Raw genomic sequence first — 72,089 nt, forward strand, 5'->3', positions numbered from 1 at the left:
CAGCAAAACCTCGGCATCAATGTTTAAACCACGCCAAAAGAACATGAGTAAAATAGAAGAGTCTTTAATCCGACAGAAACACTGGATTTCTGACGGTGACGGACGCAGGCCGCCTCTCACCTTCCTCCTCCGTCTTCTTCAATTCTTCTCCTTATTTTATCTCCGGTCCCAATTCGGTTTCATTGCGAAAACCTTCACGCTATAATGACTTCCTCTAAATTCTCCGATCCATCCCCTACCCCGTACAACCCCCTCCCCACCTATCCCCAACCCCCTGAACAACCCCAATATATCATCGTTCTACCTCATTACTACCGTAGCCCTCGGCAATTGCTCCGCGTCGCTTGCCGTCGGTACATTTACTCCGCCGCCGTGCTTATCCTCCTCGCCGCCGCAGTCTTCTTTCTCTGGCCCTCTGATCCCGATGTCTCCATTGCCCGGCTCCGTCTCCGCCACCTCAAAATCCACACGTTCCCCAAAATCGCCCTCGACGTTACCCTAGACGTCACTGTTAGGATTCGTAATAAAGACTTCTATTCAGTCAATTTTCGTTCCGTAGCGGTTGCTATAGGGTACAGGGGTAAGCAGCTGGGATACGTCACCTCCGATTATGGAAAAATTAGGGCCAGGGCGTCTTCTTACATCAATGCCACGTTGGAGCTCAACGATATTAGCATTTTCTCTGATATTATTCCATTGATTGAGGACTTGGCGAGAGGTTCTATTACTTTTGATACTGTGACTCAGATTGGCGGTGAGCTAGGTTTATTCCTCTTTGATATTCCCATAAAGGTATGCTACTCCAACTCTCTGTTGCTATTGCATTTACTTAGTTTCTTAACATTTTTCTATCAGTTTATTAGCTGTTGTATTAACATGCTTGCTAAATGATAGTATGATTGAAAACGAAAAATACAACTATTTCACCAGAAAGAATCTAGAAACAACTTTAGAGAGGAGAAATTATCATATTTGCTCTTAAAAGGATTGAGAGTTTATTATGTGTAGATATGCCTGAACTGTACTAAATAGTTTTCGTTGAGGAACTATATTAAAGCAAAGTTTTGCTTGTAATTGCTCTTTTAATATCAGCGGTCTAGGATCTTTGAGATATTTCATGATAATAGTAAATCTTCCCCTTTAAAGGGAGCCTTAGCGTAACTGGTAAAGTTGTTACAATAGACCCTTGTGGTCCAGCCCTTCTCCGGACCCGCGCATAGCGGGAGCTTAGTGCACCGGGCTGCCTTTTTTTTAGTAAATCTGCCCTTCTCAGTCTGCTCAATGTTTATTATGTCTTCTACAAGATCCCTTCTTCCTGTTGAATACTCAAAATTTGCATCTTTCTGCTGATATTATTTTGACTAATATATCAATGGCCATGTGGAGCTGACAATTTCTTCTAGCTTATATTCTTTAACACGAAAGTTTAGTTGTATGAAGAGTACTACTCCCTATTTCTCAAAATGCTGCTCATTTTTTTTTGGTTACTCCATAATGCTGTCTAGTTTTGTTAAACGAGAAGTTTCTGCATGTTTTAAATAGCAAAAAAAGGTTTCAAGAGCCTCACTTTTATTGTTCTTGATATGATGTTATCTTTTTTTCTACTTTCTTACAACAGAAATCTCATGATACCCCCTTCGCATTTCTCAACAGATACCAAAAAATTCGTGTCTTTATCTCTTATCCTAATAATCATGCATATTAGAACTCGACAACCAAACCACATTTGAAAAAGTAATTGATTGTTGACATTATAGGATTGGACTGCTGAATCATTTCCTGGTTTGATATATTTCATTTGTTTAAATTTCTCATTTGCAATGTTTACTTGTGTTATTGTTTTGAGATACTCTAGTGAGCCCACATTTACCCGTTTTCCACTTGATTTTTACTAAGAAAATAGCTTGATACTAGCAGAAAAAAGTCTAGGTACAAGAGAATGGTCTTAAGATATCGTTCTTCTATGGATTTGATTCAACAGCTTTAATGGTGAATCTGTTTCAAATTTATAATTATTCTATGGATCTTCTCCTCTACTTGATCGTGTTGGTAATTCTTTGTCTTTCTTGGTGTCCCTGTTGCCTCAACGAGTAATTGAAATCTGTAATCTTGAATAATGTACTCTATTTTGATCACCGCACATGTTAATAGACGAAGTGGGAACTCGTCTTTGACGGGATTCCTTCTTTTTTTGTCTGAGGGGGAATGGAATCTCCTTCATCATTTCTTAGAAGTTAACAGCCACAACAAATCTAGTGTAAGGTCTGGGGAGGATAATATGTACGCAGACCTTATCCCTACCTTGTGAAGGTAGAGAGGCTATGTCCGGTAAATTTCTTAGAATTTCTGATCTAATTTTAGCATCGGTACCAAATGGAATTCAAAAGTGATAACCTTCTCCAAATTCGTTAACACTTACGGTCATATAAGTTAAATAGAGAATTAGCATCATCTTGGTTAATCAGAAGCCCCTAAACTTGCTGACTCTAAATGTTCTCTTAAATCTCTTTTTTGGTGGGCAATTGGAAAAGAAAGGAAATGTCATTATGTTCGTTTAGTTCTCGACCTGCAAGTCCGAATAAGATTTATTGTGCAGCTTCCTCTATGTTCTTGCAGGGGAAAGTGTCGTGTGAAATTGTTGTGGACACACGCAACGAAACGATTTCTCATCAGAACTGTTACCCTGAGGTATGATATTTTGTTCTGAGGCTTAATTTTTTACTTAGTGTATGTCGACCAAAAATAGGAGAATTGCTGTAAATGGTTAGCTATTTCCTAGAAGGTTCTGCTCAAGTACTCTTTGTCCAACTTATAAAATCAATCTCCTTTATCACTTACAAGCTCCTAGTGTTACATGAAGCCATAATGTAAAATAATTGTTTCTCATTTACCATATACGTTATTGCCGGATATGCTCAGAAGTAAACTAGTGTTGTCTTTTCCTGACAGTGACTCGGTTCGTGATGGAATTGTGAATAATTATGGAAATGAAATGAGGGCATTAACCGACTCTGCTCGAGCCTCGCATGTAAATGTTCTTTGGTCATTCAATTCATGTGTTTCAAGGGTTTTGGATATCTGAAATATTTAGAAAGTTGCATACTGGATTCCCCATTAATGTAATTACGAAGGGCTCTCGTGTTTTGTGGGGGAAAACATTGTTACGTCTGACGTGTTTTTTCTGCAATAAGTAGTATTTACCATTATTCTAGGAAAATCATGGTAATATAACGACATAATATTAGCACGTGCAGATTCTCTCTCTCTCTCTCTTGTGAGTGTGTTTGTGTGTGTGTGTGATTCTGTGCGTCTCTTTCAGAAGTTCGCCAGTTCAAAACAATGTCCCTACCTTGAATCCCTTTTCCCAATTCCTTGAGCTTCCTCGTTCGTTGAGATATTCATGCAAAACATAAGGTTAGACAACGCTATATTAAACTTCAACCCAGGAAAAGATTTTTAACTGGGCAATACAACTACCTCCGCGAACAGACGCGTTGTGAATAAATTTATTATATCATATAATAGCAATTCAATCACCAAGAAAAAAAGAGGGATTATCGACATGTTGTTTCAAATGAACCCCCCCCCCCCACCCCAAAAAAAAAAAGTAAAAACAGACTAAAATGATCTTAGAGATGGTATGAACAAGATCATCCGCGTATTATTGAAAAAGTTAAAGAAATACACTAAAAAGGCTAATGCAAACTTGTACAACAGAATTGTCATAGAGGCTTGACAACAGAAGCAGCTAAGTGATTAGGCTTAGTTCGTAGTGGAGCAACCCATTTATATTCAGAATGATGGTGCCTACACCTGAACGAGCCTGGATGTTTTGTAGGGGAACAAACACACTGAAACTTCTTCATTCCAGCTCCTATGCTTCCAGTTGATACTTCTGATGCTACTCGTTCCCTCGCAACAGGACGATATCCTCCCCGACGTTCTCTTTTGCATTGGTTACCAACCCAATAAGGAACCCCCGAGTAACACATCTTCTATTTCAAGAAAAACCTATCTGACAATAGTTCACCAGCACTATAGCGTAAAATATATATATACAACTAGAGACTAGAGAGTATCGCATCGAAGGAAAGGAGGAGAAGAAAGTAGAGATGTACGTACTATTATTATTTTAATTAAAAGGAGCTTTAGATTGATTCATATTTATCACGGATAAGGACTGGGGTTTAAAGAATGGGGTTTGCTTTTTTCTCTTTAGCTTTTGCAAGTGGGAAATGTAGTATTGTTTTTTTCTGTAGAAAAGGCTGTGGGAATCAAAGTGGCTTTTTTTTCTGTTAAGAAGACTTATCTGCATGAGTACACTTGGCTTGGTTTGGGTTGTCTGTGACTGAAAGTTTTGGTGACGCGGCTGCCGGAGATTCCAACCACTTGTTTTATATTCTTTGTGCTCTGTTTATAGTAAATTCCAACATGAAATGCTGAGGCAAAAATTTGCTAAGAACTACTGTTTGTTGGCCCAGATTGTACCTGAAATCTGAGTTTGGAAGTTTCTGTCAATTATACGTGAGGGTTTGTAGAAAAAGGTTCCAGAAGCATTATCGATAAGTGAGTGACAGGGGCGGATTAAGAATTTAAATTCTATGAGTTCAACTTGTAAGTGTTTGACCAAAAAAATATAAACTTTCGATTAAACTATTAAATTTTACGTAATGACGGTTTAAACTTAATTAATAATAATATCTCTAGATATAGAACTCGATAGCATGAATAACATAGGATAAAGTCAGTGGGAGGATGAAAGTAACGCACATTTAATATTCCAAAACGTGTGAGCTATAATGGAGGAACAAAAAATAATAAATAGCATTTATGTAAATAGAGAGAATGCTTCACCCAATAATGAATGAGACAGATGATTGTTCCTTCTGACAATGATGAATGACAGACAAATCCTAGAATGTTTGAACTATTCTCGGATCTGATAAAAAAGTATGAAATTATGTGAGTAAGAATATTATGAAAAGGTAAAGTTTGTATCTTTGCTAGAGTGAGAGAGAATCTTCTTCTAAAAAGTGTACTTGTCAAGTGAATATTACATACCTTACACCATTATCTCTTTTTCTATTTATATGAGACATGTCCCTAACAAACCCTAATAGTACAGGTGCAGGTATTCAATAGAATATTCTCTTCAATATCCTATTATAAAATCTAGCCTCATAACTAGTCTATCACTTTATTTTTTTAAAAGAAACATATTTTGAGGAATGTTTTTATATGAACAAGGTTTTAAAAAAACTATTTGATTTGTCTACCTATGTTGTAGTATAGAACTAAATATTTATTTATTAAAAAAAAATACGCTAGGTATTTATTTATTTACTAGGGATATAATTTTTTTCATTTTCTTGGATTATTTCAAACTCGCATTAATATAATAACATATTTTAATCAAGCATAAATTTTGAAGGATAATTTTGTCTTTAACTAAGCTGATGAATGCACTAAAACTCATTGCATTGTTAATACCATAGTTCTTATGCATTAGTTATGCATAGGGTAATACCAAATAGGGTGTATAACTAATGCTTGCCTAACTAATGCATAGGTTCAAGAAGTGTACCAAACAAGGTATTATGAATACACAAAGCTAATGCATGCATTATTTTATCTAATGCATCCCACCAAACGACCCCTTAGTCCCTCCGCTTATTAAGGCTGACCCTTTAATCCCTCAGCTTATTAAGGCCAGCCTCGGACGACCTTGATGAACGGACTCTGTTTGTCGTGGACGGGAAATTTGAGCGAGCAAGTCGAGTAGTGGCGTTCCAGACGAGGTGACAATGTGACCTTTCATGAGCCGTAACCTTTGGGGTCACATCGATTCAGAATGACGTTATGACATCATGTGTCATTATGGCGCGTTTTTTCGATGCCTTGCATCGTTTCCCGTGCCTCTGCCATTTCGATACCTGCTGGATAATGACGGTCTGATTTCTCGATCCTGATGCTTGAATTCTTATAAATAGGGATATGAAACCATTCGTTTATGTTTTGCATACTCTTATTATCGAATCTTTGTGCCTTCTTCTCTATTCTACACAATAGAGTTCTTGTCTTCTCTTTGCCTCATTATTGTGTATCTACTTCCCTAATTACGGTGATACCAGCTGCATCCAACCCTTTTGCACTTAAAACATCCTCTCTAAATATAAAAGGTTAACGTATCCTCTGATTCTAGAATGGAAACTGACCCTATCCCTTTGACGGTGCGTATGCCTCCTCATGATGATAGTGTTTGTTGTTGCCATTGAAGACGAGAATATTCCAACGGTGGAGGAGATAATCCCTCGTAGTGAAAAATTTAGGTCCGACTTCTCGAAGGCACCTGAGGACGAGCTGAGATCTCGGAGTCGGCGATGAAAGAGGCCGATCCCGCTGAGTTTAGGGCAAAGTTTAAAATTCCTGCCCATATCGATCTGTTCCCAGCAGAAAGCGATGTGGTACAAATACACTGCCTCGGGTATTGTGCATTCTATGTGTACCTTTTCTACGTTGGCTATTCCTTTCCTTTTCTCCCAATGGCGGAGGAATTCTACCGCTATTACGGCATTTGCCCGGCCCATCTTTCTCCATACATCTACAAGCTTATCCGCATGCTTACCAAATATGCGGAGTTGGCCGGAGTCGGGGTATCACTTCACCACCTGATGCATCTCTTCACCTCTAGTTTCCATAGGGGGACGATGTTGCACATTCTCCACCGAGGAAGTAAATGTTTGGTGGTGAAGATGGACGATAAGGCAAATCGTTAGTTTTGGCTCAACTACTTTTTCGTCAAAACCAAGGACGTGGTGGCCAACTTGAGCGGGTTCCCTGAGGCTTGGAATTATGCCCATAAGTATCTTTTTTTTGTCAAGCGTTTGTGTTGTCAGTTTTAGTCATGGTTTGACATTCTGTTCCTTCTTCATGTAGCCGAGACTCCGCCCCCTCCTCTGGTCGGGGACATTCATGACTGGGTTAGCCAGGTTCGGCCTCACACAGTGGGGATTTGTGAATGACCGGCGTTTCTCAAGAAATTCGGGCATGTGTCTTCCGCGACCGGAGAGTTCATCTATTTTTGCCTATACTATTTCGACCTCGTGGCCGCTTGCTCGTTATAGTATCGTGTAGGAAGTGAATCTTTTAATATTCCTTTCTAAGCCCGAGGACCTTCGAGAAGACCGAGGGATCCTCCCCCTACATTACGTAAGTGGAAGGCTGCTTCTTCGGAGTCAGTTACCGTTGTGACTGCGGCCAGGCTTGCCTGGTTGTCTACTTCTATTCCCTCTTCTGCCGCAGCTAGGTCTGCTCGGTCGTCAACTGCATCTGCAGCAACACTCCCGAATTCCCCCTTACATCATCTAATAGACGAATAAGAGGAGTCGTCACCGAGCGACGAGGGTTTGATCTTCGCAAAATGAGATCGGTGGACGTCGGTGATCGGACCGCCGGGGTCGTAGATTCAGTAAGGGGTGATCATGAAACGACGGCCGTAGTGTTTGAAGATGACGAGTTGCCATTTGAGATCCCGCCATCAACTGAGGCCGTAGAGGGTGTATCCTTTCACGATGTCGAGACTGAAGCTGGAGGGCCATCTGTGGGGGTTTCGGATCCTTTACGGCAAGATGAGCCATCGTCCTCACGACTAGCTACTGTTCCTGTTCCATCGGCCGATGTGAGAGGTAAGGGTGTCGCCGAGGATGGTTATGAAACGGGCTCCGACATCGATGCAGACGAGGTGGGGATGATGACGGAGGGGTGATAGGTTATATGTGTATCCCTATTATGTTTTGATGATCTAACAAACTTACTGTTAAGAACCAGATAAGGAACCTGTTACACATCCTACAGAACTTAAGATCAACAAGTTTCCAATTGGGGACACAATTCAACTCTTCAGAGTCAAAGGAACAACTGAGGGAACAGGTCTCTACCAGTTCCTGAGGTGACTATACAAGTCAACTCCCTCAGCTGTAAAGTGCTGCCTGCACACGCTACAGTGTAGAAACAATGCAGCAGTTAATTTTATGGGGATTGCCCTTTATCTAACATGCTTGCATCATCCAAGTGATGTCACAAATGAGATATTAACATCAAGCAAAGGTAAAACAAATCACTTGCACATTCAACAACTTATAAAGCATTCTCTCAAGTGTGTGTCCATCTTGCAAGTGATTCTCAAGGGCATCAAGAACAAAGAACAACATAGCAACGAACCAGTTCCCCATATTGGGTTATTATATGTCCTTAGTTGTGTTGTGTCTTTGTTGAAGTTCTTACTTGTAATTCCTACTTAGCTTACTTAGAAGCATTGTGCAGGAAACTCTTTGTAAATCATAAACCCATGTGTTTGTGTCTCGGCTAGAGTTAGTCGAGTTGTGAAGTCTTTGTATAGAATTGTTACAAAGTGGCTTGTAATAGTGTTGTTACAAGTTAGTGAGTGATTAAGTCTTTGTAATAGAATTATTACAAAGTGGCTTGTAATAGTGTAGTTACAAGTTAGTGAGGGATTAAGAGGTTAATTCCTAGGTTACAATAGGTTGTAATCTAAAGATTGCTCAATAGAGAAGTTGAAATCCTACAAGGGTAGGTCGTGGTTTTTAATCCCGTTGAGCTAAGAATTTTCCATGTAAAATTCCTCTGTGTTCTTTATTTACTGAAGATTTACTGTGGGAATAAATAGAAAACCCGGTTCCCTATATTGTTTGGTTTTACAGTCTGTTGCTTACAGTGGGAACTAATAGAGAACCTGATTTTCTATACAGTTTGGTGGACACTTAGTTTCTATCAATTGGTATCTGACCGGGTTCTTTCTATCAGGTTAACACCTAGAAAGGCTCCTCATGGTTGCTCCTCCAAACTTCAAAGAAGGCCAGTCTACTTACAGGCCACCAAGGTTCAACGGCCAATATTATGGATGGTGGAAGACAAGGATACATGTCTTCATCATGGCTGATGATTCAGAGCTCTGGGATGTCATTGCGATTGACCTTTCGTTCCTACAAAGACCATTGAAGATCCCGCAGTGACAGTTCCTAAAACTAGAAAGGAATATAATGATGTTGACCGTGGCTATTGAAAAGAACTTTCGAGCTAAGAAAATTCTCGTCTGTGGGATTGGACCAGATGAGTACAACAGGATTTCAGCGTGCCAATCAGCTAAGGAGATCTGGGAAGCTCTCCAAATAGCTCATTAAGGGACAACATAGGTAAAGCAGTCCAAGATTGACATACTGACCATAGAGTATGAGCTTTTCAGAATGAAGGATGACGACTCCATTCAGGATATGCACACTCGCTTCACATCTATCATCAATGAGCTTCACTTACTAGGAGAGATTATCCCCCAAGAACAAACTCGTCATGAAGATACTTAGTGTATTACCTGGTTTCTGGGAAAGTAAGGTAAATGTTATCACAGAAGCAAAAGATCTGCAGAAGATGACCATGGATGAATTTGTAGGCAATCTGAAGACTTATGAAATGAAGAAGAATAAGGACAATGAGAGAAGAGAGCCGAAAATGGAGAAGAACCTGGTCCCCAAGACGGACAACAATGATTCGGGTGGTGAGAATGTTGATATGGCCAACTTGACAAAAGGTTTCAGAAAATGGTTCGCAGAAATGGAGGCATTCCAAAAGGGAGCAGCTCCAGCAAGCCAAATGGTTATGTCCTATGTCATAAGTGTGGCAAGCCAGGACACTTCCTCAAGGATTGTCCTCTTCTTAAGCAATATCAATACAAACACAACACTGAAAAAGCAGCAAAGAGGAACTAGGTTCCTCACAAAAGATTCAAAAGAAAAGACACCGCTGATAACGTTGTGAAACAGGCTCTTGCTGTATGGGGAGACTCTTCCGGTGAATCCGGAGAAGATAATGCGCAAGGTGACAGCTCCATGATGGCAGTAGAAAGTGAAGCAGCTGATTATGATTCCATTTTTGCCCTAATGGCTAAATTTTGATGATCTAACAAACTTACTGTTAAGAACCAGATAAGGAACCTATTACACATCCTCAAGAACTTAAGATCAACAAGTTTCTAGTTGGGGACACAATTCAACTCTTCAGAGTCAAAGGAATAGTAGAAGGAACAGTTGAGGGAACATGCCCTACCAGTTCCCGAGGTGACTGTACAAGTCAACTCGCCCAGTTGTAAAGTTGTTGCCTGCACATGCTACAGTGCAGAAACAGTGCAACAATTAACTTTATGGGGAATGCCCTTCATCTAACATGCTTGCATCATCCAAGTGATGTCATAAATGAGATATTAACATCAAGCAAATGTAAAACAAATCACTTGCACATTCAAACACTTATCAAGCATTCTCTCAAGTGTATGTCCATCGTGCAAGTGATTCTCAAGGGCATCAAGAACAAAGAAAAACATAGGAACGGACCAGTTCCCCATATTGAGTTATTATATGTCCTTAGTTGTGTTGTATCTTTGTTGAGTAACTATGGAACGGTAAAGGAAGAATGTGATAAAAATTAAAAGGGGATGAGATTGCACTTATTCAAATCCTATCGATATGCTATAATTCCAGAACATTATGCAAACATGATGTCAAGGAGAGGAAGTTCGGGTTCTGGCCCGGGATGTTATTGATAAATAACGAGCCAGTGCGAGAGGTAAGTTAAGATAAAAGAAATAACCCAAGAAAGATTACGTAGAATATTGTTATGAGAATGGGCCAACAAGTAGTTAGTAGTTGATTCACAAAGAGCCTAGTTATGGATAGACAAGAGGATATAGACAAATCAACAGATCGTGGAAGATAAGCATAGTGAACCCCAACATGGGAATTCAGTCTCGCAGATATGATATCGTGATCCTTGAGAAATATTCAGATAGGTGTTGGGGTAGTTAAAGGTACCGTATGAGTATTACGAAAATAAAAGAGAGTGCCAAGAAAGACAGTCAAAGTATCATTTCAGAAGCAACCCTACAAGCACAAGGGCGTGGAGGTAAGTAACTAAGGATAATTATAGGTGAGTACGAACATCAAAAATTCTATCGGAAATACGATGTAATAAGCTCGCAGCTTTACAAGAGTCAGAGGGTCCTCCCTAAGTATTACAATGAAAGACTAGCTGAGGAAATAAGGAAGAAGGCTTCAACCTAAGCACAATGACAAAAGTGGGCATATAAAATGGTCTTGTAACAATAGTCTCACAACAACATTGTATGATTCAAGATCATATGAGTTGCACAAAAATTCAGGCATACGTAGGAACTGAGTTAAGCTAAGTATGCACGCAACAAGGGGCAGAAAGACCAGGAAAAGTAATAGATTGCGTTTAAAGAAAGCTGAGAAGGAACGAAAGGAATTATTCGATCAATGATCCAGAGTTAGTTACGTTATGAACGGACCTAGAATTTCGGAGTATTATCCATGCAGCATATATATTGACAATCATATAGCCGTAGAAGACTCCGGTATAAATTAAAAGAAAGAATTGAGACAAAGGATTGAATTGATACAAGATTGTATCATGGATATTCAATAGAGCCCATGAAAGGCTAAAGTAATAATTAATACCATGAGCCGCAGATCGGAAGATAGCTTAAGCCTACATCAAGGTTGATCAGAGGGAAGAAAAAACTAAAGAGTTATATCAACTAAGTAAATCAGGAGTTTGATTATTGGACCCAGACAATTATAGAAATCATGATTAAGAACATTGCAGGATCACTCTTAATATCAGAGGTACAAGACATATAGTACAACACCCATATTCTATAACGGCTTTATGATAAGGCCAGTTAGAAAAGTACCAGCTTCATAAGAAGTCAGTATGAAGCTCCCACCGGATTGTATATGCACCAGAGGTGCAAGTATTACAATAGAGCTTCAAGTTGTGGGTGTGAATTATACCTATATGGAAGGGAGGTCATGAAAGAGATAGAAGATGTGATGCAAGATTTTAAGGTAAGTAAGGAAAAGGTGAACATCGTACGAGATACTCAAGTGTAGAAGGTTGTGAATAATCTATACTTCAGATAGAGGGCTAGAAGCGCTGGGATCTAGTATCCAGGACTGATAGCAGCGTCGTAAGTGGCATATCTTCTAGCATATGGTTTCTAGGTATCGAGAAGTCTAATTAAGAGAGTAAAGAAGAGTTATAGACGACGTGATGTCTCGCTTGATGTTCCAGAATAATATGAGGAAATCTATAGTGCAAGCAAGTTGAAGGAAGGTTGCAAGTAGTATAAATAGATATGTGCTATAGTAAAGCAACAAGGTTTTAGGAAGATAGGAGTAAGGATAAGAAAGGGCGAGTGAGAAGGTGACGAGAATGGATAAGTCCTCAGGATTAAGCCCATGAAAACAAGAGAGCTGATGGTTTCTCTAAGTTATAGAAAGCTCAGTATATCATGAATGAACTCAAAGGAGTTACTCATCATAAGTAGCATTTAGAAAAGATGGAATGATGCCTTAATAGTAGAATAAGGGTGTAATTATGATAGATAAAGGATGACGTTTGGGCCTTCGATTGAGCAAGAAAAAAAGGGATTCATGAATTGTACGGGATTGAAATACCCCCATAAGATGAATCACGTTGGGATGCTACGCGATATGGTTATTGAAGTATAATATCTCCCTATGTAGATTAGGCAAATCATTTCAGATGTTCTCCGATGAGACGTGAGCCCTAGTGGTAGTATTACGTAAGAGGTCAAGTTATCGGTATTAAGGTGAATCAATAATGGATGGATAAAAGTTACAAAGTATGAGATGATATTAGACCATCATTCTTAAGATGAACAATATATTGAAGTAAGAGTTATGGTATAGTATGACCTACCTAGATGCAGTAAAGTCATATGGATGGATAAATGGATCTATGAAATAAGGTGTAGCAATATTTGTAAGTTCAACAAAGTACCGAGCAAAGAACTTCAATATACTCATAGATGCCTAGAGGGACATCTTATCAAGCTATGTATATGTTTACAAAGTGAGTCCTTAAGATTGGCTAAAAGCTGGAGGAAAAGGAGGGAAGAGTCGCATAGGCGCACTTCCAAGGTCAGAGTCGTATAGGCTGCATGACAGAAGGTAGCAACAGTTACGAGATTGGGAGAATTCCGACCACAGGTCGTGGTGTGAGAAAGAGGCCTAAAGGTAAAGATGCCCTAGACTTTGAATTTATTCACAGAATAGTTGCCTAGATGACAAGGAAGTACTAAAGTATTCGCAAGAGCTATAGGTTATGATAATGATAAGTGCATCCGTCAACATTCGAGGACGAATGTTCCAAAGGGGGAATGATGTTACACCCCATGTTTTCGTACATGAAAGTACTCCATAAGTAAATTGATAAAAGCTCGGAAATAAGATGTTACATTTCACATTTTCGTACATTAAAGTTTTGTCATAAGCTAATTGACGTGAGTTCGGGAATGAGATTATTTTGAGATTATAAGTATTATGCCATTTCAAACAAGCGATAAGTAAATTCGTGAAGGTGAAAGGGTAAGCGAATCGAAGAAAGTGAGTTTCGTCGAAGTTTGTCAATTTAGGATAAAACACGGTCCGAGCTATAATACCCGGTATTTATTGACTAGTGCCATACAAGGTATAAGATGTATAAATTATGATAAAAGTGAGTAGTATTTTAAGTAATTTGAGATAATTCTTAATTATGTGGAAAATTGGTTAATTATTGGATTAGTGGGGAATTACCAAGTTAATCAAGAAATTGGTAATTAATTAACATAATTTGGATAAAACTAAACCCCCCTCCCCCCAATGTGGCAGCAAGTCATCCCAAGCTAATGACTCATAAGTTGTTATGGTAAGGTGGCCTAATTAGGGGCCTTTAGGCAAGGATTAGTCATCCTAGTGGGGCCCGCACCTAAAGGTTAAAAATAACCTCTCTTATTCACCAAAATTAATGGATCACCTCTACTAATTTAAGAGAAAAAGCTTCAGTAAAGATGTTGATTTGAAATAGCAACGTAATAGCTTCAAATGTTCATACGAAGGCTATTTAATACTATAGCAACATGGGATTTGCGATTATAAAGGAGTATAGTGCAATCTTTCTCAAGAATATCATACGGATTGTTCCCTATTTCGATCTCGTCGTTACGTGTTTCGTCGCGATTGGCGTGTGTTAGAAGGATTGTCAAGAGAATCAGTTCAGGTATGTTACGGCTAAACCATTCCTTCATTTTGTCATGATCTCGTAATTACATGTGTTTGATAACGAGGCATAAAGAGAAGTCCATACTCTCGAATTTATATACATTATCCTAGTCTCACAAGTTACAATATTCTCCCTTATCAGGACTTCATATTCAATTGAGTATTGTCTTCTTCCATCCAAGAGAGCGGAGGGTCAATATATATACAATATTACAGTATTGGGCAACATCTGATCAGATGGTAAGTTATATACCGAGCCTACTGTTGCCGAGCACCTATTACGAGCCCAGAATGGCCGAAATACAGAGCCTAGTATGGGCGAGCGTGATCACGCCCAGCTCTAGTCCTAAAAAGGATAAGCGGTCGCTGCAAATATAATCCGGTCTAAAAGTCCGGAGTCGAATGCCACAGAGAACTAAGGCTTAGCTGTATCTGTTTAATATCACCAAAAAGACAAGATTGAAAATAAATAAACAGCTGAAAACTAACTATGCTTGATGTGTAAACAGTTGGAATAAGGTCTAAGGCAATGGTTTCCCCCGTTGGTAATTTCCTTGGTTGTATATGTCTTATAACTATGATTTAGTTGTCTCTATCAATCATGAACGCTCCAGCTATCATAAATCTTTCTCAAGCAATTATGATAATTTACTAGACGCACTCTCTCAAGCTACGCTAGCTAGATTCACAATATGGTTCACTTAGATTGCACCCCAGGTATCGTTATTTCTAATCCAACCTCTAAACCCTCGGTTATGACTCTCGTCTATACTCCGGGAGTGATGTTGTTCATACAATCACCTAAATATGCACTCTCTCTCAAGTAGATACATAATAAATAGGAACGGATAACTGAGGATCCTTTCAATTAACCACAATCAAAACATAGTTGAACAACTAGAGATTAAACTAATTCAAATCTATATTACTTATAACAACCAATTCATCCCCAATGGGTTTTACCAAAACCTTAGATTAGAAAAGTTAGCTACTCATAACAATGGAGGAATAAACTACTAGAAGATTCATAATCGAAAATTGCAAGAAAAATAAAAGAGAATAAGAATAATGATGTTTTGGGTAATCTCTCACACTTGTTTCTCTTGCCAAAGTACTCTCTAAAACAAATCTGCCCTAATGTGGCCGAATTCCTACTTTTTATAAGGGTTTTACACCAAGTTTTCCCGACTTGTCACTTTAGTCCCTGGCTTTTCCGCGTTCTGCCGCGGTCCCACCGCGGTTACGCCAGGACCGCGGCCAAATAGGTCCTCTGAATCTGCAACTCTGCTCTGTCGCGGTCCTACCGCGGTTACGATCTGACCGCGGCAGGTCAAGTTTAGCTCTGCTTTTGTCTCTTCACTTGGTGCATTTCGTGGGCATTGTTTGATTAGCCTCCTTTTCTCCGTAATTGATCCCAAACTTGCTCCATCGACTTCATTCGTTGGATATAGCCTGCAAAGCATGAAAAGCACTAATCAGAGCATTTGATTATCACTTTTTACCACAAAGCTATATAAAAATGTGGTTCTTTAGGGTCCAATTATAGTCTAATTCACCTATTATCAGAGCGCCTATGAGCGAGCCTACTACGGCAGAACAGTTACACGTTCCGAGCCTTATAGGACCGAACATTTATTTTACTTACTATATTGAGAGAGTTGAGTCAGTATCAACAGGTAAGTATATCTCCATATTATTTTTGACTCCCAGTTACTTTCAGTTATTATATTATCAGTTAAGTTTCATTTTTCAGTTATTTTATCGCCTTACATACTCGTTACATTATTTCGTACTGACGTTCCTTTTTCTGGGGACGCTGCATTTCATGTGTGCAGGTTCAGACAAACAGATTGGTAGACCTCCTCAGTAGGTGTTGCCCGAGTTCAGCTTTATCGGTAAGCTCCACGTCCTTCAGAGTTGTCGGGTCTAGAGTTTTATGTACATCTTGTGTATATATGTATATAGGTTATGGGTAGTCGGGGCCCTATTCTGATCACAATACATCCATCAGTAGAGGCTTGTAGACATATCCTGTCAGTTAGTGCAGTATGTTGGGCATGTAGGCCTTGTATGTATATTTTGTTGGTTTGTCAACTGTAGTAGTTATGACGGCCTATGTTTAGTCAGTGCTAGTTTCCGTTCAGTATCATATTTTGCTTCACAAATTGTCTTGCAATGTGGCCCCATGGCCAAAGTATGACATTGTATGTTCAGAGTCCCTTAGTTGCAAGTTGGTACGCAAGGATAGGTGAGGCACCGGGTGCCGGTCTCGCCCCCCAGTTCGGGGCGTGACAGGAAATGAATCTTTGGGGCATGCTTTATTTAAATCTATAAAGTCCACGCACATTCGCCACTTCCCATTTTTCTTTTTCACCATGACCACATTGGCGACCCATTGGGGTATTTCGACTCCCTGACAGAGCCATTCCTATAAGTTTTTGACCTCTTCGCGTACTGCATCATTTATCGCGGAGTTGAACTTGTGCCTAACTTGCCTCACCGGGGGGTGGAGTGGGTCGACATTTAACTTGTGCATAGCAATTTCCTTCGGGATTACTGGCATATCTGCATGGCTAAAAGCAAATAAGTCCGCATTAGTAGTTAAGACAAAGTTTACTTGGTTCTTGTAGCTTGCAGCCGATTTAAGATTTCTTGTAGTGGTCGTTGCATCTAATTGAATGGGGTCGAGGTCTTCTATGGTCGATTTCGCGGCTTCTACCGTATCAGGGTCTCTGATGACGTCCTTGCTCTCATCACATATTGACCTCGGCCCTGTTAATTGCTATTCCTCTTTTGCTTTTCTCTTCATTTGTTGAGTGACCGTACAATCTTGGGTGATGCGGTAGCATTCCCGAGATGTGTTTTGTTCCCCTCGTATGCCATGGGGTTGGGAATTTGATGACTTGGTACAAGCTGGAGGGGATGGCTCTCATGGCGTGTATCTACGGTCGCCCTATTATGGCGTTGTATGTTGCGTCCTGGTCCATGATATAGAATGTTGTTTCCAGTGTGACGTCACCATCCAGGACGGGGAGTGTGATTTCTCTAGATGTTCGCTCAACTTCATTGTTAAAACCCGTTAGTGTGGTGCAACACAGCACTATCTTATCCTCGAGCTTTATTGGTGCAAGTACTCGAGGGTGGGTAATACACGCCGCTCCGTCGTCTACCATAATGTGTCTCACATCTGTATCTAGGATTCGTAAAGTGATAACAAGGGCATCATAGTGAGGGAAAACTAAACCGTGGGTATCTGACTTGTCGAAGATGACACTTTCTTCGAGTTGATCATACCGTTCGTGATTGATCGACCGTTTGAGCTTACGGGTTGTGGTGAACTTCACGCTGTTGATAGAACCGTCGTGCCTCCACCGATGATCACTTGGATGGTGCGGATTGGTAAGGGCGGTTTCGGTGGTCCCCTATGGTGTTCGCGTCCTCTAGAAAAGTTGGTCCTTCCTCGGTCGCTCAGTAATTCTTTGAGGTGTCCTTGCCGAAGTATGTTTACGACCTCTTGTCTTAGGGCGATGCAATCCTCGGTTTTGTGTCCTCGTTCTTGGTGGAACTCGGAAAGGGCATCTACTTTCTGGTGCTCGGATCCGACCTCATATTTTGTGGCCACTTTACCTTCGGTGCGATCTTCTCTAATGCATAGACTATTTCTGAAGGTGAGACACAAAAATTGTGAGGAGATAAATACCTCTCTTGTTTCGGTGAGTCCCTGTCCTTGGTCTGGGTGGGCCTTCTTCGTGGCGGGAGGGGGGGCAATGGAGCTTCTAACATATGGCAGATGTCGTTCCCGGTTGGGTCGTGGAGCTACGAGGTCCCTCTTGATATCTTTTCTTCAATTTTTCCTGGATTCGGATTGTACCGAGGCCAGTCGATGAGTTTGCCCATTGAGGTCATCCTTGTCTGCTCGACCTCGGCACAATAGGTGTTGTGTTTTTCATCCCAAGTAGTTGGAGGATACTTCATAAGCCGACTTAATAACTTTCTTGTCGCCCTAGAAGCATTTCTGCTCAGCCCGTTCTGGAAAGCTGCGACGGCCATTCCTTCTGATACATTTGGTAAGGTCATTCTTACTCGGTTGAATCGGGCGAGGAAGTCCCTCAATCCTTCTCCCGGCAACTGTTTGATAGTGAATATATCATTCACTCTCGTTTCTGCCTTTTTGGCTCAGGCATGGGCCGATACGAACTGGTCGGCCATCTCTTCGAATATTTCAATGGAACGCGCGAGCAGCTATGAATACCATGTTAATGCCCCTCCAGTGAGGGTCTCGCCAAATTTTTCAACAAAATGGAGAATACTTGTTCCTTGGCGAGGCTGTTGCCTTTCACGGCGGTGACATAATGAGTTACATGGACTTCGGGATCGGTCGTACCATCATATTTTTTTGGATTGGGCGGCATTTTGAAGGGCTTTGGTATGGCATGCGGGGAGGCTTCGTCATTGTATGGTTGCTCGACAAACTGACCAACATCTATCTTTGGCAAGAGCTTTGGGGCACTTGGTATCTTGTCGACCCTTTCTTGGTGTTCTCTCATTTGGTCCCGAAGTGTTTTGTTCTCGTTCTCCATTTCCTCCATCTTTTTCAAAATGGATGCGAGGGTGTCGTCACCTGTACTACGATGTATTGAGCAATACCTATAATTGGAGAAAGGAGCGGGTCAAGTTGCTCGCCCGCTGGCAGTATAACACAAGTCCTTGCGTTTTCTATAAATGTATCCTGAGTGGCCTTGCGGAGGATGCTGGTTAGCGTATCAGTTAGCCAAGCCTCAAGGAGCTTTTTTACTGCTAGTGGCGTCTCTTCCACCATGGACGTGGAAGCTCCTTTACCGCAAGATGTTGTGATGCTACCGTGAGGATGAGGTGATCCGCCTGGCCTAGGGGAGGCATTAAGCGTTGTATCTTCGCCTTCTGCCTCAGAAATCTCATTGAGGTTGGTTGTGAGGTCGCTCATTATCCTCGTTCTTTCTTCTTCGTTACCTGCCATATCAGATCCGTGCGTACAAGGAAAGGGAGTTTTGTTCTTGTTTTTTTTTAGCAATCCGTGTTAGTTTTAGATCTAGAGGAAACTAAAAATTTAACTAGGAAATCCTCACAGATGGCGATATATTGTTTGATCAAAAAATATAAACTTTCAGTTAAACTATTAAATTTTATGTATTGAGGGGTTAAACTTAGCTAATGATAATATCTCTAGATATAGTTCTCGATAGCATGGATAACATAGGATAAAGTCAGTGGGAGATTGAAAGTAACGCACATTTAATATTCCAAAATGTGTGAGCAATAATGGAGGAATAACTAGCAATAACAACAATAAATGGCATTTATGTAAATAGAGAGAATGTTTCACCCAATAATTAATGACAGGCAAATCCTAGAATGCTTGAACTATTCTCGAATCTGATGGAAAAGTATGGAATAATGTGAGTAAGAATATTGATGAAAAGGTAATGTTTGTATCTTTGTTAGAGAGAGAGAGAGAGAATCTTCTTCTAAGAAGTGTTCTTGTCAAGTGAATATTACATACCTTACACCATTATCTCTTCTTTTATTTATATGAAATATGTCCCTAACAAATCCTAATAGTACGGATGCAGGGAATATTCAATAGAATATTCTCTTCAATATCCTATTACAAAAACTAGCCATTATTGTTCTGTCCTTGGTGCTCGACCTCGGTCGTTGTTGACAGCCCGACTGCAAATCTCACTCCTTTTTGGTCGACCTCGACCGACTCTTTCCTCAATGTCGTTTTACACTAAATTTCCTTAGGGCGGATTTTGGCCTATACAGTAAGGTTTTTATTAAACTCATTATATTTATAAACTTATGGGTTCATATTTACTATTTATTGTAATTTAATGAATTTTTGCATATAACTTTGTGTTACGCGTTGAAAGTATTGGGTTCAGATGAACCTAATAACAAAGGCTGGATCCGCCCTTGTCGACAACTTTCTTGAAGGTGGACAATATCTTACTAGAACATGAAAATAAGTGAAAATTTGAAATTTGAAATTGAAAGGTTTGTAGATTCTTTTTTATTGGGTTACATAATTGTTAGTGCAATGTTTTCTTATTGTTGTTTTATTTTATTTTAGCTTAGGATTGAGTTTGAGCTCTCTTTTTCTTATTTGTTTTATTCTTTTCACTTTGTCACACTCATTATTCTTTTATCTTTTGATGTTATTCAAGAATTTATGACTACTACTTATTTATAATTCTTACCTCCATAAATACCGTCTAATTTTCGTTAATCAAATAACATAAATGAAGAAAAAGAAAATACGTATTATGATACTAAAAGGAAAAATCTACACACACAAAAAAAATGACAATTTGGGGGTTTGGGTGAATATAATTGCATTCGCAAAATTAGTAAACCACTGGTTAATAGTTAGATAAGCGTTAGAGAATGTCTACATGAATTTATGAAATTTTCGAGATGATTTCTTTGTAAATATTTCACGAGTTTACGAATTTTTTGATATAGAGCAACATAAAAGCTATTTATCTCTCATTCAATTTCATCGCCTCACATATGAAATTCTGCAAATCAACTGATCTGGACTCGCGTCAATTCAAACATAGAAGTTATTCAAGCTCATACAGTTATGCACCACAAATTGGGAAAATAACATTGTATAGCCGCTCTTAAAATAATAGCTGGAAAATGTATATTTTTTGTATATATAAATATTATGTATGTTATATATAAAAATTATACAAATTTTATACATTTTTCGGCTATCAACTATAAATAGTTTCTGGTGCGTACTAAAAGTGAAAAAAGAAATTCAAAAATAGCCAGATTTACAAGTGGTCATTCAAAAATAGCCACAATTTCAAAAGTAATCGAAATTTAGCCATTTTTCATGTAAAGATAAATCTGAAAGAAAACACTGTTCAAAACGCGGAAAAAAAACTCTAGTATAATATCTTGAAATTCCAGTATAATATACAGGAACTCCAGTATAATATACTGGAACTCCAATATATTATACTGGAGTTCCAGTATAATATATCGGTCTAGTATGTTGTATTGGAACTTGCGTGTTGGAGTTCCGGCATAATATGCTGGAGTTTATACACAGGTGCACCGATCACCAGTATATTATGCTGGAACTTTCTGTGTTGCAGCAAAATAATGACTATTTTTCAATGACTTTGCAAACGCTGGCTATTTTTGAATGACCAATCCGGGAACTGACTAGCCCGTGCTATTTTTACCGCAATTCACAAGTACGTTACCGTGGCCCGTATGCTGATATGGGCTTCGATACACAGAGGACAAAGAAAGACAGTTGGAGAAAGCCCAATAGATTTATTTGGGGTCACCTCTCACCTGTCCAAGAGAAAATTACATGTTTTGCCATTCTTACATCTACTTTGACACCTTCACATGTTCCGTCATTGTTACGTCTAATATGGAAAAAAATAAAAAATAGCTAAATTTATAATTGATAATTGAAAAATAGCTATACTTTCAAAAGTAATAAAAATTTAGTTTTTTCTTTATGTAAAGATAAAATTTAAAGTTCGAATATTTTACATATGAGCTTCCATCATATTGTGCTGGAGTTTCAACATAATATGTCGAAAGTTTATAATCAGGAGCTCCATAATACAGCATATTATGGTGGAACTTTTCGTTTTCTGGAGTTCCAATATAATATGCTGGAAGTTTATACGTACGAGTTCCATAATCCCGCATATTACGCTGGAGTTTTCCGTATTTCAGCAAAACAATGACTATTTTTCAATGATTTTCCAAATGCTAACTATTTTTGTCATTATCAGTTGAAAAACTGGCTAAGCCGTGCTATTTTCACTTGTGCCCTCTCAAAGGACCACGTCCGCTGGCCTATTTAATTTTGATAAATGTCTCCTCTTTTTGTCTCACTCTTTCTCCAGGCCCCGGCCGAAAGAGAAAGAGACCAGTCCTCGACTCCCTTGTAGATGATTTCCCGCTATTCATCCTTTCATTTTCTTTTTTCTTTTTTAGGCGTAACAGAAACTGAGAAAAGATAAGATCAAGTACAAAGAGAATATGAAGAAACAAAGATAGAAAGCAAGATCCAGTGTCTTTTTCTCTCAATAATTAAGGCTCATTAAGCACAACATTAATAATGTAAATTCATATAGTAGTAAACCGCAACTATTTTGGAATTAACGCAATAATTATTATTGTTATTTTGGCATAACAAGATCAAATAAAATGGACCAAATAACATTTGAGAAATCATAGAATCAATGTAAATTTTTCAGGATTGAGACGTGATTATTATTATTATTATTATTGTTATAGAATATAAACATAAATATCAACTCTAATAGAATCCAAGGTTCATAATCTGAGTTGTCTAAATTAAAGGCCATGTGATCCCATCAAATGTTCTAGTCAAACATCTCAATTTAATTGCATAATATCTGTATGATTAATGACAATAGTTTATAGACCTATTAAACCTCCACAACTGAAGAATAAAAACAACTACTCCCTCCGGTCCAGAATAAGTGATTTTTTGGATGTTTTCACACAGATTAAGAAATTCACCTTTTAACATTAATTAGCAATGGAATTGACCATATTAACCTTTACTATCTCACATAAACACTCCTAACACATATTCCAACACTATTTACTCCAAGGACAATGTAGGAAAAAAATAATTAATTCATTCTTAAAATCTGGAAAAATCACTTATTTTGGATTACAAGAAAAAAGCCAAAAAATCACTTATTTTGGACCGGAGGGAGTAATCATCACTTAATCACAACCCAATTAAAAAATATTAGCCACAGCCCATAGTACAACGTATTAAAATGACTAGTTTACCCTTGAACATGTCACGTGCTATTTCTGAGCTGGACCATTTTATACAAGACCATACAGTTGGAGTGTAGAGATACATCGTTTTCCTCTATATAAATAGCCCACTTTGTTCCCCCACCAAGCATTTAAGATTTTAACCTCTCTTTAATTCCATTAAAACCTCACTCACAAGTCAAAAAAAATAAAAAATAAACTTCAAATTCACATTCAAAAAACATACAATCCATTTTGTCTGCTCTTATGGATATCGGAGCTTGGTGCGATTCCGACGCCGGTAACATCTGCTGGCGGCGGAGCTACTCCGGCAGAGACTATGATCCATTCGTCACCTATAAGTTTCCGGCGACCAGATCGAGTAAAGGACCTATTTGGAGATTGCTATGGAAGAAGATCAGAAAAGACAGAAAGCGAGTTTTCGATTGCTCTAATTCAATGCGGTTTACTTATGATCCGCATTCTTATTCACAGAATTTTGATGAGCAGGGTTCTATTTTTGCTGATGATGATGAACTTTCTAGATCATTCTCTGCTCGTTTTGCTGTTCCTTCTAGGATTTTCCCCAAAAATGAATTCGTGGTTTAATTTGATGGAGAAAAAAAAAGGAGTCAAGTGTGGCATTATTGCCATTCGATTGTAATGGTAATGTATTTTTTCTTAATTCGGTGTTAGTGAAAAATATTTAGAAATGTGTTCGACTCTGTTTTACTTGTTTAAATTGTGTTTTTAACTGTTCCCTTCATTAACAAGCAAAGGAAGATGCTTTACAGATAAAATCTTCTTTTGAGGTATTTTTTTGTCTCGATGCTCTGCTTTTACAGGAATATTTGCATTGGATCCTTTTAATCTTGACTTTCTCTCTCAATTGATATTGAAGGTAACAACCCATAACGTCAATGAGAATCTTCAGTCTCTTTTTCGGGTAAATTTCTTGTATGGTTATTTTATATTATTCAGTATAGTAATAAAGTAATAAAATTGTGTTTCCATGTTAAAATAACCAAATTTTATTTTCTATAACAGTAAAATCATAAAATCTTGCACATTATAATAGTAAATTTTTTGTCTTTATAGTGGATAACCTTAAGAACTTTACTGTTATTCGGAATAAATTCAAATATTTTTTTGTGATAAAAATAATTGTTGACATTAATATCATAGTGAACTAAGTTAAGGGTCAAGTAGGGGTGTTCGACGATCGGTACGGTACGGTATTTAGATATTTCGGTTCGGTATTTTCGGTATTCGGTTTCCTAATATGCAATACCAATACCGTACCTAATTAAATTCGGTATGGTTAGGTTTTTCTCCTTTTGGTTTCGATTTATTCGGTTTGGTAACTTCGGTTTATTCGGTTTGAATACTAACTAATGCATAGAGTCATATGCTGTAATATTCTAAATTAAAGTACTCAAAAGAACAAAACAAAAAATATTTGTTGACAAAAGTATTGTCCAAAACTAGCAAATATCAACTTAGAGAGAGGAAAATATACATAAAAGAATAAATCTAATCATTAGAAATGTCTTGTTACTTGCTTAGAGTTAATTGATGAACTTAGAGAATAAAGGAAATCAAAATTTTAAATTTTTATATTTATGTTATAATTAATAATATGTGTATTGTGTAATATAATATATATTTCGGTACGATATCAGTATTTCGCTATTTCATTTTAAAATACCAAATACCATGTCTAATACCAATATTTTTTAAAACTTAAATCAAATACCACACCGAATACCAAAATATCAAATTTTCGATTTCAGTATGATAATTCGATATTTACCAAATTATGCACAACCCTAAAATCAAGGGTCTATCAGAAACAGTATTTCTACCTTGATATAATGAATAAAGTTAAGGAGCAAATGTGACATTCTCTCTTTTTTCCTATCATTTTCTTATTATGAAGTCTAAACGCAACGATACTAATCCACTTCCACTGGTTAAAGGAAATTATTTCCTAAATTAAGTATTCAACAAGATTAGGTGATAATGATGTTATTCGTTCACGAGTCGTGGCCGTTAAATTTGTATTATTGTAAGGTACTTTTTTTAATATATCTCATAGGGTATAGCCATATTTAAATAAAGGCTAATAGGAGAATGAATTCGGCAGCCGAAATGTTAATTTGGAATTTAATAGTAGGTGTGAATATAGGTAGGAGCAGAACTAGGAAGAAGCTAGACAAGGGACAGGGGTGGGTCCGGTCAAGCCGCAGATTCATCCCAAAGAAGTGTTTGTGGCCAAGCGAATACAATGAAATACATGGAATACAGAAAAAAGGTAACAGACTCTTTAAGTTCCTCGATCCCAAACTCCGTCCCCAATCCACCGATATCCAGGCCGCCGTCATGTGGGGCATCGCCGCCAGTACCGGGCGCCCTCTGTGTCGTCCAGGTAGTGAATCTCTCATTTCTGCTTTGAAAACTTCGAGATCTGCACTTGTATTTCTCAGATCTTTATTTCTCCTTTATCATTTTTTTTCTAGATCTTTATTTCTACTTACCACAAACTTTTGGAGCAAAAAAAGTTAAAATTTGAGAGAGACAATGAAGATGAGTCAGTGGAGAATCATTGATAGAGAGAATGGGGAATAGAATGGCGCGGTGATGGAGAGAAATTCGAGAGAGAGATCGTGAAGAGAGAAGTTTACTTCCGATACGGTAATTTTGTGAGAAAAAAAAAAGGAGATAGAAAAATAATATACAACGTATTTAATGGCTTAAAGGTAGGAAGTGGTCATAAATAGATATTTTGCTATAAAAATTAAAATGTAGCTATAGGAGATAATTTTTTAAAAAGATATTTATTTATAATAAATAAGGTATCAACCTTTGATATATGAGTTAAAATTTCCTTTTCAAAATTGTAGGGAAAGTCTGCTTGACTTAACAACAACAATAATAATAATATGATGTAACTAATATAACTGATCACATTTTAGCATATCAATCAATAATTTTGCTTCCAGTAACTCCTAGGGTTGTTCTTTCGTCATGCAATTATACGAAATTTGCTACATAATATCTGCATAACTCACGATAAGGCATCTCCTGCCATCCAAGTCGCTCAATTTATAACTACACAAATGCATTTTGTAGTCGAGGCATTTAAATCTTTGATATTTTTATTCTACTTTTCACCAGAAACTTTACACACATTAATTAAAAGTTCAACATTTTCCCCTTTTATCATACAGTTGTCAGCTTGGGTTTCCACCATGAAAAGGCAACACATTCTTCAACTTGAATCGTCCAAATGGTTTCTAATGGTCCCCCATTTTCATTTAATCAATCCTGGAAATTTTACCAACAATCTTGTCCTTTTATACATATCTGACACTTTCAACTAACCCTGACATGTATACCCCTACCTGGAAATTTCTAACTCTCATCTTTCAATTTATTGTACAGTACTACCTAACAAGAAATAAAACTTCAAGCTCAAGATATAAAAGTAGATACACTATCCGGGGCAAATTCAGAATTTAGACGTTGTAAGTTCTGAGTTGAGAAGATGTATATCCAACTACGTACATACTTGTCTCTTTCACATACTAAAAAGGTTCGACCTCAAAACAGTGAGTTCTACGGGTTCCAACGAACTCATAGTTGAATCCGCCATTGCACGTTGCCTCAAATATGTCGTATACAGTTACTATCGCGAATGCAAGATGCTCATTTGATTGAATATTAAATGAGTAATAACACAACAAAGACCTCGGCCACCTATATGCAACAACAAAAACAGACACAGTATATTCCCAACAGGTGGGGTCTGGGCTTGGCCACCTATATAAATTATTCAAATATGAATACACAAAGTAAAAACGAGAAAAGGCTTGTGTTAAGCCAGGGGCGGCCTCTCCATAAAGCAAGTAAAGCAGCCGCTTTAGGCCCCATATTTTTGGAGGCCCCATTTTTTGTTACACCTATTAAACTATGTATAACTTTTTAAAAAAGTTCTAGGGAAATTACATAAGTTGCCACCCAATCTATGGCCCAAATCCCGCTTACACACTTTCTGTGGACCGTAATAACCTTACACGCGCAACCTTTCTAAAGTGTGCTGTCACGACCCTAGTTCACCAACCGTGAACATGTCATGACGGCACCTGGTCCCCATGACCAGGTAAGCCTAACATTGCGGAAATATAGTAATTGCGGAAATATAGAGAAAATCAAATCAAATATCTAAAGGAAACTGTACTGAATGCCGTTTGGCAAGTACAACTCAATATCACAAGTCTAAAACAATTCCCAAAACCCGGAAACTCACGGGCAACACAGGCTACAGAAGTGTATAGTAAAGGTTCCAAACTCCAGAATTTCTAACAACCGAAAGAAGGAAAACTAAGTACTAAAGATAGAATAAGAGGGAGACTCGTCGGTCTGCGGACACAGCAGATCTACCTCGAAGTCTCCGTAGTCCTCCTGCCTCACTGATAGTGCACCTGAGTAGAGGTACCTGGATGATCTGCACATGAAAAACATGCGCAGGAAGGGCATGAGTACACCACAGCGGTACTCAGTAAGTGCCAAACCTAATCTCGGTTGGGTAGTAACGAGGAAGGTCGGGGCCATACTGAGACAAAATATAGTAATAACAATAATTAACAGTATGATAATCTGACAGAAATAATAAATACAGCAGTGAAATAAGACAGGTTAAACAAGGCAATAGCAAAAGCACAAGAACGGAACAACCACAGAATAAGTACAGCTCAATACCAATAGTAACAATGAGGATCTCCCAGGATTCCGTCCTGTAGTCCTTTTCTCAACTGTCCAGTGGATCTCCCGGGATACCGTCCCGTAGTCCATCATATGTGTATATCCGAAAGATCTCCCGGGATACCATCCCGTAGTCCAACTATCAATGTGCAGGGGGATCTATCGGGAATCTAACCCACAGTCCCAAAGTAAAAGTGCAGGGGGATCTGCCGGGAATCGAACCCGTAGTCCCAAAGTAAACAAACAAGGGGGGGGAGCTACCGGAATCCCACATCCGTAGTCCCAATGTAAATGCGCAATCACAACCAGAAGATACACAGAAATGAAGTACAAAGACAAGCAACGGGTAGTACTAGCCTAACATGCTTCATGTAGTACAGTCAAGGCAACTTAAGCAAGTAGGCAAGTTAAAACAACTAAACATGCTCTCCTAATCTAGCACAGGGTATAGTTGCAAGTAGAATAAAGCAAATATAAAAGAAACTCAATCGCAATATCTTAAGTAAAACCGGATTTTCAACAATTGGCTCAAGTACGCGCTCGTCACCTCGCGTGCAAGGCACTCAAAATACCAAATAACAATATCCTAATGGGAAATGTCCCCCACACAAGGTTAGACAAGCCACTTACCTCGAACCGGCTCAATATCAACTAGAAACCACGCTCTTGCCACGAGTATCCGACACCAAATAGCCCAAATCCATTCAATTCAATTACACATTGTAAATAATATTGCAAACAACTGATTCCGCTAATAAATTTACAGCTAGGGCGCAAAAATAGGTAAAATGACCAAAACGCCCTCCAGCCAACGTCTCAGAATCGAATAATTTTCACATTTTCAGAACCCTCGTACTCTCACAAGTCTAACCATATAAAAATCTCCCAAATCGGAGGTCAAATGCCCACTCAAAACTCAATAGTTTAGGTAATGAAGTTTTACCCCAAATTAACCAACTTTTGATCCTAAATTCGAATTCCAATGATGTATTTAGCTATATAATGATGAAATATAATGAAAAGGGATCAAGGAAACGTTACCCAATGATTTTCTCTTCAAAACCCACTCAAAATCGCCTTCTCCCGAGCTCTCAATCGATTTTCAAACTTATGAAATTTAACCCTCGAAATTGATATTTCTGAACAGCCATTTCCGCTTCTGCGGACAAGGGACCGCTTCTGCGGTCCCGCTTCTGCGGACCACGAGCCGCTTCTGCGGTTTTCATTAAAAATCCAGGGTTCCGCTTCTGCGGTCTTAAACCGCACCTGCGGTTGCCGCTTCTGCGAAATACTTACCGCTTCTGCGGTTTCTCACAAAAGACTCAGGGCCGCATCTGCGATAGAAGCCTCGCAGGTGCGTAACCGCATCTGCGATAGATCCTCCGCACCTGCGGAAAAAGCTGAGGGAGCCCAAATTCGCTCCTGCGATGCTAAGACCGCTTCTGCGGCTCCGCTTCTGCGGTTCCCAAGCCGCAGAAGCGAAAATACCAGAAGGGAAAAACTTCAGCTGCTGCAGCACTTCTCAAATTTTGCCGTTAACCACCCGAAATCATCCTGAGGTCCCCGGGACCTCAACCAAAAGCACCAATACCACCTAATACCTTATTCGAACTTGTACCAATCCATAAAACACCTAAAACAACACCGGAAGTCCGATTAAATCAAAGATTCAAGCCTAAGAACTTCAAATTCCAACAAAACACACTTTCGATCAAAAACCTAACCAAACCTCGCCCGAATGACCTGAAATTTTGCACACACATCCCAAATGACATGACGGAGCTACTGCAACTTCCGGAATTCCAATCCAACCCTCGGATCAAAAACTCACTATCGGACCGGAAACTTCAAAAATTCAAACTTCGGCATTTCAAGCCTAAATGAGCTATGAGCCTCCAAAATACATTCCGAACACGCTCCCAACCCCGAAATCACCTAACGGAGCTAACGGAACCATCAAATTTCCATTCCGAGGTCGTCTTCACACTGTTTCGATTACGGACCATTTTTCAACTCTTAAGCTCTCATTTAGGGACTAAGTGTCCCAAAACACTCTGAATCCCAACAACGAACGTCTCGGCAAACCAAAATAGTAGAAATGAACTTAGGGGAAGCAGTTAATGGGGGATCGGGGCGTAAATTCCAAAAATGACAGGCCGGGTCGTTACATCCTCCTACACTTAAACATTTGTTCGTCCTCGAATGAGCATAGAGAACATACCTGAGGTAGAGAAAAGATGAGGGTACTGGCTGCGCATATCCTGTTCGGTCTCCAAAGTCGCCTCCTCGGCCGGCTGACCTCGCCACTTAACCTTCACTGAAGCGATGTTCTTTGACCTCAACTTCCTAATCTGAATGTCCAAAATAGCCACTGGCTCCTCAACATAGGATAGATCCTTGTCCAGCTGGACTGAACTGAAATCCGACACATGCGACGGATCACCGTGATATCTTCGGAGCATCGAAACATGAAATACCGGATGAACTCCGACCAAACTGGGAGGTAAGGCAAGCTCATAGGCAACCTCCCCAACTCGCCTCAAGATCTCAAAAGGGCCAATAAACCTCGGACTCAACTTTCCTTTCTTCCCAAACCGCATGACGCCTTTCATAGGCGAGACCCGAAGCAGAACCCGCTCACCAACCATGTATGAAACATTACGAACCTTCCTGTCCGCGTAACTCTTCTGCTTGGACTGGGCTGTACGGAGTCTATCCTGAATCACCTTAACCTTCTCCAATGCATCCTGAACCATCTCTGTGCCCAATAGCCTGGCCTCGCCCGGCTCAAACCAGCCCACCGGAGATTTGCACCTCCTACCATTTAAAGCCTCATACGGCGCCATCTGAATGCTGGACTGATAGCTGTTATTGTAAGCAAACTCTGCCAGTGGCAAGAAATGATCCCAAGATCCTCCGAACTCAATCACACATGCACGGAGCATATCCTCAAGAATCTGGATAGTGCGATCGGACTGTCCGTCCGTCTGGGGGTGAAATGCTGTGCTCAACTCCACCCGAGTGCCTAGCTCCTGCTGCACGGCTCTCCAGAACCGCGATGTAAACTGAGTACCCCTGNTTTTGTGTGCTCTAGTGCAAAGCAGATACGAGATGCACTCCAGACTGCTCATGAAGGAACAAACTAGGTGAAGAGATCATAGATTGAGCTACTTATGAGGAACTATGAGCTTTTCTCCACGAAGGAGTCTGATCCCATCCAAGATATGATGACTAGGTTCACTATAATAACCAATAAACTGAAATCACATGGAAAAATGTTTACCTTAGAAGAGTTGGTTAGCAAAGTTCCACCAATACCACCTAATACCTTATTCGAACTTGTACCAATCCTTAAAACATCTAAAACAACACCGGAAGTCCGATTAAATCAAAGATTCAAGCCTAAGAACTTCAAATTCCAACAAAACACACTTTCGATCAAAAACCTAACCAAACCTCGCCCGAATGACCTGAAATTTTGCACACACATCCCAAATGACATGACGGAGCTACTGCAACTTCCGGAATTCCAATCCGACCCTCGGATCAAAAACTCACTATCGGACCGGAAACTTCAAAAATTCAAACTTCGGCATTTCAAGCCTAAATGAGCTACGAGCCTCCAAAATACATTCCGAACACGCTCCCAACCCCAAAATAACCTAACGGAGCTAACGGAACCATCGGATTTCCATTCCGAGGTCGTCTTCACACTGTTCCGATTACGGACCATTTTTCAACTCTTAAGCTCTCATTTAGGGACTAAGTGTCCCAAAACACTCCAAATCCCAACACCGAACGTCCCGGCAAACCAAAATAGCAGAAATGAACTTAGGGAAAGCAGTTAATGGGGGATCGGGGCGTAAATTCCAAAAACGACCGGCCGGGTCGTTACATGTGCCTAGTACACACCTCCTTTGACCAGGTCTAAGCGTGTGTAATACAAACTGAACCAAGCGCGTGGACAGTATTTCAAGACAACTTCTATCTTTAATAAACGGTCAAAAACACATTCCAAGGACCCTTTTTAAAAGATTAAAAGGGCCTTAACCCATTTCTATTTATACTAGGACCCGATTTTCATCTTCTTCTTCCTCTTTGAAAGCTCTAAATTGAGGAAAATTTTATCTTCTTGAAGCCAAAATGTATTCCTCTTCTTGAAGCTCGAAGCCAATATTACAATCTTCTTCTATTTCTTCCTTCTCTTCTTGACATAAGGGTTAAATTTCTAGGGTTTGGGAAAATGCATAATCTGAGAAAATTTTGCTATTGTGGTGAAGAAGCTGTGGTAATACAGTCATGGAGTGTTGATAATCCGGGTCGTCGATTTTACGGATGTCCATTTTATGAGGTAAATATCAATTGTACTTTTATAATCGATTTTATAGTCTGTAATAATTTTTTTCTCTTCAATTTTTCAGAGGGACAGTCGATCAGCATGTAATTTCTTTATGTGGTTTGACCCCCCAACTCCAGAGCACTTGAAAGTGGTGATTTTGGGGCTACTGAAGAAGAAGAGGGCATTTGATGCAATGTTGAAGGAAAATAGAAACCAAAGAAATTGGAGGAGATTGTGTGTGCTGATTTTAATTACAATTGTGTTGAAGTTGATTGTGTTAGGTAGTTCTAAAGATTGTTATATAATGTAAGAAAATGAATGAAGTTTTTTGGTAGATTTTGTATCCCTTTGTTAGAAATGAATGAAATCTTTTGGCAATTGTTAATGTTGTTTTGTTTGAGTTTGTTGTTGTGTGAGTTGAATGCTTTTTTTTGGAAATTGTTAATGTTGTTTCGTTTGACTTTGTTGCTGTGTGAGCTGATAGTGCAGTTAAAACACACCTCAAATTGTTACTGATAAAACACTGAAACACAGTCAAATAGTGGCTGATATTCAGCTCAAATGCTGAAATTTTCCAGAAATAACAACATACCAAAATGACAGCACAAATGCTTAACGACATACCAAAATAACAGCATTCATACAACACTAAAGACACATCTGCCCAGAAATTATCAAACAACACTTTCATATATTTCATCATAGAGTAAAGGTGTTCATTACAGTCGCCTAATAGCAGCAGCCTGCCTTAACAAAAATATACGCTGCCCAATTTTACAGCATACCAAAATAACAGCATGCTGTCTTAACAAATAACAGCACTAACAGCAAACCTAAATAGCAGTTCCAAATTAACCTAACAGCAGTTCCAAAGGAAAATTACAGCAGTTCCAAAATAAACTAACAGTGACAATAACAGAATTCAGTGGTTGTTCTTGGATGGTTGGGCTGATGAACTTGCTTGACTTAAATTGGATTGAGATGCTCCAGTTCTGGAACGAGTTGCAGCAGTTCTTTCAAGTTGTCTTCTAGTAATGGTTGGTCTACCATTCCATTTTACACCATTCCAGAATATCTGCCGAGGACCTCTTTTCACCACCATGAGAGACCACTCTTGGCTTACCTCCACCAGACTGCCAAGAGAAAATGGCTGCCAAGAGGAGAAAATGGCTGCCAATAGGAAACTCCCTCAACTTTCCTATTCTCTCCATCATCTTCACTCTATTTCCTCCAACATTGTGATAATTGTCTTGTGCCGAGCAGCAAGTATCCAAGCATTAAATGTCTCGCACATATTGTTGTCAATTATATCACATTTCCTATCACAGTTGAAGTATGCTCTACACCAGGTTTACTTGTTATACCTCAAGAGGCTCTCACATATCCCATTCCCAAGCATATTCAAACTGTCCAGGTGAAAATTCAGTTCTGCCACACATGATGCTCTAGCACACCTCCAGAAGTTGTTTCTCCTCTCTAATCCTCTCCAATCTTTGGACCAGTTTGCTAATATATGTCTGGCACACCACCTATGTTCACTTTCAGGCAACACTTCTGATACAGCTTTAAGCAATCCCTTAAACATAAAAAGAATTGAATTAGTTGCCAACAGAAACAGAAATTAGAAAAAATAAATATTGACAGAAAACAGAAACAGAAGAATGTATTCACCTTTTGCATATCAGACATAATAGTAAGATCCCTTCCATCTTGAAGCTCTAAGTCATGAGTCACACACTTCAGAAACCATGTCCAAGTGAAACTGTTCTCAACCTCTACAATGGCCCAAGCTATAGGAAACATTTGATTATTTCCATCCTTTGAAACTGCTACAAGAAGTTGATCCTTACAGATGCCTTTCAGAAAACAACCATCAAGGCCAATTATCCTTCTGCAACCTTCAGACCATCCTTTTTTCATAGCATAGAAGCAAACATAAAATGAATTGAAGACAAGCTTGCCTTCACCTTGATCTTCTACCTTCACAACACAAGTTCTACCTGGATTTGTCTGTAACAGAATATCTCTATAATCATAGAGTCTCTTGAACTCAGCATGCACATCACCTATTATCTCCTTCAGAATTTTTGCTCTAGCTCTATGTAGAGTAGACCTACCAACATACATGTCCAGTTCATCCTTAATGAGTTTCTTTAGCTCCCAAACTTTCATATTTGGTTGACACACAATCTTATCCCTGTAATGCTTTGCTAGGTATCTGGAGTTGCAAAGCTTGTTTTTATTTGTTTTGTAACACTTGTGGACAGGACAATACCTTTTTACCTTAAAATTGTTGGATCTGCCATCTTTGCTTGCAGCCAAGATCCATGGACATTTTGGATGCATGCATCTTACCCTCACCCTACCAGGTTCATTAATATACTTTTCAATTTGAACTCCTTTCTGAATTGCATACTTACTAACAGCAAACCTAAATTGTTCAACACTCTTAAAAATCAGCCCCAACTCCCAGGTTATGTTCTTGACAGTTGGATCAAATATCAGGGCTTTCTTCCTCCTCTTGGCAGCCATTTTCTCCTTATGTTCTTCATCAAATTCATCTTCAGCATCTGAAGGAAAACTTTCAGCATCTGAAGACCCAAAGTAAGGCTCGTCTGTCCCTACTAAGCCTGTGTACCTATCTTGCTTGCTACCAGTTCTTAATTCATCAAAACCAATATCAACTCCTGCATCACCTAGGTTAATATCACCATTATCTTTTGGCCTTTCACTCCTTTTCCTCCTATACTTCCTCAGTTCATCCCTACACTCTACAAATTCTTCATGAACATCAGATCCATAATCCAAATCATCAGGAACATGTAAATCTACTCCATCACTCTCATCACTATCACTATTGTCAAAGTCTGAATCATTCTCATTGTCATCCTTACCTTCACTATTATCAAAGTCTGATTCACTATCTACTCCACTCTCTTGTTCTCTTGAAAGTGCAGGGGCAGGAGCAGGTTCAGGAGAAGGAGAAGGGGAAGGGGAAGGGGAAGGGGTAGGTTCATGAGCAGGGGCAGATTCAGATTCAGATTCACTATCTTCCTCTTCTTCTAAGACTGTTGCTATAAACNCATATTGGGCAGGTTCTCCCTCTGATAGAGGGTCCACTTCAGGTTATTGTATTTTAATTGGAGGCAACCTAATATCCTGGAAAAGTAAAAAGCAAGATATGGTGGCTAGGTCAAGCGCAGAGGCAGAATATCGGGCTATGGCATTGGCCACTTGCAAGCTTATATGGCTAAAGGGGAACTTCTACGGGAGTTAAAGATTGGAGGGGACAAGCCGATGAAATTGATTTTTGATATTATATATCGCTTCAAATCCAATATTTCATGAAAGAACGAAGCATATTGAAGTAGATTGTCACTTCATTCGACAAAAGATTGAGTTTGGGTGCATTGTTACGCTGATTTTAAAAGACATTATCTGCAAACAAATAAGGGACAAATAAATGGACTTTCCACATGCAACAATTGAAAATAAAGAAGGGAATAAAGAACTACAGATGAAATACAAAAGTGGAGACAAAGACAAGAGCATATCACATTGTTCAAAGCAATGCTATTACAATAATCAGTTAAACCCTAACTTTACACACGATTTGCAAACACAAGACAAATCTTTTTTATAAAAAAACTATCTGTAAAGGCAACAAGATGACAACTTCACAGTGATATCGACAATGACAAAAGATTCCCCTTTTAAAAAGTCTTTTAACCCTAAGCAAAATAGAAGAAATTTCAAAAAAAAACCTAGGTTCAACCCACCCACTACTAAAATAAACGGGTAATGCAAGGAGAAGAAAATTACTAACCTATTAACCGCATAAATCCACCGGAAACCCACGATGAAAGCGTAGCTTGAGATGGTCGCCGGAATCGCCTTTACAGTAGCTCCTTCTAGATGTATCGGATTTTGAGTACTGACTTGGGTAAGTTTGGTTTTAACGCCTTTTACCTTGTGGGTCGGGTAGGGTCAATTAGGTTCGGGTAGGGTCGGGTTATTTATTATAAGGTAATGGGTTAAAATTAAGTAAAGTCAAACGCGTGACATACACGGATGTCTTTTTAACAGGATCTGGTCAAAGGAGGTGGGTACCAGATACACTTTAGAAAGGTTTCTTGTGTAAGGTTATTATCGTCCACAGAAAGTGTGTAAGGGGGATTTGGGCCAAAGGTTGGGTGGTAAACTATTTATAAAGTGTAAAAGTTTGATTTCTTTACCACGGAAATTGCACTTGAAATGAATATCGAGCCTGAATCTCGTAAGAAACGTGTGATATATAGGAAATAACAAATTGATGCGATTGTTGATAATGAAATCTCAAAATCTTTCAAAGAGTACTTTAGAGTTGATTACTTTTATACATAATAGGCAAAGCTATTTTTTCACTTCAAAATAGATTTGAACAATTCGCAGCATATATTTGGCTTTAGGCCACAAAATAGATTTCAAATAAATAATAAAAGCTAAAAAATAGATTTCAAATAAATAAATAAAAAAAAAGAAATTAAGGCCCCTCATAAAGTTTGGCTTTAGGCCACAAAATCCGTCGGGCCGCCCCTGTGTTGAGCATATTTTAGTATGTTACATGATTATTCAATGATGCAGGGGAAGTCCTGAAACACAGATTTTGTTTGTACAAGGGAAAAGTTAAAAAGAGGAAGGAATAGTTTTGGTAAATGCTCAAGTTTGTAAAAGAAAACAGATCAAACTACAAACAACATGAGGTCTCATGCCATATTATACAAGCAAAAAGTTAGTGAATAAATGGTAAAAAGCAAATTCTCTTGAACTCCTCCTTCACCACCTTAAAAAGAATTAACAAAACTAGCTCTGTGGAAAGCATATGAGAGACAATTATATGAGAGACAGACCACATATGACAATGACCAAATAGAAACTGCAGTCTATGAAGAGTGCACGAATTGTCTGATAGAGAACCAAACCGTATTCCAATATCGTTAGAGCTCCATCCCAATTATGTCCGAAATCCTTCACACCTTGTCTGTCTTCGACCCTTTCTTCATCAGGAACTACTTCCTTGCGAATTATTCGTGCAATCACTATTGTCAAATCAGTTAGCAACAGTATATAAAGGGGCCTTGATGCAATGACGCTATTTGACCTTGCTATACTATGTGGGAGATGGGCATAAGACAAAACAACTAAAAACGAAATCATGACAGAACAAATGACTCGTTTATTCTCAGAGATCAAAATGCAAGAATTGATATCTCTAAGAGAAAATAAATGAAGGAAACCGTTGCGTTTTCTTGGAAGTACCTCGGCATCTTCTGATGCTTTAGCTACTGATGGCTTGATTAACAATGATTCTACTTCATTCTTAGTATGTGAAGCTGTAGCCCCTTTAGCTTCGACTTCTCCATCAGAATTTTGCACTTGAGATTCCACTCCTGCTCCTAAATCAGAACTATTTGGTTGAGAAAGTTGTTCCATCTCATAATCCTGCACACCTTCTAAGCTAGCTGCAAAACCAACAAATTCCACTAGATAAGACTATCATTTATTCAACATACATCCTACTCTTCTTGTAACTATAAGATCTTCTCCTAGCAATAATTTGGCGACACTAAGATATTTAATTGAAGTTGATAATAAACAGTTCACTATTTTCCAGCAATCCTTTATATTTTCAAGAATAAAACAAGGAACTTAATTAATGAGGACAAGTTGTACCCTGATATAAAGCAGTGCAAAATTGTATTTGAACCGCGTGTGACATGAAGAAACAAATACAGGAGAATAATGAATTAGAATCCTGCTATATTACACACAGGATGCTCGGCCAAGCTTAGGTAGGATGCGCTGATAAAACCCTTTCTACCTCTCAGTACCTCTCCATCTGCAATTCTTAGTAGTTGTAACTAAGTTGCTTCAGAATAGACAAACCAAAAATTATATAAGAACCAAAATAGTATCTCCAACCTTTATAGATAAAGGCACTCCATAAAAGCCAATCAAGACTCAATATCCATCCATTCATGAGTATTAAAAAATGAATCCCACGCTTAATGGAAAGAACTTAAGTAGGAGAGGAAGCGAGGTAGTGGTTTAAGAAGCGAAACGGAGCTCATTAAAGAGAAGATGATATGATTAAACCAACACAATACCACAAATTACTAATCAAATGAATAAAGCAGTATCACCAACCGTTTGCTAAAGATGCTCAAACTGAAGTAGCTAAGCATAATAACACACACCAATAAACAGACATATATTGAACTTAATCACCACTATTTTTCAATTTGGAAATTGAAATAAAAGCCCGAGCTTCCAATTAAAATGTAATGAAAAACTCTACACCGTTACCGCTTCTGAATTAGAAAGGTAACGTTTGGTAAGCTTCACGAAAATGAGCAATGAGATAACTCCTAAGCATGGGAAGCCACCATTTATTTTGCCTAAGTTGGACAATCAGCAAGCTTCTTAATCAGAAAAAGGTATAGAAACTCCTTGATCTTGAATTTTCGATAGTTTCCCCATTACAGAGAGAATGAGATTAATTTTTTTTTTTAAAAATGAAAAATAAAACAGAAGCGCAGTGACTTGGATATGATTAACCAATTTTATCTTTTTAAGCAAGCATAAATTCTTGATTGAGACTGGAGAATGTACATGAAGGGTTCTAACTCCTACAATTACACGTCATTACGAAAAGTTAAATTCTAATTACCAATGTCATGAGATACAATTGCACCAAATTACCTCTATTCAAACATAAAAATACCAAAAAAAAAAAGATGATCTTTTTATAATTCAGCAAAAGATAAGCAAATTTTCATGAAAACAAATTATGATCAGAGTGAAAAGAGAGTTAATTACCAGGTGATAAATGATCTAGGGCATCCGAACCTTTCTCCATTATATTTTTCCTTCTTTCTTGTTTTTCCACAATCTACCCACCTTTTTCTTCATCTCGATAACCCAATAGCCTCTGCTCCTTCAATCCTTAATACAAAATACACAAAAGTTTGTTGACGTGTATTGTTGTTTCTCTCTGCTTCGTGTCGTGTTCTCTGGTTATACCTCCTTTTAGACCAGTGTAGGCTAGTTTCAAATTGGGCCGTTTTCAAATGTTTTGTAAGTTGGGGGCCCAAGAAAGTGATCCGGCCTTTTAAGTTTGGGATCTTTACACAAATAGCCGGCCATATATTCTTTACTTTTTTTGGACATATATATAGATTATACATTAATTATACATATATAATACATAATTATACCTACACCGGCTATTTGGTGGTTGGGTAGTGGCTATTTGGGTTAATTTTTCTTTAAGTTTTTTACTGGGAAAATTATATTGTATAGCCGTTCCTAAAATTAATAGCGTGATAATGTATATACTGTATATAATTAATGTAGTAAATATACAGTAAGACCTCTCGATAACAATACTTCTTTATAACACTTCACTATAACAATCAAGTTTTCTTTGAAATCAATATTTCATGTTATGTCATAATATATGTTCTCTATAAATACTTCAATACAACAACTAAAAGATATTAGAACAAATGAAGTTATTATATAAAAGTTTAACTCATGTATGTATATTGACTAGAGGATAAATGTGTAGCTTCTTCTTTTTTACTTTCTTTGACTGTCCTTTTTGCAACTCTTCTTCTTCTTTTATTTTTTTATTCTTTCACTTCGACCCTGTAACTCCTTGCTTTACTTGTATTAAATAATTCTTAAGTAATTTGTATTTACGAATTTAGAGCTTCTCCATTGAGGTTTAAAAAAAATCAATTGTAAAAGTTAGCTCATGAAATAAGAATTACTTAAAATCAGAGCACAATGTTAAGCAATTCACATTTCTATCTCTCACTTAATAGTCTTTTTCCGAATGTTCTTTGACCAAATTAGTTTTTCGTGCATCATCCAAATATTATCATACTAGTAATATATAGCGGCTTAATTTGCTCATTTCTAAAATAGGGTAGTAACTCAAACAATTTAAATAATTTAAAGTTTATATTCCCCTATATTCATGATCCGCAACTAATTAACGCTGATTTGTTAATGTAAGTGACAAAAGAAGAAGTCAAATTAATTTAATGTGAGAACATGCCGTGTAGCAAAGATTATTCGTCCCTGTTAGTTAATTACTGCATACATAAATGCCAAGGAAGTTTCTTTTAATTTGCAAAACAGAAACTCTAAGGGCACGTTTGGTATGAGGGATAAGGAATAATTAATTCCAGAACTAAATTTAAGAAGAGTTTATCCCATGAAATAGGATTGTAGTATTTTTTGTCCTCATAGAAAGGTAAAATAACTAATTTTGGGATAACTTCTTTCCAACCAAACGACCCCTACGGTCTTTGAGGTAACGGGTACAAATCAAGTGAAAGCTAATTTTACTTGTACCTATCTATTTTTTCTTGTTTAAAGTTACTTGTAATCATGTTATATTATATTTGAGTATTTGCATTTCATTAGCTAAAATTTTGGAATAAAAGAAAATACACACACTCAGCAATTTCAAAGATACTTTATAATTTCAAAGAATCTTGACTAGTATTTGTCGAATAGTAGGACTTAATGAAATTAAATAAAATAGAAAATTGAGATTTAATGCACTGTAAAACTTATCTTCCCCACCATCTCCAAAAGAACATAAACAAAGACAAAACCTTAATAGAGTACGTTTCTTCGTAATTAATAACCATCCATTAATTACTTCATTAATCAGAACAATTAAATATCCTTAAACCGTTTCATCTTTGGCATTTATTTATTCATTCCTTTTCCTTTTTTTAGACAAACCATTGATTTCAGCACTCAGTGTTCCTAAACCTATTAATTTATCTTGTAAAAATAAAAGCACAAGCTAACCCATCCTCATATTTACAAATCTAGCTTCTATTAATTAAGTTACACACAAAGCAGAGAAAGTGCAAAAATAGAGACATTAACATAATGCCTAAGCAACTCCAAAAATCTCTTTCATATTACCTCTCAAAAATCAAACATAAACCCACCCCACAACCTTCTAATTCTTCCGCCAATAAGACTCTCTCATCTTCCACTAGCTGGTTGCTCCGCGGCTGTAGACACCCCAAAACGCCGTCATTCTCAGCCGTTGATCAAAAAGAAAAGCAAGCACAAGCCAAAGATGACGCTGCTACACTTGCAGATATAGATCGTTTCCTCTTTGAGAACTTCAAATCCTTTTATTCCAAAGATGACGATAGTGAAGTTGAAGCCAATACTAGCAGTAAACCTAATAACAACAACAAAGCCAAGAAAGAAGATAATATTGCTGCAAACAAAGAAGAAAATGAAGGAGCTTCGAAATCTTTGTTCGAGTCCCCAAGGTATATACATTTGCATCTAAAAGCTTTTACTATTTCCTCCAATCCATAATAAGTGACTTTTTAACTTTTGACATAATTCTTAAGAAAATACTAACTCCTAGAGAAAAAAAATGTAATCATTGAATTACTCTACAAAGTCATGTATTATGGACCGGAGAGAGTATTAGATAAAGCATATCTTCTAGTAATTATATTTTCAACAAATTTTCTGGCTCTTTCTTTTAGGCCAGAAACATGAAAATTCTTTTCAATAATAAGTGACAGTGAAATTTGAATGACCTGCTTTTGTACCTTCTTCAACTGTCTATCAGAAAAAACGCATTTTTAATTACTTAATCATATTTTCAACAGATATGTCGTACCTCCATCAAATATTAGCGGATCTCGTCGATTTTTTGTGGCACGTGGTTCGTCAAGTTCCCTAATTGAAGAAGCTCGGACAAGCATGACAGTTTCAGACGACACTGGATCAACCTCAGCTACGACAAATACTACTTCAAATGATTCATTGGCAATTAGTACCTCAGATGGTTCAAAGGAAACACTGAATGCAGACGATTTTATTACAGTCGTAACGTATTCTCCGAGTCCATACGATGATTTCAGGCAATCGATGCAAGAGATGATGGAGGCAAGGTTGAATGATCAAGGCAAAATCAACTGGGAATTTATGGAAGAGCTATTGTTTTGTTATTTTAATTTGAACGATAAGAAATCGTATAAGTATATACTTAGTGCGTTTGTGGATTTGATAGTTGTTTTGCGTGAAAACGCCGGCAGAGTACCGGTGATATCACGGAATGGTAGATCATTGGGTGGGGAATTAAACCAGGGGAAAACGTAACGTAAGATAGTAGTTCCATGTTTAATTTATAGTAATTAGTAATCAATGTATTGACGAGGGAAGCGCAAGAAATTGTTCCTTTTGTTGCTTCACATGCAAATATCAATATATTTATTTTCATCGTGTCACTTTATTTAAGATTGAAGTTAAATCCTTTGTTCATGCATGGGTTTAGGTTAAATTTTATACACTGTCACTACAAAAAGAAATTCTATTGTATCACCTAATAAATGGAATTAGTAACTTAAAGAATAAGTCAAGTAACTTGCCACACCATATTAAAATACATGAATCCTCCCAAACGGGGTGGATCGAATCGGAATTTCCTTAGGTAGCCGTCGACCTACAGTTATCCTTAAACTTCCGTGCTTGGTGGAGAAGAAGCGAACAACGTTCTGTCAATCGAGGAAGGTTTTTGGTGAGAAGACCTAGAGTCTAGAGATATCATGAGAATTATTTCATGTACTAACGGTGTAAACACGCGGATCACTTAGAAGGTAATTACAAGTAACTCTACTTAGAGTTTAAAATAAATAATATGTAAGTATACTATATTATAACAAGTTAAATTACACTAACACTACAAAAATATATTACATATTGTGTATATATAAATCCAAAATATAATGATACTTTTGACTTTTGTCGTAAGGTAAATCCTTTGCTAATTCGCGAGCTTTCCAGGTCTCGCGAACATCTAGAATTCCCTTTGTCTATGCTATGCTCTACTTTTATTTTAATTGATTCTATTTTTGTATGTTGGGGCGCTAGAACCTGGAAGTAACTCTTTTCTTATTTTTATGGAGTATAACTTATCGAAAACAAGCCAACCGCTCTCGGATATTCATTTGCTTGAACTGCAATAAATCTCAAATCGTATAATATCTAAACATTAAGATAATCCCATAAAATTTCAAATGAATGTCAAGACAAACGAATCAGCAAAAACCACACGGGATACTAAACCATGCAATACACAATTAAGACCATAAAATGGAAACCATTAACATGACGATTCACAGCGATCAAAAGGAACATGAGACTTCAAGCGGACATTCACCCTTTGATTCATGAGCAACTTGTCTATGCACTTTCCAAAAATATAGTCCAGTCCCGCGAATATGAAGAGCAAAAGGGGGATATGAGCGTTTGAATGGTTGAAATTCCCCGTCCGTCGAAAAAAGGGACGGGTCAAATAAATAAATAACTTGCAGCCACTTACTAGGCCACTTGGCCTCTACACAAATTACACGCCTCTTGAGGATTAAGTGGCCTCCAAACCAGGTGCCTATGGAGGGTACACCAGTTCGTAATTTTTTCATTCAGAAAATTATATTACATGGAAAGGAGGACAATGAGAATCCAACCCACACAAATTGTGTGGAACACTCTCATCAATACCACTAAACTATAAGCCTTGTTGCTCAGTTCGTGATGTTAACTCCCAACAACTAAAGGGCAATCCACATTAAGATTCTGTACACTGCTTGAACCACATTGTCAAAGGTCCAGCGGACCATGACAAAGCTCCCCTGAGAAAAATGGCAGGGGAGATGGTGTTTTTCCTTGTAGTATGGTATCACAAAACCCTTCACAAGCATAGCTTCTCTTTTTTCCTTTGCCTAATCGGCAGCATGAACATACTGTTCACTGACTGACTTTGTGGCTGTGTGCATGCCTAGTCGCAGCAAGTAAGGATTTTTCTCAAGGATGACTTAGACTTAAGTAGGATGACTCATAGGCCAGCTACTTCATGATTTCTTTTTAAATACTGATCATACAGAGAATGGTACTTCGGAGGAACATAATCCTTGAATCTGCAATATAACCAACAACTAGATTGAAATGAAGATGCTTGCTCAATTAACGGATCAGAGAATAGTTAACTGTACAGATCATACCTGTGAAGGAGGGGTATTCTATCAGGGAGAGAAAATAATCTGGCAATGGATTGAAGAACTTGGCCTATCTTCATTGCTTTAGACTTAAGCGACTTCATATACCCCACAAATTCATGGTATTCTGTATCAGTAAGCTTTTCTCGGACCTGCAGAGGAAATCACGATGGAAATTCTCAACTAATAACCCCAAATTTTGGGTTATAGATTTAGATGTCTTTGCCGGTTGCAAAAGATAAATTTAAGCAGACAGTGACAATCTAAGTTGCTCCGACACGACAGTTTAGGTGCCGCACCCGTGTCGACACGACACTAGTATGGGTGTGGGTATGGGATCCATACCGGATCTGGTTGGGTAATTTGACCAAGACGGACGGAAATATTCGAGATGAGATACAATTTGATTCCCTAAATTAAAACCAAACTAGGGTAAATTTGAAAAAGATAGTATTCCTTACCTAGGAAATCAATCCTTGACGTATCTACAACTTGAGAATAAAAAAGAAATCCACACTTTACAAGCTATACGTAAGTATTCCACAAAATTTCTCATAATTTAGAAATATTTTTATATTTTTGAATTATCTTTAGCCGGATCCCTGCGCACCCGTATCCGTACTAGGATCCGTATCCCCGAATCTTACAATTTACATAGTGTCGGACACCCGCACCCGTGTCCGAGCAACTTAGGTGACAATATCAAGCTAATGCAATGCCATATAAAGTGGAAATGTATTATATTACTTCTGCTCCAAAATTTTGTCAACTTGGTTCTTTAGCAAGTCACACTTGTGGACTCATCAGTAGTAAATGATTACTTAATGTAACAGAATTTCAGGTTATCTGTGAAACCAGAAACTGAAAAAAAAAAGTTTAACTGGTCAAGATGTAGAGATAAAACAATAGTTAAGCACCATGATTTTATACGTTTTCCTATATCAATCAGCAAATCGTTTTCAGAAGAGAATCAACAGAACAGTAAAGGCGACACCATAGATTAAATAACCTCAGGATTTATGTAATATACAGATGCAATTTTTAGTTGCTCACCATCAGTGACACTAAATTGAGATAGACCAAAATACACAGAAATGGCACAACTGCGGCTAAAGCAAGTAAGACAAACTATGTCCTAGCGTGCTAGTAAAAGATACATAAGAGGTTGATAAAGCAAGAATAAAGTTCCAGCACCTACAACAACAACAAACCCAGTATAATCCCATAGGTGGAGTTTGGGGAGGGTAGTGTGTACGCAGACCTTACCGCTACCTGGAGAGGTAGAGAGGCTGTTTCTAATACCCTCGGCTCAAGAAAAGGTGGAAAGGAAGAAGAACCTACCTGAACAAGAAAAGCTGATCCTTTCTTCTCCTCATTATTGCAAGGCACAGAGCTATCAATGCCATCTTCACTTTGCAGGTCAACTAAACCTGCAGTCTTTCGTGATGTCATCTCATTTTCAAGCAGGTCTGCTCTATCTAATTTAGTGTTTTGTGTACTTCGTTCCTCAGAGTACTGTGACTTCTTATTCTTCAATATATAGCTAGAACCACTTTCTGACAGCAGGTGATGGGCAACTGAGGAACGGTCCGGACTATCATGAGACTTCCGAGAATGATCTCTTTGACAATCAGGTCCTGTTAATGTTAGCCGAGGCCTCTTCAGAGAACAAGGTGCAATAACATCTTCTGGTCGTTCATCAGACAATTCATGTTTAGTCAAGTCAATTATTTTCTGCTTGCTAATTAGCATTTCTTTTCGTCCAGGGACCAACAAATTACTTGCATGTTTTACGGCCAGATTCTTAACTAGCTTATCAGACCTAAGAGATGACTTATTAGCAGGAAGTATGTCTTCCAGACTGCCAAGGATGTTGCCTTGCTTAACTGAGGAAGATAATTGATTAGTAGAACAAGGAAAATCCACCGATGAGTCCTAAGAACACAATCAAGTGAAGAAAGGAATCAGAAAATGTGCATCACTGTTGCATTGACTTCAAAAGAAGCAGACACTGTATTAGCTTACCAGAGAGGTAAAAAGCTTTTCAAAGTGAAGTTGAGGTTGAGAGCTTCTTATTCTCTTTACTATTTCTGCAAGAGAGAATAGATAATATATATTGAAGAATAACCAGAATCAATAGGTAACAACAATAGCAATCATATTTGATAACAATTACAAATTTAATTACCTCAGGGAGGGCAGTTTTATTTGACTCAACTAATGAAAGAAGGACGCAGAGATACACATAATTTAACTAAATCACTGAGTATAGCATTTTAATAACATGAAAAAGAAAAGAACAGGTTGCTCTTCCTTTTCCTGTTTTCATTTCTTTAAAGCTATAACCTATAGACTACAAAGTTGGTATAAGCACCGAGTTATGTATCATCTATGAGCTTGAACAGATATAAACGAAGTTCCAGTTGAGGGTTGAGGTGCGTTCAGTCAACTTAAACAGAGTGAATAACCAAAGAAAGGTGACTTACGCGATCATTGTTAATTTGCAGTCTTTTAGAAGTTACACCAAAAGTTAGGCATTAAATTTAAACAAAACTCGTTTACGAAGCTTGTCCAAAAGATTCTATCAATGACTTAGCACATCAAAGATATTGTGTATCCAAAACAAACATACATCATCCAATATACTCAATTATACATGAAATGAGAAATCAACCGTCAATTAAGAAGGCAACACATATTTGACAGTAATATCAGAAATTTTTATAAACTCTACTAGGGAGCTGGCATTAGGTCACAACCAAACTAAACCAAATTTTGGTATTAGGTTTGTTCCAAAAAAAAAAAAAAATGAGTGCAAATGCGAGTAGTGAGCTAACTACCAATTATAAACACAAGCTAAAGAGCATATCATCAAATTAATGATAAGAGATAAAATAGATTAAATTCGCAGTGTACACTTTGTCCCAAGAAACTATTATGTGAATAGGCTCATTCATCAGTTCTTTCAGAATGAAGTTTTACTAGAGACTATCAGGTCATGGAACTTTGGCTCTTCTGGAACACAACTCAGGTGGTGTATGCATAGCACACATAGTAGAACGATAAAATAGGGATCAATTACAGGCTTACTCGTGCACAAAGTGCTCCCCGCAGTTGCCGCTTGGGGGAGAGAATGCTAGAGAAGAGATTATTAAGCGCGTGCACACATCCCCATTGATTAGCTTAATTTTTCAGTTGAACCAAACAAAATGTCAGGGTTTTTTCTTCAATGCACCAAAAACCGACAAACCAGACTGAACTGCTAATTTGAGTTCAGATTCTTTTTGGGTTTCAACCAAATGCTATAACCCAATACTATGAATAAACACGCCAAAATATCTGAACCATAATTAAACAGAAAAATCAAACCAGTTGTGAGAGCAACCTTTGATCTAAAGAGATCTATCTGAATAAATCCTAAAGTATTGTTAACCTAGTACTGTTCGCACAGAATACAACCATGTATCATCAAGTGAGCTAGAATGCTCAGGGAAAATGGTATCAGTAACTACAAGCAAGAGAGTGCAACAATAAGCCAAACAGGGTAACGTGGTTTTCTTTAACTAGTGATACTTACCCTTGTCATCTGGTTGCATCAATTCTTGTTTTGTAGGGCCACGAATTCTTCCATCACGAAAAAAGCGAGTCAATGAAAAAACTACTTCCCCAAATTTGGAATGACACTGGACAGTCAAAAGAGAAGCAGACACTCTTTAGAAAAAATAAAATAAAAACAAAAATAGAGCAAAATAGCAATTCAAACAAATCAACCTTGATATGGGGTTGTATCCAACGTGATATTTGTGACTGCCGGTTGGAGTATGTGAATCTGCTCAAGATAAAGGAGAAGTTAAAGATATATGCTTCAAGAATTGATAGGTCGCTCTATGCAACAAGCAGAATGATGACCAAATGACGCACAGTAACAACTCTAATTCTGCAAATATGATGTAGTTGACTCACCTATCACTAACTTCCTATTTGTTGAACTGATATAGCAGACTCATGGCAATGCTTTTAATTCCAACAGTATGAAAGTGTACGTGGGTGTATATACATATATTCGATACCAGAATGTGCTTAAGCAATCACAACCAAGTCCTTCAAATATCCTATCCTGAATCACAGCTTTGACTAAGTTGTAAGCATGTGATATTTCATTACAGCTTATAGCAGCATTCTGGTCAAATGTTTAAGGGCAAAGGGGCCAATATATGACAGCAATTTGGTGAAAAATTCTAACTCATAATGACCTTTCATCACAAAAAATTATTGCTCCAAAATCATGTCTATGACGAATGACACGGCCCACAGCCTGATTTACAGCCCTTGATGCTTGTTGAGTATACCAGTCTTCTCCTGTTAGGACCTGTCACATCACTTTTTAGTTTGAACACGCTCAGCCCTTGGGGAAAGGTGGGTTACAACAGGAAACATGCCCATAATTAACGAAACAACTTTTCAATTTCACCTGTACCTTAGATCCAGTTGATTGCAAGTTCATCTGTTGATCCAGGAATTCACGTTTCAAACGAACCTGATTCGGACATAAGATGCACAATGTTTCATTTAATATTTGTATGAACAGACAACAACATGGAGGTGACAACAGACTAAGTTCAACACATTTTTTTATCAGACAAGTGCAACACTTTTTTCTCCTAAGGAAATTAGAGCCTCAGATCAAAGTTTTCAGATGAACCGAAGATCAAATTACTCCATCCCCTGGGTTGCTTTCATATATTAAGACCAACAAAATGACCACAAACCAAATAATATCAGGAAGGAAGCTAAATTAAAAACATTAGTTGTTGAAGATGATATGTTAGGATGCAAAGTGACTGAAGATGTAAGTTTTTTATTAAAAAAATAACTAGAAGGTACTTGAATCAGGGAACAATTCCGACGAGAAAATTGACACAACGGCAGTAAGTATGTTCACAGACCTTAGGATCAGTCCTTGTGGCAAAGGGGATGCCGGTGATCAAAACAGCTCTACCAGCATGGTCAGCAAAATCCAGTCCCTCACTCACCTATTGTACCAAACAACCATTAATGAGGAAACATGATCAAAGGGTGCCATTTATAACATCATCATCAATTATCTAGGATAACCTGAATGTATACTATAATATAAGAGCTTGGGAACATATAGATATTAATGTTTTACATTTCAACCTTTAAAAAAATTTGGTTGTTCCTCTAATACATTTGACACATCTTTTATGAGATAACCAAGCTGTCTGCTTCATTGTATGTAATAGCAACAACAACAACAACGATCAAGTGAAATCCCACTAGTGGGGTTTGGGGAGGGTAGTGTATACGAAGACCTTACCCCTACCCCGAGGGAGTAGAGAGGTTGTTTCCGATAGACCCTCGGCTCAAGAAGACGAAAAGACGACGAAAAGAGGTAATATATCAGTACCATCAAACCATAGAAAAAAAATAACAGCATCACAAGAACCAGAAAATAGATGAAAAGCAAAACAATAACCAGTAGATAAAGCCTTGTACTAAGAGAAACGAAAGAGTGGTGTGAACTCAACATTAACCACTAGCAGTCTAAGACTAAATACTAACAGACTAGCCTCACTCAGGACTGCTGTAGAATTGTGCACAACTACCCCTAACCTACAACATTAATGCTCGACCTCCACAGTTTCCTGTCTAGGGCCATGTCCTCGGTAATCTGAAGCCGCGCCATGTCCTGCCTGATCACCTCTCCCCAATACTTTTTAGGCCGCCCTCTACCTCTCCTCGTACCCACCAAAGCCAGCCGCTCACAGCTCCTTACCGAGGCATCTGGGTTTCTCCTCTGAATGTGCCCAAACCATCCGAGTCTTGATTCCCGCAGCTTGTCATCCATGGGGGCCACACCTACCTTCTCCTGAATATATTCATTTCTAATCTTATCCATCTTAGTGTGCTCGCACATCTACCTCAACATCCTCATTTCTGCTACTTTCATCTTTTGGGTATGTAAGTTCTTAACTGGCCAACACTCAGCCCCATACAACATGGCCGGTCTGACCACCGCTCTATAGAACTTACCTTTGAGTATCGGTGGCACTTTCTTGTCACACAGGACTCCAGACGCTAACCTCCGCTCAGTGTTTTGAAAAGCGTTAAGCGCAAAAAAGCGACGAGGCCTCGCTTCACAGAAGCGAGAAGCGCGAAGCGCACGCTTTTTTGCTGTGAAGCGCAATTTAACACATAGATAAAAAATAAAATAGGCATAGATAAATGGCTAAGAACTCATTAAAAATAACATATTAAGCAAATGTTTCAATTCTTGAATCAAGAAGCAAATAATAGATACTAAAAAAAATTAGGGCAGAAAACAGTGAACTTCACTGATAAATTGCAGAAAACAGAGCATAAAGCGGCATAAAACAAAGCACTTTTGATAACAGAAGAAGAAGAAGTCGTTTAGGGCAAAAAATGAGCGCTTAAAAAGTGAAAAAAATTGAAAGAATAACAGAAGAAGAAGAACAATAACAGAAGAAGAAGAAGAAGAACAGAAGAAGAAGAAGAACAGAAGAAGAAGAAGAAGAAGAACAGAAGAACAGAAGAAGAAGTTGAAGAAACTTACCGAGATCTGGAGAAGAAGTGTTGGAGCAGCAGTGATCGTCGATGGAGTTCGCTGGAGAAGAAGTCCTTGCGTATGTTTTGTTAACAGATGGGTTATTTGCCAAAAAATTTTAAAAAAACCCTAGCTGATGCCTTCTGCTCGCTTAAGCGAGCTTTTTCTCGCTTTTTCTACTGGCTCGCTTCTCGCTTAAGCAAGAAAAGCGCACGCTTTTTGAGTGTGAGTCGCCTTTTTAGCAGAAAAGCGCTAACCCTGTGCCTCGCCTCGCTTCATCGCTTAAAGCGAGCGCTTTTAATAACACTGCCTCCGCTTCATCCATCCCACCCCTATACGGTGTATGACATCCTCGTCGATCTCCCCGTCCCCATGTATAACCGACCCAAGGTACTTGAAACTACCCCTATTGGGGATGACCTGTGATTCAAGCCTCAAGTCCAATCCCGATTCCGACGGCTCGGCGTTGAACTTGCACTCTAGGTATTCCGTCTTAGTCCTGCTCAACTTGAAACCCTTGGACTCGAGGGTCTATCTCTAAACCTCCAGCCTGTCGTTGACTCTGCCTCGCGACTCATCAACCAGAATTATGTCGTCAGCAAATAACATACACCATGGCACCTCCCCTTGGATATGGTGTGTCAGTGCATCCATCACCATGGCAAATAGGACAGGGCTGAGTGTCGACCCTTGGTGCAACCCTATAACAACCGAAAAATGTTCCGAGTCACCCCTCATTATCCTAACCCGAGTCTCAGCTCCATCGTACATGTCCTTAATTACCCTAATGTAAGCAATCGGCACACCTTTTGCCTCCAGGCATCTCCATAGAACCTCTCTAGGAACCTTGTCATACGCTTTCTCAAGATCAATAAACACCGTGTGCAGGTCCTTCTTCCTATCTTGTACCGTTCCACCAACCTCCTAATAAGTTGGATAGCTTCCGTGGTAGAACGCCCCGGCATGAACCCGAACTTGTTTTCTAAAATAGGCATCGTCCTCCTCACCCTCACTTCTACCACCCTCTCCCAAGCTTTCATGGTATGACTCGGTAATTTGATACCCCTATAGTTGTTACAGCTCTAGATATCACCTTTGTTCTTGAACAGCGGAACCACCGTGCTCCACCTCCACTTCATAGTATGTAATAGCAAATAACTTAAATTTATAAGTTCAATGAGTAATGTCCTTTTCTTCACTAGGAAATCTCCACAACTAAGTTAGATATTTTCTCAATGTATAAATGTGGTAAGTTTGTTAAAACAGTGTGCATAAGGGAATAAGAAATGTGGTCATCTAAGCTTTCCCACTTCCAAAAATTTTTGGAAGAAAAAAAATGTAGGCTTTCCCTAGTAAGCAGAAATAATACAACTTACCTTACAGATAAATGCCTCTAAGAAAAGCAGCAGTCATCCAGTGAAGTGCTATGGTTGTCACATTAGCATACTATGGCAAATTCGCTTACTTTCACTGACACATAAGTTAGCTTGCCCAATCCCAATTGTGCTAAGAGGTTTGAAACTCGATGGAGTATGGGCCCACACCCTCTACCCTGTCCCACTTAAATACTAGGCTTAAGTCAATGGCAGCATTCAAAGTCGTAATGTGCGGCCTAATCCACAGTTCATGTGTTGCATCCTCACCACTGAACCAAAGCCCTGGGGCCATATTCACTTAAAATATTTGTGGTAAAAAATGTAATATTCAATTTAAACAAGCCATGAAACACCTCCATGAGCAAGTTCCTAAGTATCCTTTAGTTCTCTGTATCTACATCACATACTAATTAACCCAGCATAAAGTTTGTCATAAAGCCATCAGACCCAGATTGAACATCAAACTTAAGCAACAATATACAGGTACAAGCTCAAACAGCTTTGATAGAAACTTGTGGTACGAAGTTACAGTCCTTTCCTGAACCCCTCCAAGAATCATAATAGCATATTGCCACAACAATCATCTTTAGGATCCAAGAAGCAGCATAGGATGGCTGGATAGAATATTGATTCAACACTGGCAAAATTATCCATCATGTCAAAGGGCTACTAGTTAAACTATGTTGAGGACTTCCAGAAGCATCTCTTACCCACAAATAAAATGAGCTTGCATTTAAAAGCTCAAAACTACGAATTCTGCTATCAAAAACTATGAAAAAAATTTAAAGCAGAAACCTACTTTTCCCCGACAGACTGCAAAAAACACAGCCCCAGATGCTGATTTGTCCTTCAACTTGGTCATATAGTCCTGTCCAAGCCCAAAATTTCTAAGTCAGACATAGACACAGAATGGATAAAAGGTAAGTTACAAAAATTATATGGCATACTTCAATTGCTGTTGGAAAAAGAGAAGATTGTCTTGGTTCAACGACAGGCAGCTTGTGTTTGCATATCCTTTCCCATATTGTGCTCGAATCCATTGAGTTTGAATGCCCCTGACAATTTTCATAGTGCAACATTAGGCTCAGAGAAATCAATGCCAAGCAGATGTCTGTTTTCATATGTTCAAAACTTCAAGATCCTTACCGAAGTTTTCCAGCAGCCAATGCATTGCTCCAACAGGTAATATGAAGGAAAAAATACAAGAAGTCCATCTGGTACAACACGAGCGAAATTGACTGAAGCATAAAATTAGAAAAGAATAACGTCCATCAGAAACATTATCTGGAAATATCATCAGTATTTCACAGTTATGCATACACCACGCAGCATCACATTCTTCATACCAATGGCATTCCCAAGCTCTTGCTTGTATTCAATAGAATCACGAGTCCTATATGATGAGTTGAATGTATAACCAGAAGGGCCCACGGGTACAACACCAGCCCATATCTGATTGTCTGATATAACATGAGGGTTCTCTAAACGAACTGGAAAATCTCTACAAGCAGCAGAAAGGAAAAGAGATTGGAAATCAGAATTCATGCCAGAACAAAATGTAAGTAAAAACATTTTTGGATAAATTGGACTCACAACTTCAATTCCTCAGCAAATGAATCCATCGGAGATAATGTGCCAGAAGTCAAAATGATAGATCCAACATCTAATTTGGAGAACTGCTCCATTGCAATACCTGGATTGAAACACCACCAGCTCAGTGTTCTAGATGCCTTTCCTGCAGCACAAAATCAATAAAGAATATGGATGGGAAGATGGTTAATGGTTAAGAAAACAAAAAACTATGGAGTAGGAGTACACAAGTATCCCAAGAACTGATGTTATTTTTGCACTAAGCCAAAGGTAAATTTGACTACCTTTAAGGGAATCTATGCCACCTCCTTGAACTTCCTGAACATGAACCTGATAAGACATGAAAAGGCTTCAATCAGACAACCTACTGAGAATCAGGATTTAGTATAATCGCGTAAGTCCCCAACAAATCATTCTTCAACCTGCCAACCAAAGAAAAAAGGGACACATAATCTCTTAACTTACACGATAGTATTGGGCATGAGGGTTTCCATCATTCCTGAAAATCATTTGTAGAATGTCACCCATGCTTTCCAATCTGCAGACCGTGCTTTTTGACTTGTTTGTTTTTCCATCTTCGGTAGTGTTCACATCTGATTAGAGGAGCAAGAATACAGTGATTTCAAATGGAGAAGCATCATACAAGCCACAAAAACTATAAAACACTATATCACTCCTGGCTACAAAAGCTAGAAACAAACCCAAATTTTTTCTGCCCCGTTTCATTTCATGGAACACATCTTTTTTAATTAAAAAAAGGTAAATGACTGAATTCCATCACACAAAAAGGGGTTAAACCTTGGTAAACAGAAATGTACATTAGCTTCTGACACAATTCAAATTTGGCACATCATAAACGTTAAGCGCATGTTCTCAAAAAAATAAAATTAAGATAACAATACATGTTTTCCCTATGAAACCAACTTCATGACCAAATTTTAACTCTAGTTTAACAATTTTCGATCACTAAACCTATAATGGATGAATCGAAATCTAAATTATTAGTCTTCGTGCCAAGTTAAACCGTTATGCAAACAAACCTTTCACTCCAAACTCCAAAGTAGATCTGAGACATGGTAAACTACATTCATAGGGTCAAGGCAGTAAGAACTCACCTTCTTCAAGAAGTACAGTTGCTTCCTCAATTATGTCAATGAGCATGTTGGCAGTTTTCTGTGTGATATTTAGATCAGCAAGAAACTCATAAATGTATGGCCCAGGCTTCGTGAAACCCAACTCTTTTGAATCAATGGACACTTCAGCAATTTTTTTCTCAAGCTTCAAAAGAAGTGCTGCATGAGATGCACTGTTAAAGAGTAAGTGACACCCATATACTATTACTACCTCAGATACAGAGGAGTTAAATAAGTGAATTTAGTATAAAATGACCGAGAGGAACAAACACAACAAAATTGAAGTAACGAGCAACTTGATTGAACTCTAATGAGAAATGTCTCCTAAATTGCAATAATCACTTACAGGCATGTCTTGAACAATTAAAGGCAATGCACTATAAGGCATAAGCTCAATACCCATGAATAGAACTTTATCAAAAAAAATACCCACGAATAAAAACATGTCTAATGCATCTATCATAATTTTATTCAAAAATTAGCGATTTACCTCTGAGAATAGCGAAGTTATCTGGATTACATGATTTGTCACTTGAGTTCTCCCTCCTTGCTATCGAAAGGTCTATACAGTTTTTAGCTTCAGAAATGCAAGCTGTCAGAAGGCCAGAAGAAAGGTCAAAAGAGGCTGCATCAGCACACAAGCTTTCCTGGTCAAAATGGAAAACCATCAAATAAATTAGAATTGAATCTTGAATTACAATAGAAGCATGACACAAGAGTGAGCATTCTAAGGAAATACTGGCATGACAACTGAAGGTGCAATTTACCAAGTTATGAGCTTCATCAAATATAAGTATACTGTTTGCCCACTGAATGTTCAAAGATTTTCTGTATCCGCGATCAATAAGATAATTGTAAGGCGCAAATAATATGTCCACAGTCTTGTGAAGTTCTCGTGATACATAATAAGGGCACCTATAAAGAAAAAAAAGTGAGTCCACATCATATTATCAGCATTCAATGGCAAGACTTACAAGAAAAACCTACGGGCCACTGCTTCTTCCTATGTTGACCAAATCCTCTATGTCAATAGGCTCCTCTCCTAGACTAGGATTAGTCTTCATGAACTCTGTACATAATAAAAGCATTAACAGTCATAATTCAACAAGCACAGTAAATAACAAAAAAAAAGTTACTTATAAGTTTAGATACACAATCACCTTTTATATTATTTTATTAGATCCAAAGGTTTTATACTATCATTTGTCCAGCTCAATTATGAAGAATTTGAGTGCAAGTTACTAAATGTGCTAATGTACCTGCAACGCGAGAAAAATGGCCACAATAACGTTTTTTGCGCTTTTTGCAAAGTGCATGGCAGGCATTTGTCTGTGTTTTTCCACGCAGCAGACTCACTTCTTCATGAATGCACAGTTGTTCCCGAGATCCTAAGACTACCATTTTTGGCCTATACATCACATTATATTGACAGAATCAGATACCTTATAGCATATGCAGATCTAAAGTATTGCAAATAAGTAACCCTTTTAAGAACATGCTAACCACTGAACTAGGACATTTTGAAAGATTCAGTATTATGTTAACATAGTTGGTCAACAGTAAAACATAGTGCTAAAGCCACCTGTTCAATAATGCACTCACAATCTAACTCTACCTGTAATTGGTCCTCTTTAACTCTTTCACCACTTGTCGAATTTGGCTGTGTGTGCGTGATGCATATACAATATTCGGTAATGTTGAGGATTCAGATTGAGAAGACTCCTCTGACTGCTGGCTATTGGCAATACGGTCTCTTATTCCATTCTTCCGGACCGAGAAACCCCCCAAACTCTTTCTCCAAGCCAATGTGGCACAAAGAAGACACAGGGTCTTTCCTGTCCCGGTTGGGCTCTCAAGCAATGCATTACATCTCTGCCACATCACAAGCATTCATTCAGTAAAACAACAAGTGACTACAGGGGGGAAATGGGAATACAGACATGGAACACACTTCATGTTTACTAAGGTAATTTCAATTCTAGATTTTGTCTCTAGCACCTGGGATGTTGCTTCTACTCTTCAAGAAAAATTTAGTTGCACAGCTGCTTACTGTGAACATACCAAATTGATGTTACCACAGAGTGGCGAAGCCATAGTTAAGGAAGGGGGTTCAATTGAATCCTCTTCGTTAGAAAATAGTACTGCACAAATAGCGCAATAACAAATTTTTTGTATATATATAAACTTCTGAATGCCCTTGACATGAGGAAAGTTTTCGTTGTGGTGGCAAAGATAGCTCAAAAATTGTTTTAGGTCGCAGATGCTAATATTTTGAATCCCCTTGTAAAAATTCCTGGCTCCGCCACTGGGCCGACTATGTGCGGTCAAGAAGCTACAAGAATGAGGGTGATATTCCTTATTCACATCAACAGAAGCCCCATTGAGACAATGATCAAAGTATCTAACGTCAAATGGTGACTAGTAGGAACATTATCTCACAAAATACCGGGTCAAGAATCAAAATTCAGCAACAAAAGAAAAACTTCTTTCACATTCCATCCAAATAAAGTCTAGGTGATTAGTTGATTGTTAACTTCAACAACTAATTTCCAAGATATCAGCTGAATATGGTATATATTAAGGATGAATCAAAAGTTCAACTTAACATTAAGGGAATAACGATACCCAAAATTTATAAAAACAATGAATGATTAAGGGAGACATATACATTTTGAAGGGACTGAATGACTTTTTCCATGTAAGTGATCTGGCAATCGTAAGCCTCGTAAGGGAAATCGACATCGATACCCCTAATCTTGTATGTCGGCATTTTCTCGAACGAGTTGAATGCGAGGATTCGCTTCGACTGAAGAGTCTTTCGCTTCTCATAAACCCTAGGACTGTATCACGTTGCAATTCCTGCGACATTTTCCCGCCATATTCTTGCATCTTTTGGAACAATACGGTGCCGTTCTGATTTGTTGAAACGTTAGGATGTTTCCTTGACTTTTTATTGTCAGCTTACTTACGTGGCAATGGACACGCTAATATAATGGCCAAAATTTTGCGTGAAATGTCGAAAAAGAATGACAATATAATAGTTTCCAATGTTTGGATAGGTTTAAACTTTTAAATAAATATAATTGTAATCAAGTTTTTAATCGTTTTAAATTTTATCTAAAAACTAAGCAGTTTTTTAATCTTCTTCAAATATTTAATAAACACTTAGGTAATTGTGTCAAGCACAGTTCATTGAGTCTAATCTTGTCCAATCCCGACACACATAAACCATTAGATGGCATGTCCGATCAAAATTTTGATTGTTTATTAGTGAGATCGAAAAAATGAACATACAGATGCTTGTCCCTTCCAGTGTCGTGGTTTTCTAAATTTAATAGATAATAAGTTATTTTTATATGTATCTTCTAATGTGAATCTCCAAATTACACCTAACTCAAATCGCACCCTACTATGGATTTATGGACTATAGAATATTAGTTTCTCAAATACTTGTAAACATGTGATTTGGCATAATTAACTCAATATAAAGAGAATAGGTGATAACAAAAAATATAACTGCGAAATTAACTTCATATATACATATATATAGCCCTTAAGCCAAAAGTTAAACTACTTATTTACCCTTTTCAAAAATCTAATTATAACAAGAACCCTAATTAAAAGTTGAATTATCAAAATAACCTTCTCAAAAACTTAATAAATCTACTTATTAAAACAAAATCCTAAAAGCCAACACTTCTAAAAAAAAAGGAACGGTTCATCAACATCTTTTGCACCCTTAACGTTTCTCTCGGCCAAAAAATAAACACACTTCCAAACATTTTTCATCAAGAGTCAGGTAATTATTTTTTACGGCTATGTTGTTCTCTTTCTGCTTATGCAAGGTTTAGTCCTTTTTTATGTATTCATTAGTCTCTATTCATATTTATTATTTATACTGATAATATAGATATATAGAACTACTATCATAGCGAATCCATTGAACTAGTTCTTCTCTAAAAGTTTTTGTTGATAACTCTTATGTTAGTGGTTTAATTTTCATATACGTGTTGCCGATACTAAGTTTTTCCTGGTGTTATGTGTGAGTGCTAGAGTGTACATCATATATATTGGTTATCAGTTGATTAAATATTTTTAGTTTTCCTTCTCTTTTATGTCTTTTTACAAACAAGTTTGAGAATTTTATTTTAGTTGAATGTTAATGCTACATTGTTCCACTTTGCTTTGACTATTTGTCCTTATCAGGTGATCGTAAACCTTCGTATATAATTTTCTTTGTTCACTATCTTCTCTCGGATCTAGCAGTGGTCATGTTAGAATAGAAAATTGTTCTCTTTGATTCTTAATAATTGGCAAAAAGAGAATCATTTATGCGACAAAGTTTGTTTTGCTTAAGGTGCAAAATAGTTTTGCCTTTGGTGTGGTATTTGCGGGAGAGGAATAGTTGTAGAGAGAGTACTATCTTGGCATAAAATATTGTGCAATCTTACAAGAAAGATTGTTGGATAAGGCCACAAATTGCATTTAGTGTTATGCATTAAATATTGATCACTATTAACAATAATTAGAGAAGTAAAGAGTCTTTGTAACTTCATCCATAAGTATCTTCAATAACAATTAGATTGTATTTATCTTAGCTAATAATCATAACAGACAAAATGAAAGCAATCAAAACCTTGGTAAGAGCCACGTCGAAGATGGAATTCACTTATTCGGTGCAAGATATGTCGATCACGAAAATAGTTAGGGAAGGCGGCTATATATGGGGCATTGATTTATGAAATTTTAGTCGTATATTTAATTTGCTATATGTGAAGGATTATTGGGTGTCTATTTTGTGTATTTGCAATCTATGCGTCTATATACCAACGAGGTACTAATAACAATCGGATGCTTTATTTTCTCTTGTAGATATTTTGAGAATTTTTTCAGCTGAATGTTTTCTCTATTGCTACTATCATCATGTAGATGTTGTTGACAGATAGTATATCGGCAAATGAAGTATATTAACTTTAGCGAAGAAGGGCATGATTAAGGGGAAAATAAAATTGTACATATACGATTCAAAAATAAACCAAACAAGAACTCATCAATAGACAGTAAATATTAAAGTTTTATTATAATTAAGTAGAATATTTATTATTTAATGTAAGTACATGAGCAATAGATCATTTCAAGTGAGATGTTTGGCATTAATTTAAAGCCAGTTATCTCCTTGTCAACATCTTATACGTGAGCATGTTTTACTCTGTAATGAAGTTAATTTTTTGTTTGGGTTAATCGTCTGTTTACAGAATTTGGTGTGTTTGTTTACACGCAATTTCAAAGTTTAATGTATTTTTAGAACAAACTTTCTTTTGAATATTGTCCTTCTTTTCCTGACATAATTTATCCAATGTTAATTTGCTTTGTATTCTTCTAACATGTTTATTGAATTATGCGATCACACTATTAGTAATACTTGATTTTTTTTACTTATTAAAATTATTTCAATGAATTAACTAAAAAGCATGTTTGGACAAGCTTTAAAAATTTATTTATTAAGCTACAAAGGTTTTAGATGAAAATTCTGGACTTTTGTGCTTTTGTTTTGAACATTCGACTGGTGCAAACATAGTCAGTCCTTAAGGTAAATGAAACGGATGTTTTTTTTGCTCATGCATCTGCTAAATTGGTAATAAAAATGGTTGTTGATTGTGTCATTCATTCACACTTGTAAGCAACACTTAATCCAAAGGTAGAATCTAAAATTGTTGGTATTATATTGATCACTTCACCTATTGTAGGAGTTCAACCGCCTCATCTAATTTTTATCATAAGTAATGTATTGTAAATTTAAGTTCCTATATTTGTTATCTTTTGTTTAGGATTCTTGCTTCTTAGTTTACATGTACTTGCTCCATTTGTCTAATTAGAATAAAAAGTTTCTTTTTATTTAAAGTAGTTTTTTTTCAAACCATTACCACTTTGGTCATGACAGAATTATCAAAATAGATGAAAAGTATATACACCAAAAATATTATTTATAAATATTAGACGAGCTACGCTTCATTACACACTTGTACCACATCAAATTAAAATAAGTAAAAAAAAAATAATCACATTTATCTAATTAAACTTTGATTATTCATCTTCGTAGATTTACATAATATTCTATTTTTTGACCTCAATAAATATGTTACTACACGACGATCCATATTAATCGTTTCAAAAAATAGGCTTCAAGGAAATATTCGAATGCTAGAGGGGCTATCAAGACTTCGCAATTACCTTCTACTATAAATCAATTTTTTTTATTGTTAATGTATTGTATAATGAGCGGACCTATATAATTTGCTTGTCATTTATAATTATTTACTTAAAGTTTTATTTGAATAATATTAATATTACGACAAAATAGCGTACTCCACTATTCGGCATGCACGTGCAACGCACTTGTCGAGAAACTAGTATGTATGTATATATATATATATATATATATATATATATATATATATATATATATATATATATATATATATATATATATGTATGTATGTATGCACACAATTACAAAATCCTATACAAGTCACCTAGACAAAATAGTACGATGACAAATATAAGAAACTAATTACTTTGTAGTTTTTCTTTGTAATAAGATGATTATGTTGTCATTTTTTTTACTCTTCAATAACTAAAAATAAATTTCAATACTTGGCGTTCTCCACGAGTTGTACAATCAACTTAAAAGAAAAATTATTTTTTACCAATTCGCCACCTTAAATAGCATACAGTCATCGTTCAATCATTCAAATTATGAGATTTATGTTGAATGACGAACTTAATAGATCAGTCGAAGATAACCGTATACCTAACGAGCATAGAGAGTTAATTAAATTTGGCATAATTGGCTGGCGAAAATATTTGGTTATTATGAAATGATTAATAGAAGGAACTAAACATGCTTAAAGGGCTTGAGCTCCGCACTCGTATTTTCAATCTTGATGAACAGAGGGAGGTGATATATCGAAGTGTTTTGGCTCACGTTTAGTCCTAACAATGGTTGGTGATATATCAAAATGTCTCAGCGTATTGTATAAGAAATAGATAACAATAATGACTCTCATATATTAATGTATAGTATAACCAGAAAGGTTTATACATATCTATATTTATATCGTATAGTTAGGAATCATCAAGTATAAAATATTTTCCATTTGAGTTTAATTTGTAACGTTAGATTTACTTTTATAAAATAGTATGTATAGATATATTTATGATATTATATTTAGGGGTATTATCACTTTTAGCCCGTATCAGAAATTATTTACATTTGATAGCCGAAAAAGTGTATAAAACTAGTATAATTTTTGTATGTGTGTGTGTGTATAGCAGTTATACAATGTCATTATAGCAATTATACAGTGTCATTTTTTCTTATATTTGTTCATTGAAAAAACACTTATATCCTATTTGTTAAGGAGCTACAACCATGGCAAAATGAAGGTTCTCGAAGAAGAAAAGATGAAGGAGAAGCTCTGTTATTAGTCGACTGAGAAGGAGAAAGAAATGAATTGTTGTACAGTATTACTAACTAACTACTGTATTTATAATACCACTAACTAACTAACTATATGTAGTTACAACTAATTACATTTAACTAATAAATAGTTGGGCCCCACTATACTTAACACTCCCCCTAAAGCTGAGGGATAAAATACATCTTTCATTCCCAGCTTGTTTAGTAGATATTCGTGTTGTGGCTTGCATAGACTCTTAGTTAACAGATCTGCCAGCTGCTTAGTTGTTCTGACATGTTGAGTTTTAATTAGGCCTTGAACTAGTTTTTCTCTCACAAAATGACAATCGATGTCAATGTGTTTGGTTCGTTCATGGAAGATAGGATGAGCTGCAATTTGTGTAGCAGCCTTACTGTCACAATGCAATTGTATAAGCTGAACTAGTTCAGTTCCCAACTCCTTAAAAAGTCCTGTTATCCACACCACTTCTGCTACAGTAGAGGTCATACTTCGAAATTCAGCTTCAGCAGAGCTCCTGGACACAGTTCCATATTTTTTTTTTATTTCCATGATATTAGTGATTCACCAAATTTTACTACATAGCTTGTCACTGATCTCCTTGATTCTACACAGGCCCCCAATCAGAATCGCAGTATCCATACAGAAATTTTCTTGCTTTTGCAGACATAAACAGTCCAAGTTCAGGGGCAGTTTTTATGTATCTCGCTACTCTTTGAGCAGCTTCCATGTGAGACACCTTAGGTGCATGCATATACTGACTTAGCACTTGAACTAGTCTCCGATAGCCTCCCTTGTCTTCAAGTTCTCTATCCACTATAGACCCAGCTTCTGGTATTTGCTTGTCAAACTCAGTGTATGTGAGCATGTGATTGAACTCCAGAGGTGTTGTTGCTGGCTTTGCACCTGCTAGCCCTAGTTTAGAGACTAGTTCTAGAGCATACTTCCTTTGGCACATAACAATTCCTTCCTGAGATCACTCAACCCCTAGAAAGTATTTCAGTTCACCAAGATCTTTCATCTTGAACCTCTCCTGCAAATCCTTCCTAACTTGTTAGATCAGTCTTAGACTGCTCCTAGTCACTAGAAGATCATCTACATAGACAAGGATGACTACTAATTCTGAATCCATCTCCTGAGTAAACAAAGAGTAGTCATAGTGACTTTGAGCAAATCTCATATCTATAAGAGCTTCAATTAGTTTCAGATTCCACTGTCTAGGTGCTTGTTTCAATCCATAGAGTGACTTATGCAATCTGCAAACATGCTGATACTCTCCCTGGCTTGAAAAGCCATCAGGAATATGCATATATACCTCTTCAAGAAGATCTCCTTGAAGGAAAGCATTGTGAACATCCATTTAGAACACACACCATCCTGAAGCAGCAGCAAAGCAACCACAGCTCTCAGAATAACCATTTTAGCTACAGGACAGAGTTTCTGTGTAGCCTAATCCTTCTTATTGACTATAACCTTTGGCCACCAACCTGGCCTTATGTCTCTCTACTTCACCAGATGACTTGTATTTATCTTTAAACACCCACTTACAGCCTATAGGAACCTTGCCAGGAGGGAGAGGAATAATAGACCAAGTGTTGTTTTCTTCAAGGGCTGTGATTTCAGCTTTCATAGCCTCAACCCACTTGGGATCGCTACTGGTTTCTAAGAATGATTAGGGTTCCACAATAGCTGAAAATGCAGCAAGAGAAGCTCCATAGGCAGAGGACAGCTTATCATAGGCCATGTGATATAAGATATGCAGACTTAGCTGGTAGAACCACATAATCAGCTAGCCACACAGCTGGTTTGGTAGTCCTTGATGATTTTCTGAGTGCTATGGAAGGAACAGAAGGTTCACCAACTGCGATAAGAGGAGAGCTTGGTGAGGATAGAATAGGCTGGCCAAGATCTAGAGGAGCTGAGATGAAGCAAGAAGAATCAGTAGAGTGTTGGCTAGGTGAAGCTGCGGGATACTGGCTAGGTGAGGTTGCAGGATACTCAACATCATCAAGGTCAACAACTGGTTGTGGAGGTTGTTCTACAAACTCTAAGACAAGAAATAAGGGAGAAGCACCGGAAGTCATATGCTTAAAAGGGAACACTTCTTCTTTGAACATTATGTCCCTGTTAACAAAGAACATTTTTTAACACAGATCGTAGAGAATGTATCCCTTCTGAGTTGAGGAATACTCCATGTGAACAATTGGAATTGCTTTGGGATAGAATTTATCTCCCTTATTCATGGTAGTGGCATAACACAGGCTGCCAAACATTATGTGCAAGAGCTTTGATGTACTATACCTTGAGTTTTCAACAAGATCTGCATTTGGTCATTAAAGAACTCTATGCCATTGTCTGTTCTTAGACATTTGAGTTTGTGATCAAACTGTGTTGAAACTATTGCTATAAAGCTTTTGATTACCTCAACTGTATCTGACTTAGAATACAGTAAAAATAACTAGGTAAATCTGGAGTAATCATCTACCAAGTTTAGAAAATATCTCTTGCCATCATGTGTAGGCACCCTATATGGCCCCCAGACATCACCATGCACAATATCAAAGATATACTTAGAGCAAGAAGAGCTAGTAGGGAAAGGTAATCTTGATTGCTTAGCAATAGTACACACAGTACAATGATGTTCCTTCAGCTGCATATTATGTAAAGCATCTACAGATCTCAAAACCTTTAAAGGAGCATGTCCTAATCTTTGATGCCACAAAGAAGATACATCACAAGTCTTACTATTTGCTAGATTACTACATTTATTTGTGTCACCTGGAATTGTATGTGTAATTGAATTAGAATGAGTGCCTTGGTGATGAAGTATTGCTCTGTCTTCTGCCTTGAGAATGTACAGACCCAACTCTTCCCTACCAATCCCCAACACCTTCCCACTTGAGAGTTCCTGAAAGATATAGAAATCAGGGTAAAATGCTGCTAGACACTGCAACTCCTTTGTGAGTTTGGACACTGAGAGGAGGTTATATTTAAACTCTCGAATGTGAAGAATATTCTAAACCCTCTTATTTTTGAAGAAAGAACAAATACCAGTATGAGTAATATACACTTGTTCTCCTGTTAGTAAATGAACTTTACTCCTAGCATTTTCTGGTATTTCATCATACTTCTCTAGTAAGTGCAAACTATGAACCACGTGATTTGTTTCTCCCGTGTCTATAATCCAGTTACTATGTATTAGGTTTGTCATACATGCATGTATAGTACCTGTTGTTCCTGTAGTGACATCATTGACAACCGGTTCAACTTCCTTATCCTTGTTCAGCAAATGCAAAATCTGCTGGTACTGCTCTTGAGTAAATAAGTGAGCTGGAGAGGTTGTATGTGTCTGATGTCCTTGACCCTGTATCTCTAAGGTTGGAACCCCAGAACTGGTCACACTGTTAACTAGGGCATTTGGTGCCCCTCTTTGTCTCTTATTTTTGAAGTCAAAAGGATAGCCATAAAGCTTAAAACAATTCTCTCTAGTGTGACCCTTATATTTGCAGTAGTCACACCAAACAACACCTTTACCAAATGAATTACTAGGTCTATAGCCTCCACAAAAATTGGTGTTAGTTTGTCCTCCACCATTATAGCCACCTGTATACCCTCCATTAGGATTATTGTTAGTTTGTCCTCCACTATTATAGCCTCTAGTATACCCCTTATTACTCATCATAGCAGCTTCATTACCCTCAGCAAATACGCCTTTTCCACTTACTCTCTGACTCTCCACATTAACTATTAGCCTGTTTGTCCAAGCTTTTTTTTGGGGCCAAAAGTGTTTTTTTTGGCCAAAAGCACTTTTGGCCAAAATCTGAGGTGTTTGACCAAGCTTTTGGAAGGAAAAAAGTGCTTTTGAGGAGAAGTAGAAGCAGTTTTGGAGAAGCAGAAAAAAGTAGCTTCTCTCCAAAAGCACTTTTCTGAGAAGCACTTTTGAGAAAAATACACTTAGAAGCAGTTTTCAAAAGCTTGGTCAAACACTAATTACTACTCTAAAGTGCTTTTCAAATTAATTAGACAAACATAAACTACTTCTCACCAAAAGCACTTTTTAAAAAAGTACTTTTGAGAAAAGCACTTCTCAAAATAAGCTGATTTCCGAAGCTTGGCCAGATGGGTTATATCGTAGCATAAGCTTGGTTCAGATTAGGCAAGGGTCGAGTCATGAGGACCTGATTCTTTGCATTATCATAGGACTCATTTAACCATGTGAGGAACTGATACAACTTTTGTATCTGATAGTGTTATACATGTTTCCCAGATTCAGCACAACCACAAGTAGGTGTAGGAGTCAAAGTTTCATACTCATCCCACAATTCTCTCAGTTTAGTGTAGTACATAGACACACGGGATTTTTCTTGAGTTAATGTGGAAATTTCCTTGTGCAAATAGCAAGCCCTAGATGCATTATCCTTATCAAATCTTTCCTTAAGATCCTCCCACGCTGTGTAGGCATCGGAAGCATATATCACTGAACTAATCAAGCTTGGTGAAACTGTGTTCATTATCCAAGCAAGTGCAATAGCATTGCATCTATCCCACAGTTCATGTAAACTAGTATCATATCTCTTTTTTTCTACAAGTACCTAGAACAAACCCTACCTTGTTTTTACCATGCAATACAATTTTCATAGATCTACTCCAAGTAGAATAATTTTCTGAACCTTAAAGATGAATAGAAATTAGAACAAAACCTTGAGTATCAGATGGATGAATGTAGAGAGGATGGTTGTGATCGGCGAGTTTTGTAGACATTGACGGAGCAACAGGTGAGCCAACTACATCTTCATTGATTGACATTGTCACATCAGCAAGCACTTCATCAGAAATTCTTACAATTTTATCACAATCACACAGACTTAGACACAATTTGACCTCGATTCAAATAGAAAATAAAAAAATTCCCAACCTAGGTCAAGCGGAGAGATTTCTGTGTTGAAAAATAGCTTGATCAAATTGATGAGCTAATGATTTGATACAGCTGAATGATTCAAGTTTTCTCACGGATAAGCTTAAGGAAATCGAGCACCGAGCTCTGCTACCATGTTAAGAAGCTACAACCATGGCAAAGTGAAGGTTCTAGAAGAAAAAGAGATGAAGGAGAAGGTCTGTTATTAGTCGATTGAGAAGTAGAACGAATGAATTGTTGTATAGTATCACTAACTAACTACTGTATTTATACTACCACTAACTAACTAACTATATGTACTTATAACTAATTACACTTAACTAATAAATAGTTGGGGCCCACTATACCTAACATTATTATTAGATGGACTATTGCCAAAAGCCCGCATTTCTTTTAGTGGTCGGATGTACAACAAAACAAAGTTGTGTGTCACGACCCTAAACCTAAACCCGGTCGTGATGGCGCCTCTCGTGAAGAAGGCCAGCCGCACGCTTCCAATTCAGTTTAAGCAATTAAACAAATAAATACTAAGTCTTTAACAGAAATAAAATCCCAAAATAACAGTATAAGTTGCGGAATTAAAATCTAACACAGCCCGACATCGGGGTGTCACCAGTCATGAGCATCTAAAATAATACTACAAGTCTGAAAGTCTAATTCACTACTACATAGCTGAATCAAAAAGGGAAATAAGATAGAGGGAGAATGCACTGGGCTGCGAATCGCCAAGCAGCTACCTAGTAAATCTCCGAAGACCTGCTGGAACTATCAACCCTCAGTAGCAGGACCTGTAGCGCCCGAATCTGCACACAGGGGTGCAGGGAGTAAAGTGAGTACTCTTCAGTGAGTAATAACAATAAATGAAGACTGAGCGATATAAAATCATGTTAAACACAACAGTAAGCTATAAGAGGCAGAACAAATTCAGTACACACAATTAAACAGTAAAATCTCATAAAACACCTTTTAAGCAGTTAGACAACTAGAGGAAAAACAACTAGAAAGGTAAACACAAGAACTGCCCCTCGGGCTCAGTAACAACAACAGAATCAGCCCCTCGGGCAATATCACAGAACAATACCAGCCCCTCGGGCTATATCTCATATCACAATGGGTACCCGCGCTCACTGGGGGTGTACAGACTCCGGGAGGGCCCCCTTACGACCCAAGCGCAATATCAAGCCATCTCGTGGAATCATAAACAAGCTCTCGACCTCATATCAATCTCAAGCCACCTCGTGGCATACAATCTCAGGCCCTCGGCCTCATTATCATAATCAGTATAACACTGCTACGGCGTGCAGCCCGACCCAAAAGTATCCTCACAATACAGGCCCTCGGCCTTACTCAGTCAGAATCTCATAAGCCCCTCGGGAAACAGTAAAATATGAAGCTCAGCTCAAAACATCTTTTAAAATATCTTTTAAAATATCATTTAGAACAAAATAACTTAGCTGAGTTTTTGAAAACAGTAAAATATGGCATGACTGAGCACAAATATGAAATCAAATAGTGAGGAAAATATCAGTAAAAATCCCCTAAGGGTTCAAATAGTTGGCACGAAGCCCAAATATGGCATTTATCCCAAAACATAACAATATAAAACAATTAACTATCAAATACGCAGTAAAACAGTCATTCGGGATGGACTAAGTCACAATCCCCAACGGTGCACGACCCTACGCTCGTCATCTAGCGTGTGCGCCACCTCAATACAGCCGGACGTTGTGTAATCCGGGGTTTCATACCCTCAGAACAGCATTTAAAATCATTACTCACCTCAATCCGGCCCGAAATCTAGCTTGCAATGCCTTTGCCCCTCGAATCGGTCTCCGGATGCTCTGAATCTACCAAAATCAGAACGTAACCATTAAATTATGCTAAAGGGACGAAGCCCACTTGAAAATAATCGAAAAACATCACAAATCCCGAAATTACCAAAACCCGACCCCCGGGCCCACGTCTCAGAATTCGTAACATTATTAGATTCCTTATCTCCCCACGAGTTTATACATATAAAAAGTTCCAAAATCCGACCACAAATGGTCTTCCAAAACCTCGATCAAAGGCCTAGGCTTCTAAGCCCTAGTTTCTCTAATTTTACCTTTAATTACAGCTCTAATCCGTGCATTAACACCGTAGAATTGAGTTTTTAGGTCCAAAATTCTTACCTCAATGAGTTCCCCTTAAATTCCCTCTTCAAAATCGCCCAAAGCTCTCAAATTCGTATTTAAAAATAAAGAAACCCTCTGAAAATCGCGGAGGAGGAAATATAACTATTCTGACCCAGGCTTTTCGCACCTGCGGTCCAGAAGTCACACCTGCGAGACCGCTTCTGCGGTCCCCATGGCCGCACCTGCGGATTCCACTTAACTGGCCAAAATCGCATCTGCGATATACTGCCCGCACCTGCGCTATCGCAGGTGCGCTTACCCTACCGCTTCTGTGGTTCCAGTTGGTCAGGCCCTTGGCCGCATCTGCGACCACATTTTCGCTTCTGCGAGACCGCACCTGCGGTCTCCTAGCCGCAGGTGCGGTTATGACAGCAATGGGAACTTCAACTGCCACAACCAACTTCCAAACTTCCCATCAACCACCCAAAATCACCCCGAGGCCCCCCGAGACCTCAACCAAAAGCACAAACATACCCCATAACCTTATTCAAACTTATACCAATCTTCAAAACACCTCAAACAACATCAAAACCACCAAAACACATCGAATTCAAGCCTAAGGTTCTAAAATCTTCCGCATTCCGCTTTTGATCAAAAAGTATTCCAAACCATGTCCGAATGACCTGAAATTTTGCACCCACAACCCAAATGAGATAACTAAGCTACTGCAACTTCCGGAATTCCATTCCGACGCCTATATCAAAATCTCACCTATCAACCGGTAAACGTCAAAAACTCAATTTCGCCAATTCAAGCCTAATTCCACTTCGGACCTCCAAAACACATTCGATTACACTCCTAAGTCCCAAATCATCTCCTGAAGCTATATGAACCATCGAAACTCACATCCGAGCCCTCTAACACATAAGTCAACATCCGGTTGACTTTTCCAACTTAAGCTTTCCTAAAAAAGACTAAGTGTCTCAAACCTTCTCAAAACCTTTTCGAACCCGGGTCAACCAACCCGATCATCTATAGAACCAATAAACAAAGCAAATAGAAGCAGAAATGGGGGAAACAGAACGGTAACTCATAAGATGACCGACCGGGTCGTCACATCCTCCCTCTCTTAATGTTCGTCCTCGAACGAGTTAAGAAACATACTTGAAGCCTCAAATAGGTGAGAATATCTGCTCCGCATCTCCCGCTCGGTCTCCCAGGTAGCCTCCTCCACGGGCCGACCTCTCCACTGCACTTTCACTGAAGTTATATCTTTTGATCTCAACTTTCGAACCTGACGCTCCAAAATAGTTGCTGGCTCTACATCATAAGTCAGATCACCCTCCAACTGAACCGTATTGAATTCTAGAACATGAGACGGATCCCCAATATACTTCCGGAGCATGGAAACATGAAACACTGGGTGCACACTCGATAAGATGGGTTGGCAAAGCAAGCTCATAAGCCACCTCCCCAATCCTCCGAAGTACCTCAAAAGGCCCAATGAACCGCGGGCTCAATTTACCCTTCTTTCCAAATCTCATAACACCCTTCATGGGTGAAACCTTCAACAGAACCTTCTCATCAACTATGTAGGACACATCCCGAACTTTTCGGTCCGCATAGCTCTTTTGCCTCGACTGCGCTGTACGAAGCCTCTCCTGAATTACCTTCACCTTGTCTAAATCATCCTGTACCAAATCTGTACCCAATAGCCTGGTCTCGCCCGGCTCAAACCAACCAACTGGAGATCTACACCGCCTCCTATACAAAGCCTCCTATAGAGCCATCTGAATACTCGACTAGTAGTTGTTATTATAAGCAAACTCTGCGAGCGGTAGAAACTGATCCCATGACCCTCCAAAATCAATGACACAAGCGCGTAACTTATTCTCCAATACCTGAATAGTGCGCTCGGACTGCCCGTCCGTCTGAGGGTGAAAAGCGGTGCTCAACTCAACCTGAGTACCCAACTCTCGCTGTACAGACTTCCAAAACTGTGAAATAAACTGAGTGCCCAGATCTGAAATGATGGATACCAGGACACCATGCAAACGAACAATCTCTCAGATATATATCTCTGCCAACCGCTCTGAAGAGTAAGTCCTGGCTCCGCCACTGGGCCGACTATGTGCGATCATGAAGCTACAACAATGAGGGTGATGTTCCTTATTCACATCAACAGAAGCCCCATTGAGACAATGATCAAAGTATCTAATATCAAATGGTGACTAGTAGGAACATTAACTCACAAAATACCAGGTCAAGAATCAAAGTTCAGCACAAAAAAAAAATTCTTTCACATTCCATCCAAATAAAGTCTAGGTGATTAGTTGATTGTTAACTTCAACAACTAATTTCCAAGATATCGGCTGAATATGGTATATATTAAGGATGAATCAAAAATGCAACTTAACATTAAGGGAATAACGATACCCAAAATTTATAAAAACAATGAATGATTAAGGGAGACATATACATTTTGAAGGGACTGAATGACTTTTTCCATGTAAGTGATCTGGCAATCGTAAGCCTCGTAAGGGAAATCGACATCGATACCCCTAATCTTGTATGTCGGCATTTTCTCGAACGAGTTGAATGCGAGGATTCGCTTCGACTGAAGAGTCTTTCGCTTCTCATAAACCCTAGGACTGCATCACATTGCAATTCCTGCGATATTTTCCCGCCATATTCTTTTGGAAAAATACGGTGTCGTTCTGATAAAC

General features: G+C 38.0%; 5 protein-coding genes across 6 annotated transcripts in view; 2 read left to right on the forward strand and 3 right to left on the reverse strand.

The window, feature by feature from the left end:
* The window catches only part of LOC109234014, a 3,270-nt gene extending 6 nt beyond the window's left edge, over positions 1–3,264 (forward strand). Inside the window, exons 1-3 of the mRNA XM_019399831.1 lie at positions 1–792; positions 2,617–2,688; positions 2,950–3,264. The exon at positions 1–792 is cut by the window's left edge and continues 6 nt beyond it. Coding sequence (XP_019255376.1) covers positions 205–792; positions 2,617–2,688; positions 2,950–2,952 — 663 coding nt within the window. The 5' untranslated portion in view covers positions 1–204 and the 3' untranslated portion in view covers positions 2,953–3,264. The remainder of the gene's footprint in view (positions 793–2,616; positions 2,689–2,949) is intronic.
* LOC109234645 lies at positions 31,640–35,918 on the reverse strand. The gene is made up of 3 exons (XM_019400714.1): positions 35,906–35,918; positions 33,751–35,183; positions 31,640–33,655 (listed from the first exon to the last, which is right to left on the reverse strand). The coding sequence occupies exons 1-3, from the start codon at positions 35,916–35,918 to the stop codon at positions 33,431–33,433; spliced, it is 1,671 nt and encodes a 556-aa protein (XP_019256259.1). The 3' UTR covers positions 31,640–33,430.
* Positions 36,783–39,115, reverse strand: LOC109234015. Of its 2 annotated transcripts, XM_019399833.1 has the most exons (3): positions 38,938–39,115; positions 37,378–37,580; positions 37,068–37,157 (listed from the first exon to the last, which is right to left on the reverse strand). In XM_019399833.1, exons 1-3 carry the CDS (start codon positions 38,975–38,977, stop codon positions 37,155–37,157), a joined length of 246 nt encoding a protein of 81 aa, XP_019255378.1. In that variant the 5' UTR covers positions 38,978–39,115; the 3' UTR covers positions 37,068–37,154. The 2 variants fall into 2 exon arrangements, with proteins under 2 accessions (XP_019255377.1, XP_019255378.1); XM_019399832.1 differs by having other exon boundaries at positions 36,783–37,580.
* LOC109234945 (transcription repressor OFP14) lies at positions 40,872–42,370 on the forward strand. The gene is made up of 2 exons (XM_019400982.1): positions 40,872–41,432; positions 41,784–42,370. The coding sequence occupies exons 1-2, from the start codon at positions 41,035–41,037 to the stop codon at positions 42,274–42,276; spliced, it is 891 nt and encodes a 296-aa protein (XP_019256527.1). The 5' UTR covers positions 40,872–41,034; the 3' UTR covers positions 42,277–42,370.
* Positions 43,262–57,723, reverse strand: LOC109234016 (regulator of telomere elongation helicase 1). Its single transcript, XM_019399834.1, has 23 exons — positions 57,525–57,723; positions 56,472–56,728; positions 56,116–56,264; positions 55,844–55,925; positions 55,624–55,771; positions 55,347–55,503; positions 54,839–55,015; positions 54,189–54,316; positions 54,008–54,053; positions 53,727–53,868; positions 53,480–53,634; positions 53,280–53,371; positions 53,081–53,188; positions 52,933–53,001; positions 49,118–49,204; positions 48,649–48,708; positions 48,425–48,540; positions 47,943–48,000; positions 47,749–47,854; positions 46,197–46,261; positions 45,513–46,106; positions 44,178–44,323; positions 43,262–44,093 (listed from the first exon to the last, which is right to left on the reverse strand). The coding sequence occupies exons 1-23, from the start codon at positions 57,624–57,626 to the stop codon at positions 44,012–44,014; spliced, it is 3,126 nt and encodes a 1,041-aa protein (XP_019255379.1). The 5' UTR covers positions 57,627–57,723; the 3' UTR covers positions 43,262–44,011.

The sequence above is a fragment of the Nicotiana attenuata genome, chromosome 11 (assembly GCF_001879085.1).
Source record: "Nicotiana attenuata strain UT chromosome 11, NIATTr2, whole genome shotgun sequence".
Lineage (NCBI taxonomy): Eukaryota > Viridiplantae > Streptophyta > Magnoliopsida > Solanales > Solanaceae > Nicotiana > Nicotiana attenuata.

Coding starts and splice junctions, on each gene's coding strand:
- LOC109234015 (XM_019399832.1), bottom strand. CDS start 38,977: ATGGAGAAAGGTTCGGATGCCCTAGATCATTTATCACCTG. Junction 37,581..38,937: donor CCTAGATCATTTATCACCTG/GTAATTAACTCT, acceptor TTGGTTTTGCAG/CTAGCTTAGAAGGTGTGCAG.
- LOC109234945 (XM_019400982.1), top strand. CDS start 41,035: ATGCCTAAGCAACTCCAAAAATCTCTTTCATATTACCTCTCAAAAATC. Junction 41,433..41,783: donor TCTTTGTTCGAGTCCCCAAG/GTATATACATTT, acceptor TATTTTCAACAG/ATATGTCGTACCTCCATCAA.
- LOC109234016 (XM_019399834.1), bottom strand. CDS start 57,626: ATGCCGACATACAAGATTAGGGGTATCGATGTCGATTTCCCTTACGAG. Junction 53,189..53,279: donor TTGGCTGCTGGAAAACTTCG/GTAAGGATCTTG, acceptor GAAAATTGTCAG/GGGCATTCAAACTCAATGGA. Junction 48,541..48,648: donor TGCAATCAACTGGATCTAAG/GTACAGGTGAAA, acceptor GTGATGTGACAG/GTCCTAACAGGAGAAGACTG.